Genomic DNA, 72,089 nt, shown 5'->3' with positions numbered 1-72,089 from the left:
GGAAGAATTGGGGATAAAAGTCAATGGAGAATGCCTTAGTAACTTGCGATTCGCTGATGATATTGCCTTGCTTAGTAACTCAGGGGACCAATTGCAATGCATGCTCACGACCTGGAGAGGCAAAGCAGAAGAGTGGGTCTAAAAATTAATCTGCAGAAAACTAAAGTAATGTTTAACAGTCTCGGAAGAGATCAGCAATTTATAATAGGTTGCGAGGCACTGGAAGTGGTAAGGGAATACATCCACTTAGGGCAGGTAGTGAGGGCGGATCCGGTTCATGAGACGGAAATAATCAGAAGAATAAGAATGGGCTGGGCTGCGTTTGGCAGGCATTCTCAGATCATGAACAGCAGGTTGCCATTATCACACAAGAGAAAAGTGTATAATAGCTGTGTCTTACCAGTACTCACCTACGGGGCAGAAACCTGGATGCTTACGAAAAGGGTTCTACTTAAATTGAGGACGACGCAACGAGCTTTGGAAAGAAGAATGATGGGTGTAACGTTAAGGGATAAGAAAAGAGCAGATTGTGTGAGAGAACAAATGCGAGTTATTGACATCGTAGTTGAAATCAAGAAAAAGAAATGGGCATGGGCAGGACATGTAATGAGGAGGGAAGATAACCGACAGTCATTAAGGGTTACGGACTGGATTCCAAGGGAAGGGAAGCGTAGCAAGGGGCGGCAGAAAGTTAGGTGGGCGGATGAGATTAAGAAGTTTGCAGGGACGACATGGCCACAATTAGTACATGACCGGAGTTTTTGGAGAAGTATGGGAGAGGCCTTTGCCCTGCAGTGGGCGTAACCAGGCTGCTGATGATGATGATGAGTGGCCGGGCCCGGCGCTGTGACGCAGTTGGCAAAAAACAGCTCGGCCGTGTGCCGCAGTTTCGCGTGTACTGAATTTTACTGGAACAAGTTTGGGGCGCTTTCTCTAAAGCCTAACATTATTGTAGCTTATTTTTTCGTACTATAACGCCAAAACTTTGTTAGAGCTAATTGCCCTTCTACGTGATCTCGCCCGTTCACCACTTTCGCACGTGTCGCCTTCTCAAGCTGTTTATATAAGAATGACACATTTGTCATTCACGTCTTTCAACAGATATCCTCCTGTAGAGGTTCGCACGGCCACTATTGTTGCATACCGTGGCACCTAAAGAACCGAAGGACGCGAAAGAAGCCCGGAACTTGCTTTTTTCGCATGCCACGGGACGGCAAGTTGGTTCTGTTACAAGTTATCAGCTGACTGTTTCTCATGGTTGAATGAAAGTACTTCCACACGATTATAACCTTTATTGCACCAACGCAATCCGGTGAGATGTGTAACGAATCAGTTTGGGAGTCTGAAAAGTGGTTTGTATTTCCAGGTTGCAGCAAATGCAAACTTTTTTTTTGCGTGGTATGAGCTGTATAACCCGTGTACATGTCAATTAGGTGTTGTGCGCCTCTTCGTCGGCATTTTTTTGTTTTGTTATGGAAAATTTGCACAATTAAATATTGTGTCATTCCGAGCCGAACATGGTGCAGGCCCCTACATCTGTTCGAAAGTTTCGAAAGCAGTGTGCACTATTGTTAATTCAAAATAACGTACCGCTTTCTAAATGCCTGATGCATCATGCATGTACACTCATGTTGGGCTGCCATGAAATAGTTCATGTTTATATTTTGAGAGATATGACATACTGTTTTAAAACATGAACGCAGGTCGACAGCGAAGGTGAAATGCTCCCGAAGGGCCGACCTCATGGAAAAGCCAGCCAGCTTTTTGTGCAAATCATACACGATTTACAGCTACCATTTTACTGCACAAGATTTCATGGACCCAGGGCGCGCGTGGTTGACTGAAAGAGCCGTGCCAACAGTTAACTCAGGTACGCAACGGAACAGTTTCAGCACAATCTTGATGCGCCTTAGCTGTAGCTAACATGTGTATCTCAATGTCTTCATAGAATTGTTACTGATACCAGTTTTGTTTTGCGGCATTTATTGCAACATGAGCCAGCATCACGTTGACATCATATCTATTGAACTCTTGCAGATTCTGTTCATGTGCCTCCTGTTGGAGCTTTCGTAGTTACATCACCTGAAACATACTATTGCGGATACAGTTACTTTCCCCCTGCTCTCGCTGAACCCGAGGGCTTCAAGGAGGCCAGCGGTACCCAAATCGACCGCTGGAGAGATATCTTCACATTCTAATAAAACATGATCCATCGTTTCCCTAGTTTTACCGCAGCAAGCACATGCCTCTTATTCCTTCTCATATCTCGCTCTATAGGTGCGTGTTCTAAGGTATCCTGATCTCAATTTGACAAGTAATGAGCTTCCCTTTGAGTTATCATACATTGTTTCTTTCCTGATTTCGTTGTTTTCCTCTTAAGTAGTTACTCATGACAGGTTTATTTTCCCATTGCCGCAACCCCATCAGGTTCTTTCAACCTCTCTGACTTTCCGCTTGGCGTTCTTTGTTGCTATGTTGCTCACTCTACAGGCTGCATACTTGCTGGTAAGCTTCCTAGTTCTTTTCCTCCACTGTGAATCAATGTTTTTCCTGTACAAATGCTTCAACACTCTCCCAGCCCATTTAACTTCTTTCATATTCCTCAGTCGTTCTTTATAATCAATTTTACTGTGAACTTCCCTCACTTCAAAAGTTGTCCAGCCCATATCACCCTGCAGAGCTTCATTTGTAATCTTCCAGTGAGCGCCCAATGCGAGGCGACCCACTGACCTTTGGTTGCATTGTACCCCTGATTTCAAACAAATAACTGCATTTCCAAACGTAAGGCCTGGAATCATTACACCTTTCCTCATACCCCGGAGTACCTCGTACCTATTGTATCCCCATAGCATTCTGTGTTTTATTATGGCTACATTTCTCTTCCCCTTTACTGTTATTGTTTTTTTCCTGTGTTTCCATATATCTATTGTCTTCGTTTATCCATATACCAAAATATTTATATTCTTTTACCCGAGGAATTCCTGGCCCTGTATTGCCACTGTCTGTTCACCGTTTTCATTGAGTATCATAACACCTGATTTTCTAACGCTAAATTTCAAACCTATATTCTCGCCGTCCTGACCACAGATATTAGCCATACGTTGTAAATTACTCTGCCTGTTAGCTAGCAACACAATGTCGTCCGCATAGAATAAACCTGGAAGCTGCTGCATTACTGCTGTACCCGCCTGTTTGTATGAGAGATTAAACCCGATATTACTTCCTTCTAGCGCCCTTTCTATCCTCACCATGTACATCATAAACAGCAGTGGGGATAAAGGGCACCCCTGCCTCAGTCCCTTCTGGATATCAACTTTCTCCTCGCTTCACATTCCTTCCCATTCAACGCAAACGGTATTGTCTAGCTAAATCTCTCTCAAAAGCTGTAGACAATTGTGGCCTAAGCCTTCCCCTTCCAGATTATCCCACTAAATGTTCTCGTCTACGTTATCGTATGCTCCTGTGATGTCTAAAAAGGTCACATATAATGGTCTGCTTTCTACTCTTGACATTTCGATACGCTGAGTAAGAACAATTTAGTTATCATCCAAACGCCTACCTATACTGAAGCCATCCTGAAGTCCTCCCAAAATGCCATTATTCTCTGCCCATGCTTGTAGTTTTAATTTGACTGCCTGCATTGCTAACCTGTATATTACCGATGTAATGGTCAACGGTCTATACGAATGAATTCTATCTTTCTGCCCCTTACCTTTAAAAGTTGAATTCATTCTACTTTGTCGCCAACTGTCTGGTATTCGTCTATCTTTTGAAGTTTTTTCCACTGCTTTCACCAGAGCTTCTTTGCTTTTTAGTCCTAGTTCATTAACCAGCCTAACGGGAACCTCGTCTAGCCCTGTGGCTGTGAGCTTAGGAAATTTTTCTTTGGCATCCAGTTGAAATTTGTCCGCAGCAGTTCTTTTCCATCTGGTTCTTCTTCATGCTCTTTGCGCGCCGACGCACGCACCACTAGTGGTGGACTTGCTAAGTGCACTCGGGAAAGCAGGCAGCTAATCGCCGTAGGTTTCTGCGTCGTTGCTCGCGATTCTCCGATTCACGTTTTGAGAGCAAAATAAGCAACACTCGCCGCACGCGTGCCTTTACACCTTGATACTTTAAAAGGCTTTACACCTTGATACTGCCTGAGCAGTCTTACCACGCAGAGTGCTTTGTTTGTTTCACTGCTGAGTGCCTTTTTCCGTGTGAATTTTATACTCAATTACATTCCTTCTTATTATCTCTTGTGGCGTACGAGTGCATTGCGTACGCCGCAAATAAAACCCGGCCTTGCCGCTAACGCCTACCTACCTTGGCCGGCGCTGCTCCAAATTTAAAGATATCGTGTGTGTTCTCTCTTCCGTAACATTCAAAATATCAAAGGGATATTCAAAAGTTGGTAACACTAACTTTGTACGTTTCCAAGCAGGTCACAAAGGAATTGCAACTTCATCGGGATGGCCAGTTCGTCGACGTTCGCAGTGGAATTGCATCGGCGGTGCAGCGCGCTAACTAGCGCTTTCATTCATCCGTGTGTTTGGTGATATCGTTGGCTAGTGTAGGCATTTCCATTAATAAATTCGCAAATTCGACTTTAAAGACGTTTATTTCACGATGTCACGTGCCAGCAACGCAATACGGCTAAACACCAGCGCCACTTTGTGCAAATGGGCCTCGCTGCGCTTGTCCCAAAATCCGGTAACATCGAGCACATCTCCGCTCTCACCGATCTAGGCCCGCTCCTTTCCCGCAGTTGTCACGCTGAAGTAATGGTCCGGTACCCGAACAAAGAAGAAATTACAGCAACGAACTTCAGGCATCCTTTCTTCCACGGGCTGTCGTCTGGTAGTGGATCCCGAGCGTACTTTCGAAAGCGCCCGCTAGGTGGTCATGACTGGCGCCTCTATAGGCGGTGCATTACGCATCCGCCTCACTCGCGATCTTCCAGCCTCTTTTCTGTTAAAGTTGACTCACCCCCATCTGCACCCTCATAATGAACGCCTCTCTCTCTCCCACTGTCTCTCTCTCTTTACTCCACTCTCCCTTCCCCAATGCTGAGTAGCAGATTGGAACTCCCACCCAGACGAACTTCTCAGCTTTTCTACCACAATAATATATATATATCTCTCTCCGGACAGCCATCTTCGTTTACCACGCGCGCGGGGATTGCGAATAAGAATAGTTAGTGTTTAGTAGTCCATTCGTATTTGTTGGCACAGCGCTAGCGCCTCTCTCGGGCGGCGCTCTTTAGGTAGTGCTCTAATGGGCCTAGCTGAAGCCTGGAAACGCCAAAAAATTAAATTATGGGGTTTTACGTGCTAAAACCACTTTCTGATTATGAGGCACGCCGTAGTGGAGGACTCCGGAAATTTTGACCACCTGGGGTTCTTTAACGTGCACCTAAATCTAAGTACACGGGTGTTTTCGCATTTCGCCCCCATCGAATTGCGGCCGACGTGGCCGGGATTCGATCCCGCGACCTCGTGCTCAGCAGCCCAACACCATAGCCACTGATCAACCACGGCGGGTCCTGGGACCCAAGGGGCAGTTATTGGCTGGTTGGCGAAGGAAGAAGACGGGTGTCATCAATGCTCGCGTGAGCTCGCCTGTGTGGCATAGTCTGCCTTTGGGAATATGTAACTTATTATTCTATCAAACTACCCTCTTCCACTATGATTCGTGCGTGAGTCACCGATGGGAAGACAACATATTCGAAACATCAAATATTCGCTAATCGCTACTTTTTTCTGTTTCTTTTAGGCATGAAGAAAACAATAAAGAGGGTAAAGACGGAACAATAATAATAATAAGACGGAAGAACTGAGCGGATTTCGGCAGCGCAACAGTGGCATCTCGATATTTACTTGAATGATTTGACTGACACTTTGTTGCTAGGATAGCAGATCGCCGGGCAATAACGACGGCTTGTTAGTGTCTATTCCAGTGACGATTCGCGACTATAGAAGGAAACTGCACCAGAAGATTAAAATTTGGAGGACGCTTAAGCTTCGCCTTCAAGAGTGGAACGCAATAGCGTTATCGCACCCCGTTCGCACCGCCTTCTCAAACGCGCTACGCCAGCCAAACGTCGCGATCGGCACTGTTGGAATCTCAGTGCTGACGCCAGTTGTTGCAAATGGGTCGCAAGCCCCAAGGGTAGCGTTGGCCTGGCGGCCTGGGGCACAACTGGAAGCATCCGAAGGTCCCGGCAAAGCATGAGTCGACTGGTAACAAAACAACTTGTTTATTCTAGCATCGCAAAAGAGCGGGCGGTCAGGTCGACCGAAGTGGAGAGACGGGAGAGCACGTAACTCAACGGAAGAAATCGGAGCCTCTCTCTCGGCGTCCGGGGGCAGCTGCTCTTATACTTTCGCAGTTGAGGGCAAGAAGGAAGGCCTCGTGCGAGGCCACGTGACGGCGGGCACGGACACGCTGAGAGACATGTTGAGACGAGTGTAGTGACGCATCCGCCAACCCGGCGCCGGTCAGACCTCCTCGCTTCACACTTGGGGAGCTCCTCTCCCCGGCTGCCGCGCTTTGACAAGCGTGGGCACACACACACACACACACGCACACATGAAGACACGTGGCACTGAAACACGCCTGGACGCGCTTGGCGGGGAGGCTTTGCGGCAGCTCCGAACGGGCCAAAATGTCCGCCGCTTTGAACGAAGCCCCGGCGTCCGTTGCATCCGCGCCGGCTATACCGCGCGCCGTAGGCGAAACGTAACAGCACAGATAACCGGGCCCCGACGCGCCATGAAGGCGGACGCGATCATGGGGCGACTGGCGCGCCACGTGTCGGGGCAGCGCCGTACATTGCGAGGAGGGGGTCTTCTATGTTTGCCGCAAGATGGCTCTGCGTGTGCGCAGAGCGCAGAAGAAATATAGCGGAAACGTACTTCGCTACTCGTGAAACTGCGACTTCTGTAAGTTACATGGTCATGATTACCGGTATACACCGCAGTACAACTTTCTACGGCACGTTTCTAAGGCAACACCGCATTCACTAGAGGCGATTTTGTCCCGTTTTCAAGGAACTAACGCGTGGCTGAGTGGTAGCGTCTCCGTCTCACACTCTGGAGACCCTGGTTCAATTCCCACTAGCCCATCTTGCAAGATGTCTTTTATTTATGAAGTGCCTTCTGGGATTTATCGCTCACGGCCAACGCCGCCGACACCGACGCCGACGACACCGGCTTTTCTGCGACACGAGCTCCTTAACGCTGTCGCGTTAATACGATGTCGCACTCTCCTAAATCCAGCCACACGTTCTAAAATTATGAGTGCATAACCGGCATGAACTTCACGAGCCTCCGTTTAACCCACCCAACACACCATTTTTAAAGCGCAGCTCTTAGGCGTCCGTTCCTAGCTTGAGCGTCGGCGTCCCTCGGCACTAACGCGCTCGTGCCACCGCTCGCGCCTTCGTCGGCGTCGTCTTCCACAGCTCGCTCCGATGTCATGGCAGCGTTCCCATACTGCCCCTCCCTCTGCGAACGCGCTGAGGGCACTGGCCCCACTGCCAGTCGGTGCGGCGATTTCGGTCTCAAATTCTGTGCCTCAGTATATTGCGAAATGAAAACACGTATCGAGCTGCGCTCAAATTACGCATTAGGGAGTATTTTAATCGTGGGACACATTATTATAATTCTTTTTAGCAAATCACTGATGAAACTGCTCGCCTGCTCTGAGCATTTTTTTCAGCATTTGATTGGAGGGTCATGGCACGGACGTGACGAATCAACTGAAGAGAAAAGCAAAGAAGACAAAAGGTAGCGCTCCATTTATTGCGCTGAATGTCCGTTCACGGAAAAAGTGACCTTTTTCGGGTCTCGTTGGCCATCGCATGTCGGTGCTGTTTTCGCAGCAGCCTGCACAGTGTCAACACGAGAAATAGATTACAATATTTACGTCACGTAAGTCACATTTACGTAGGTCATTACTGAATGCAAGCAAGTAGCCCGGGTGAAGCCCTCATTGTTGTTTTCTGCGGTATATACCGACGATCCCCTCCGGGTATGTGCACAATAGGCCAGAACGCACGCCTACAAATAAATAATAAAAATATTTATCTTTGCATTCTTGTAATGCTGCTATTAAGAAAAATAATGCAAGTGTGCAGTATAAGAATTAATGAAAGTCCTGTGCTGCGGTTAAACATTCGACAGGTGAATTGTACGTGCTGACCATCACGCGACGTAGTATAGCTGGTAAACGAATGGGTAAGGGTTTGAAATTTTCCATGCTAAAGCTTTGCGTGCGTATTCTCCGTTTATATATTTACAAATGAAGCTTTTATTTGGCAATGATGGGTTATCACGACGTGTGCAAGACCAAACGATATCGATCGATCGGAGCGAAGAATAACGTCAACTCCGGTGCCGGGAAAAGCCGCATTTCGGTGGAGGCGAAATGCAAGTGTTCCCGTGTACTCCTATTAACGTACACGTTAAAAAATCCCAGGTAGTCCAGATTAATTCGTAGCACTACAATACGGCGTCCCTCATAATCACATCATCGTTATGACACGTACAAACCCCATAAAAATGAAACCCCCCCCCCCCCCCCAAAAAAAAAAAGGAAATATTATCAGTCACAATTATAACCATGCAAGGATTCGACACAAAAAAACGAAAGGGGTTATGTGAGGCACCTCGGCCGTGGCGTCGGATGGAGAGGGTGCTCTTCATTAATATCTACAATTAATCAAAGAACTTTGAATAGTTCTGTATAATCTGTCGCCAGTTTTCAACTCAAGCGAAAAAGATATCTTAAAGCTGCCATCCATAAATTTGGTCTTTCAATAAGTTAAGCAGTTATTACCTCAATTGAGTCACGGTGTAAGAATATTCTCACACCGTGCCTTGAGTATAGCTATATCGGGGCCGGCAGGTTGTATTTCCACCGCAGGAGTGTTTGCATTGCGATTGCATTGTGATTTATGGCTTTCTCAGTGAGCAGAAAATTGATTCGTGAACGTCATGAAATCTGCAAAAGAAAGCATTCGCCGAATTTCCAAATGTCTAATTACTGTTGAAGGCCTTGTAATGTCTTCACTATTCCTGCTCTTGTGAAAACTGGACCCATCCGTGAATTACTATTTCTAGTTTGTTTTCGACTAGCGCAATTGTCACACTGATTGAAGTTGCTCTCTATTTTTCTTAAATTCAACATTTTTGTTCCTTCTTCTCTTTTATCGGCGAGTTTGTCGGGCAGATCGCTGTAGTGGGTAAGTGCCAATATTTTGAGGTAAAACAAGTGAAGAAGACTGTGGGTGAGCGTAGGTGAGTGCCTTCATCCGGTCTTGCAAAGTTTTGATGGTTACCGGGCCACAGTGGGTTACACTGCTTAGTTAGTTTGCAATCCTGAGCGCCCCTGTATGAACGTATCACCTCTGCTGTACCAACAGTGGCTGATATCACCGGAGTCACCCGTCGCGATAACTCGGTGACTAAGGCGTGGCGCTGTTGTGCAACAGTTCGCGAGTTTTATTCCGGCCGCGAATGCAGAATTTCTATATTGGCGAAATGAAAAAACAAAAACAAAAACAAAAAAAACGCTCGTAGACTTAGATTCTCGTGCACGTTTTATGAAGAATTTGGATTGCGTCTAAGCGTTTCGGTTTTACTCTTCCATAGAGCCTCAGCACTAAGTTTTGCCCACAGGGATGTGTTTGATGGAGCATGCGATTTGTTGCAAACGACAGAGCGTCTACACTGGCATTGTTTTTAGTCACTATCATCTTCACCTTAATAATGTTGTGCATTGTAGGAAGCACCTCTTTATTTTAAATCTCCTCTCATTGTGATTTCGACTGGGGTGAGTTCTCAGCTGCACAGTATTCTGTCTTTTCCAGTCTTCCTCTTTAGCACTTGACGGCGTACGCTGTTGGCATCGACGCAAAACACCTCGGCGGGAGCGAGATCCGGTGCTGAGCCAAGAGCGGAGGGGGAGAGGCGCAGAACTGACGCGGTAAGCGACGTGGTGAAAGGAAAAAAAGACTAGTTGGGAGAGTCACGGGAAAATCTTCAAGCCTATAGTCGTTAAAAAAAATTAAATATATAAAAAATGGCTCATGGGGAAAGAGGCCTATACCACGTAATCATCATCATCATCAGCCTATTTTATGTCCCCTGCAGGACGAAGGCCACTCCCTGCGATCACCAATTACCCCTGTCTTGCGTGATAGGCGACCGTTAATTTCCTAGCCGGCGACCGCGCGGAGAATATTGCGTAGTGGACCGGAAGCGGGTGGCGAGGGCCACTCATAAAGAGGCCGTCGCTAAAAGCTACCACGAACCAAACGACGCTTTGAAAGTTCCTGCAAAGAAGAGGGGCCTATTTTCCCACAGTCTACGCGCAAGTGGGCCCGGAAGGAAAGCAGAGGTGGCGTCAGAGGAGGTTGGTTTGCCTGGGCTAGCTGTGTGAAGTGATGCTTCCTCCTAGCTGGTTTCATTCATGCAGCTTAAGGAACATCGCCGGTGATGTGATAAGGATGAGTAGGGCAGCTGCTGAACACTGAAAAGGCTAGCTGAAAGCAGAAGGAATGTTTAGTACGGGTGGAAGAGGATTGAGCCATACCACCTCCGCATTGCGGTAGCCAATCACATGAAGGCTGAGAGGACGTCTGGACTATTGGGAAATGTCCACGGTGTTGGATCCTCCGGCGCGAGGATTAAACGCTGCGCCAGAGCATCACCCCTCGCCAAATTCCAAGTCCCAAGAAGGTTCTGTGCGAGGCGGTAGCAGGCTGTGTTGAAGCGAAACATCAAAGTATATGGGAGGCGATGCGTCAGCGCCGAACGTATAGGGCGAGAAAATGACGAGTGTCCGAACTCGGAAACAGGAGAATAACATTCTAGGAGTGAAGCACGAAAACGGCATTGCGATCAGAGAGACTAGAGGGTACAGAGAATTAACAGCAATAATGTAGTGGCTTAATGCGTCTCGCGCGCGTTGTTGTGAGAAAAGCCAAATTATTAGTCGACGCATCAGGAAGATGGAGACAGGAGTAGATATCTCTGCGTAGGGAAATTGATAATACGGTCAAAATTATATACAGGTCACCATAGACATAGGCGGAAGGTAATGTAAATGTCGCTGGTGATACCACAACGCCACTAAACTGCAGGTGTGTCATGAGGGCATGTGAGTTTCCTAATCTTGCCATTTCTGTGCTATGCATTACAATAATTATAAATGACCGATTATTGTAGTCTCATCCCCTATTTTAGGTAAGTGATATATGTGTGAAGCTCATCGCAAGGTTTCATCTGATCCTCAGCCAATTACACCATAGAGGGTATGTCCCCGCCACAAAGAAAAAATAATAAAATAAAATAATAAACACGCTTGACGGGCGCAAATACTCGATCCCGCAGGGCCTCCAACTGACAGCTTTTATGGTACGGCGATGCCATGGCCTCTCCTGGCAGCAACCGGTCCTCGACGGCAAGGCCAGGCAGTCGCGGAGTAATTTCGGTGGTTTGTCCCGGCACCTGGAGACTACTTGCGCATCGTACGTGACCCCATCACAGACTCGGACTTGCTCTGCCACCAAGGACCCGGATCTGGTGACCACATCCCACTTGTTTTGCCTGACTGTCTGAATTAAGTGAACTCCCCATCAGTGGCATCGACTGCCTGTTCTCCTTACCGTTCAACAAGCAACGAACATGCACATTTATCTCTAGTGCCTGATATTTGCTGCGTATTTATTCGCATGTTCACATATAATTTTATTACCTCCTTTTTTTTGTAAACTGTGATGCTCGTTCTTAACAGCGAGCAGAGTATTTTTGTAGCTGTTCTTTAATGTTCTACGCTTAGTTTTGTCTTTCTTCCCCCAATACAGCTGCTTGCGGGCGAAGCATGGCTTAACAAAAATAATCATACAGGTTAAGTGAAAACATCTTATAGCAGGAAGTGCCCACGCTGAGGTTGCTCGTTGTTAGGAACAATACACAACTACACTCCCTAATGTCTTAAGGAAAAGATATGAGTAACGGGATTAAACTGGTAGTCACGCAAATAATAATTACAAGTTAAGATGAATGTTCCCAAACTGTTACCTATACTATCTTACCAAAAGTGGATAGTGCACTGTCAAATATATTGCGTCCTTATTTAATCTGCGAGTGTGCGCAAACTACAATTGGCGCAAGTCGCTAGCCAAGTTGAGGACATTCTCGGGCACAAAAACATGAAATCGAAATTTTCTCATCCTGGTAGAAAGCAACTAATGCATGGCCGCAAAGAATTCTCTAGTATTTCGATTTATGACACATGTGGATATATAATAATAATAATAATAATAATAATAATAATAATAATAATAATAATAATAATAATAATACTTTATTGACACAGGAATTCCGCTAACACTAATACATAATAACACTAATAACACAACACTAATACACAATATATATATATATATATATATATATATATATATATATATATATATATATATATATATATATATTATAACGGTAAATGTAGCGCATGAGTGAAAGAGGTGTGGGGGCGGAAAACACGAGGAAGCGGAGAAGGAAGTTTTGCCCCGTCTCAGGCTCGCCTTGATTCCTTTTAAAATCAACCCCGTTTCTTACGTGACGTACTAATATATATATATTAGTTTAGATAGAAGCATCACAGACACGAAAAAGGTATTACCTAAAGCAATGAAACGGGCTAGTTGGTGCACGTTCACGATTACGTTGCACTCAGGTTTACACTGGCAAATAAATAACAAAGAAGGGAACGATGATGTGGGCGCACAAAGCGCAAAGTACCCAGTGTTTATTTTTCTTAGAGAACATGGTAATATACGAAGTGAAAGAAAGGGGGGTGCACTGACATGTCATGTGACAACGCGATAGCCAGAACCATAGTGTTTAATATCAGTTATTCCGTACTGCGGAAACCACATTGCACATTGTGTAGCACATTACAATCACATACAGAAAAGTGTACTTTGGTTAGACCGGACGCTGTTTAAGTGACGGATTAAGGGAACATGACCACACGTCTCAGCTCATAAAAGCGCCTAGCAACTTGGCGGCCCGTTGTAAACAGTTAAATGCTCGCCTGTGCTAGAAAAAAAACCACAGTTGTTGAAAAGGCGAAAACAAAAACGAAAAGAGAAATATGGGAAGCTCTCGCAATAAAAAAATATTCACAGACGATCACGATATTCCCTAATGCGAAATTTGAGCACAGCTCTATACGTGTTTTCATTTCGCGATATCTTGGCTGGCGCGGACAATCTGTCTTGTGCTGCACGTTCGAAATGGAGCAAATTCTGGCGTGACTGCCTCGCTAATAGGGAGATCGGGATAGGCAGCTTGTGCGTGCGATTCACAGCAGCCGCCGCAGACAGACCTTTGCTCATGCAGCGCTTTGGTGAACAGACGACGGACAAACGGTGCTTCAATGCGCACGCCCCCGCGAACGGAGCAAAGGTGAGCGAGCGTATGAAGCACCCTAACGAAGCGCTCGAAGCGCGCTTCTCTGGTGCCATCTCGTAGCCATCGCCGCCATAGTACGTATTGCGTGGGCCTACGCTTTTCTTCTCACGCTTTCGTCATACCCTCTTCCTCCGCTTTCCTGCTCGCGCTATCTTCGCTCTCCTACCAGTGCGTAACCACCAACGCTATCAAGCTCGCAGAAGCGAAAATCGAGTTCGCAAGACGAAATAGGTGTAATTGAGCTCTGTGGTTCTGGCAATCGCGTTCTTACATGGCATATCAGTGTTCACCCTCGTTAATCCCCCCTTTTCACTTTATTTATTATCGTGTCTATAACAAAAATAAAGAGTTGGCAGTTTGTGCTTCGTCCATTTGCGTCCTTGTTCCCTTCTTTGTTATTTTGTTTACAATGTAAACTTCAGCGCAACGGAATCATGAAAAGAATCCGCGGACACCTAAGGACGTCATATGAGTCGTGAATGCGAAAACATTGATGTCCAATTGAACGCTGCTGAGCGGTCCTTTGAGTTATGAACTCCTCGCCTGCAAGCGAGCGCATTGAGACGCTTGGCCAATGCCTCCGAGATAGCGCAAGGTCGCGGCACTTCCATCCGTGACGTCATGCTACCTTGCCCGACTGCCATAGAATCTAATGGTGACGCTATCGAGTAAGCAGTGGTGATTTTGACTTCACCGGTTTCATCACGCCATGCTTGGCAATGGAAATTTCGGTCCAAGTAGCATCAGAGTGCACAGGCTTGCTATCTAAGATCCGCTGGTTTAACCCAATGGCTAAGACACTTGGCTCTTCAGCGTGGGGTGGTGGGTTCAAAACTCAATTACACCAACACTTTTCATTTCAAATTTATTCTGTTTTTTAAAGGATTAATTTCTTTATAGCGATTACCGAGACGAAGTAGAACGCGCAGGCCACAGCTTGCGCGATCAAGGAACTCGCGGGTAAAGGTGCGTTTAGACTACGTACGTAATGTGTAGATATGTCGCAAGAAACGCCAGCGCAAACGCTAAAAACCGCAACTAAATTGCTCAGACAACAATCGTATGAAGCGTTAAGAGAGCAACAGTCGTCAGACGTGCACGCAAGCGTATTTGTTCGAAGGCCCTCTACTTTTACGTTTCATACACATACGACAGTTACGACTTGACCATGAAGCGCCGCAGTTTCGGTTTTAAATTTCCCGTGGCGCGACTTCCGGCATCCCCAGTTAGAGCAACGGCCATGGCTGCGGGTTCGTGTGTGCGATGTTCGAGCTGCAACGGCGCCCGTATTTCTTTGGTGCCTTCGCTTAGAGTTTTTCGGTGGTTTAGTCAAGTTGAAATCCACTGAGACGCAACTGGCCAGCTCACGTTTCGATTGGCCGGTCTTAAGAAGCGTAATGTATGAAACTTACAATGTGCACGACCAGCATTGTTACCGACATTAATGCTCGTAACGCGCGATACGGGCTTTAGGACAGATGCGCGCTTTGCTAACGTTACGACCGCAGTCTGAACATACCTTAACACAGGTCTCCGAGAGCGAGGGTGACGTGGCGTCGGGGCGCTGGCCTGGCCTGCAAGCACAGCAGCAGTTGTTCGCTTTCGCCTGCTCTGCTCCGTGGAGGCACGCACGTGATGCGGCGTCGCAGCCAATGGGTATTTAGGTGCCGTTTCGCTGCTACAGACGCCAGCTTTTTGGCTCCATGAGCCATTTGATGCTCTCGCATCAAGAATGCATGTTTAGTCCTAAAGTTCGAAATTATATATATGGTATAGAGAAACAGTGTAATTCGAGCAGTTTTGATTTACTAAGGCATTCTGGTGGTGCATTGTTTGTAGGACTGACTTTCTTGTTTGCGCTTAGGCGACGGTGCGTTATCCCTGACCTTCTGCTCCTGCCACACATGCCGAAGAACCAAGGTGAAGCAAAAGCCGCCGAAAGATAACTCCACCACTACCTCTTGCAACGAGGCTGACGTCGCGGACCACGGGGTACTGGACTGCATAAAAGCGAGAGCCAAGGAATGCCACCTTGCAATCTGGTGGGGCGCCGTTTGCGACTGACTTAATTGTTTTCTCTTAGGTAAGATCATTTTTATTGTGGAGGAAGCCATTTTTATGCAATTAAACTGCCCAAAGAGTGTTTAGAAATGGCGTCGCAACAGTGCTGTTGTTGTTCGAAGGCTATTTCGAAAGAATCTGTGTCGTTGAAGTGTAGTGCTTGTAGCAAATTGTACCATGTTGAGAAATGCTCAGGAGTGTCCAAAAGGGCATTCAATAGACTAAAGAGTAGTGAAGTGCTAGCATGGGAATGTAAGGTATGTAAAACGCAGAAAGATGCGCAAAACTGCAGTGAGTCTGACGTAGACAGTGACGAGGGCAGAGATGGGGAAGCTACTCCATCCCTTAGTGTTTTGCTTGGTGGTCTGATTCAGAAGCTTGCCAAAGTACTCAAAAATCTGGATACCCTTGAGAAAAAGGTCGATAAACAATCTGTAACATGAGCAGCAATTGAAAAATTGATGGAAAAGCTAGCAGGGAAATATAGAAAAAGGTCAATAGTCATGAAGCTGAAATTATAGAACTGAAGAAAACGGTCGCAGTAACTTACACGACAGTTAAATGAAAAGGAGGCTCTGATTGTCGCACTTAAAGATTCTGTTCAAACCGCTGAAGAGTACACAAGCTGCAGAAATATAGAAATAGATGGCATACCAGAGTCGCCTAATCAAGATGTCTGTCAGATTTTGACAGAATTAAGCACAAAGTGCAACATAATGCGCCCGAGCAGCATGATTTCGAAGCAATGCATCGGTTGAAAGCACGGGCATACAAGATCGCACCGATCATTATTCTGTTTGTCGATCAAGCCACTAGAGATAAATGGTTGGTAAAGAAAAGTGCCCTGAGCAGTTTGCATATATTCATGACTGAAAATCTGTCAAGGTTTCAAAGAGAATTGCTCTGGCAGTAGCGCCAGCTTTCCAGGAAGCGAGAGTAGAAGTTTGTCTAAACTATAAATGGCCGATTGCTGGTCAGGAAAGCCGAACACCGGTAATTAACATTGCTACTGAAAGATATCTTCTAAAATAGCATGAATGCGTCTTTCAACTCGTATTCAGAGCGGGGCGTTCATGATAGCAATGTATTAGCTGAAGCAAACGAAAAAGAAACACTCTCTATACTTCATGTGAACATACGAAGTTTGAAGAGGCACTGGGATGAATTGTTCATTTTAATAAATAGTTCACTAGTTCCCAATGATGTTATAGCGCTAACAGAAGTTAATATAGAAACATCCAGACAAGATGTTTATCTGTCCGGTTATTCACAGTATGTACAATGTCGGGAAAATCGAAAAGGAGGTGGTGTGACGGTATTTGTGAACGATGTATGGCTGTAATAGGGTGGATAGGTGGGCTAGTTGGTAATGCATTATTATAAAAACTTAGAGCGCTATAAACACACAGGACGTAGAAAAAGAAACACACACCACGCGTGCTGTGGTGTGTGTTTCTTTTTCTACGACCTGTGTGTTTGTAGCGCTCTACGTTTCTATAATTATGTATGGTTGCTTAGTATGATGAATGTGACGTTTGTTCACGCTGAGGTGGTCGCTGTATCTTTGGGCAAAGTAAACAGATTATATCCTTTGGGCCATTCACAGGCCCCCTTCATTTACAGCCCCCTTCAGGTACATTACCGAAAAGAAGCTTATCATTGTTGGCGATCATAATATTGACATTAGGCAACAAATGAAAAAGCCCGTCAGAGACTATCTTGGCTCCGTGAGACCATTCGTCTGCGGGTGGTAGGCAGTTGTCCTCCTGTGGCTTGTCTGGCTGTATTACAGAATGGCTTGGGTGAGCTCTGCTGTAAAGGGCGTTCCTCTGTCGGTGATGAGGACTACTGGGCACCATGTCGCAGCAGAATGTTCTTGACGAAAAATTTCGCCACTTCGGCTACGCTTCCTTTCGGTAGAGCTTTAGTTTCAGCGAAGCGGGTGAGATAGTCCGTCGCCACGATGATCCACTTATTTCCGGATGTTGACGTCGGAAACGGTCCCAACAAATCCATCCCGATCTGCTGAAATGGTCGGCAAGGAGGTTCGATCGGCTGCAGTAATCCTGCTGGCCTTGTCGGTGGTGTCTTGCGTCGCTGACAGTCTCGGCATGTCTTGACGTAACGGGCAACGTCGGTGGTCAGACGCGGCCAGTAATACCTTTCCTGTATCCTCGACAGCGTCCGTGAGAATCTGAGGTGCCCAGCGGTTGGATAGTCATGTAGGGCGTGCAGTACTTCTGGATGCAGCGCTAACGGAACAACAAGAAGGTAGTTGGCGCGGACTGATGCGAAGTTCTTCTTCACGAGCAGGTTGTTTTCTAGCGTGAACGAAGACAATCCGCGCTTAAATGCCCTAGGGACAACGCCGGTGTTCCCTTCCAAATACTCGACGAGGCCTTTTAGCTCCGGGTCTGCTCGTTGCTGTTTAGTGAAATCTTCCGTGCTTATTCCAAGGAAGGCGTCGTCGTCCTCGTCGTCTTGCGGCGGGGGATCGATGAGGGCGTGTGATAGGCAGTCGGCGTCAGAGTATTTTCGTCCGGACTTGTAGATTACCGTGACGTCATATTCTTGCTGTCTGAGGCTCCACCGCGCCAGCCGTCTTGAAAGGTCCTTTAAGTTAGCTAGCCAACACAACGCGTGATGGTCGCTGACCACTTTGAATGGCCTGCCATATAGATGTAAGGGCGGAATTTTGCTGTAGCCCAAATGATGGCGAGGCATTCCTTTTCCGTCGTAGAATAATTGCCTTCCTCTTTTGATACCGAACGGCTAGCATATCACCTGCTCAAGTCCGTCTTTCCTCTGGACTAGGACGGCACCGAGGCCTAGGCTATTGGCGTCAGTGTAGATTTCGGTATCAGCGTCCTCGTCGAAGTGTGCAAGTACCGGCGGCGACTGCATGCGTCGTTTGAGTTCTTGAAATGCGTCGGCCTGCGGCGTTTCCCACTTGAATTCGACATCACATTTGGTTAGATGTGTTAGCGGCTCCGTGATGCGTGAAAAGCCCTTGACAAAGCGCCTGTAGTAGGCACACATGCCGAGGAATCTACGCACTGCATTCTTGTCGACGGGCTGCGGGAACTTTGCGATGGCAGCTGTCTTCTGCGGGTCGGGGCGGACTCCAGATTTGCTGATGACGTGGCCTAGTAACAGAAGCTCATCGTAAGCAAAGCGGCACGTTTCCGGCTTCAGAGTAAGCCCTGATGACTTGATGGCCTCTAGTACTGTCGCAAGCCGCCTAAGGTGATCGTCGAAACTTCCGGCGAAGACGATGACGTAATCCAAGTAAACAAGACAGATCTGGCACTTCAATCCCGCTAAAACCATGTCCATCACGCGCGGGAACGTTGCAGGCGCCGAGCACAGTCCAAATGGCATAACGTTGAACTCATAGAGACCGTGTGGCGTGATGAAGGCGGTCTTTTCGCGATCCCTGTAATCGACTTCTATTTGCCAGTAGCCAGACTTGAGGTCTATTGACGAGAGGTATTTAGCGTTGCAGAGACGATCCAATGCGTCGTCTATCCGTGGGAAGGTGTATACGTCCTTCTTCGTGATCTTGTTCAGTCGACGATAATCGACGCAGAAACGTAGGGTTCCGTCCTTTTTCTTCACTAAGACAACAGGAGACGCCCACGGGCTTTTCGACGGCTGGATGATGTCGTCGCGCAGCATTTCGTCGACTTGTTTTATAGCTTCGCGTTCTCGCGTCGAAACTCGGTAAGGGCTCTGGCGGAGTGGTCGAGCGCACTCTTCGGTTATTATGCGATCCTTTGCCACTGGTGTTTGTCGAATTCTTGATGACGTCGAAAAGCAATCTTTGTATCGTCGGAGCAGACTTCTGAGCTGTTGTTGCTTAATAATGGGGAGACTTGGATTTATGTCGAAGTCTGGTTCGGGAACTACGGTCGTCGGGGTAGATGCGGCAGAATCCGAGAGGACAAACGCATTGCTGGTCTCCAGAATTTTTTGCGCTATGTATCCCTGTATGCAGGATAGGAATGCCTCGCCATGATGTGATCAATACAAAAATGTGGACCACATCTCTATGGCAGCCTTTTCACAATTGTGACCGACCACCATGCTCTCTATTGGTTGTCATCCCTGAAACACTTGTCTGGAGGCCTCGGCCGTTGGGTACTGCACTTGCAAGAATATTACTTCACAGTCACCTATACGTCCGGCAAACAACATCAAGATGCCAATGCTTTGTCGCGCTGCCCACTGTCGCCAAACGACCATGCTTCACCATCGGCCAGCACGTCGCCATCTAGGCAAACCTCCAAGAACGCGCCCAGTAGCCCGGTACAGTCGGGTGCCTCAATTGACTTTCTTCTGTCTACTAACCTCTTCTCGCTCCAACGTACTGATCAATACTGCCGTACGCTGATCGACCGACTCACTAGCTTAGCACGACCCCTCCAAAAATCTCGTAAGACGACAACGTTCATGTTTTATACTTCAAGGTGGAGTGCTATTTTGATTAATTTACCATCTTTCCGATAACCGATGGCTCCCATTCATACCTCGTTCACTTGGACTCCAAGTTTTAGAAGCATTTCACGACGACGCAACGGCTGGCCCCTTCGGCTTTCACACGACCTACGACCGCATCAAAACACGGTCTTTCTGACCGGACCTTTCCACCTCTGTCGCCAAATAGGTTGGCTCCTGCGCGTCATAAACTCGACATCCTTTCCAGCCAGTCCTCTGCAGCCTCTACCATGCCCGTCTAACCCCTTCAAATTTGTGAAAATAGACTTTATACGGACCACTCCCACGCAAGCCCACCGGTTACCACTCAATCGTTACCGCAGTGGACCGTTTAGCGTGCTACGCTGAGGCAGCAGCTCATCACTCTGGTACTGCCTCCAAAGTCGCCGCGCTTTTCGTGCACGGTATCGTGTTGCGCCACGGCGCACCTCGTGTCCTCCTGAGTGACCGTGGCAAGAGGTTCCTTTCGCATGTGCTTCGTGAAGTCCTCCAGGCCTCTTGACACCGCCAATAAGACAACGTCAGCGTACCATCCACAAACAAATAATCTTACAGAGCGTTTTCACGGAACTTTGTCCCACATGACGTCTATGTATGTTCGACCCGATCACAGAAATTGGGACATAATTCTACCTTTCGTGACGTTTGCTTACAATACTGCCGTCCAACACACAACTAATTACAATTCCTTCTTCCTCGTGTACGGTCGTGCACGGTCTTTCGTCTTCGACACTACATTCCTTTTAGCACCTGTTGCTCCATCTGCGTCCCTTCCAGAAAAATTTACTGCTCGCATCGCCCGCGCTGCCGTGAAATTGCGCGCACCGATATCGCTACCATTCAGGACAAAATGAAAATATAATGCGCCGCATCGTGTTGCTTCCTTCCGCCAAGGCGACGAAGTTCTTTTGCGGACACCTGTTCGCACACCGGTGCTCTGTGAAAAATTTCTTCATTGACTTCTCGGCCCATACACAGTTTTGCAAAGAGTTTCGGTCGTTAACTATCGCATCACTTCTGTCAGTTCAGCTACTTACTGCCGCCGCCGCCGCACTACAGAAATCGTTCACGTCTCGCGCCTGAAACCATAGATTCCTACCTACCGTACTTACCCTTTCTAGCTTGCTTTCTTGCTGACCGCTTTCGGGAAGGGCGCGGTGGGAGGGGAGGTTAGTGTGAGTGCTATTTGTGCATGTCGTCATCTGTACAAACGACTCATCTTATGTGAGCACTACACACACACACACACACACACACACACACACACACACACACACACACACACACACACACACACATGCATATATATATATATATATATATATATATATATATATATATACACAGTTGCGGATCCACTTTAAACATACATACATACATACATAAGTATGTACGTACGTATGTACGCAAATATATACATACGGAATAAATGTTCTCGATTGATGCTTTCGACATGCATTACAGTTGTTTCTGCTCATTCGATGTGTGTGTGTGTTTGCGTATACGCTGGCCACAAACCGTGAACATTCGGACGATTTTGCGGCAGAACGATGATTTTTTATACGCTCACGCCCTGGCGTCGAGAGTCCATCACAGTAGACACAGCACCAATGAAATCCGAAGAGCAAATGACACGCGGGAGGCAGCGCGATCATTTTATACACTCGACGGCGCCACCTACTCCCCATTGGCTGCGCCGTCACGCGCCCAACGACGCATGCACTAGGCCACACCTTTAATCAGTAGGCCCGTGCACTCTGCTTTATGATGTCATGCTACTTGTACCGTAATTTCCACTGTCAACCTCTCCGTGACGAAACCGGTGATGTCAAAATCACCGCGCCTTACTTGGGACCATCCCCCTTCCATTCTATAGCAGTCGGGCAAGGTAGCATGACGTCACGAATTGAACTGCACAGGCCTTGTGCTACCTAGGAGGGGCTGGCTCGTTTCGCACCCCGGAGGCCCGGGTTCGATTTCCACTCAGACCGAAGTGTGCCTAATTTTCTTTTCAGAGTCATTAATTTACTTTGTATACAGGAACGTCCCTGAGAAATTTGACGTCAATCCGAACATTTTTCACGTGTTCTTACTCTGCGCAATCGGCCATTTTTGGTACCATCGCTCGGTCACGTCGCATACGACGCCATAATTCCGCATAATGTGGCATATAATGCTTTCGCATTAAAATCTTAACCACAAAGTATACACAGTCGTAAATACAAATACACTGAAAAAGTTGTTGCTGCCCTAACAAAGACATGTCCGCTAGTCAAAACTTTGACCAGTCTGCTGCTTCAACTTGTTCGCCCACTATCGAAAGTATACCCTAGTAGCCTATAGGGCGATTCAGCTGTCCATAAAAAATAAAAATAAAACCTAAGGTCATTGCTTTCTGTCTATGCTCGTGAATCTTAAGCCATCCGTCATCAATGTTTGAAGTTTCACTCGAGTATGACGAATTGCGTCGCCATCGGTAGCACACCTTGCCACACTGTTTTCGCAGGAGCTCCCAAGGACGAGCCTCTGAAAGGGGCTTCTGTGGAAAAGCTTCCTGAATTCGACTGTCTCCTTCACCGAGCGGTGAGCTCTACTCCGCAAGGCTTCTCATCTCGCCTCACCAGTTGTTTTCGCCTTACTCAATACCCCGTCAGGTTCGAAATTCGAAGAGCCCCTTTTCTGATTATCAGGTGATTGTGCTGATCAACTTTCAAACATATAGGAACACAAGGAACTAAAGGCGGCAGGTTGTTCTGTAGCTCCTTTTCCAAGTTAGTGTACGTCAAGTTTCGACACAGTCTGGATTCGCAGCTACCCACCTTCCACTAGCGCTTTACTGTCGCCTGGGCATCTGTCGATATTGTGGTGACTCGACTGCATACAGTCACAGGTGTGAAAGACAAATTAGAAAAAGAAAACAGGGTGTTGTGCGTGACTTGGTACAGTAAGGCTGCCGAAGTCTTCTGCACAGTTCTGCACAGTACTGCACATAGATCTCAACTTCACTATTGTGCATTTCTGACTCCATCAACCGTTAGCAGCGCCATATTCGTAATAGTAGTGCGAACCATGACTGTCTTTCACAGAATCGTTCGTAGATATGCCTGGAGAACTTTGCTTGCAGTGCTCCAGGTCACCCTGTTATGTGCTAGTGCTTCGGGGCTCAACCCTTGTGGCCAGAAAGCAGGTAGGTTCATTTCGGCAGTTGCCTCCTTGCTTGGCGTGTTCCGGGTCGGTGCTCGATAATCTAGCTTGGCTTTGTCGGGGAAGCGGTATGCGGTGAGTAATGGAAACGATGCTCCTCCTTGAAAGTCGGAGTAACCAATTAAAATCATTCTAATTCGTCCATCTGGGCGAGTGCATGCGTATTTAGCACTATGGAGGTCTGTGAAATGTGTAAGTATAATCGAGTAGCATTCTTTCGGAGGAGTTGTAAGGCGAAGGAGACCTACTGTGCCGCTCTAACGTAAGATTCATAAGATCAATAAACAAAAATTTGTTAACTTTTGATTAGAACCTTGGGAGCAATTCTTTATATGACGAATTTGGAGAGAACCGCATTTTGCGCAACTCCCTTTTATTTAAATCTCCAAAATTCCCCCAATTTGCGATATTCTTCGTTGAATATAAAAGCTCAATCCAGTCAACTTGGAAACCGAGCTCGCCAGGAGCGCAGAAAAGGCAGCCTCGGCATAACGTCAGACGGGAACGCCCCATGGACGAGGTACAGGATGAACTATGAGTGATAGCTTTCCGCGGCAAATAGTAATACGTCTGGGCAGATGCTTGACAGGCGAAACGTAGCGTATCGCAAAGTACGGTTTCAAACTAGGTCACATATTTATTCACGAGGCGCTTCCGTCTGACGTGATGGCGAGGCTGCCTTTTCTGCGCTCCCGGCGCGCTTGGTTTCCATGTCGCCCTGGTAGGGGCTCTTGAATTCGATGAGGAGTATCTCGAGTTAGGTGCTATTTTCGAGATTTATAAAAACACTGAGGGTGCCTTAAAGTGTGACTGTTCCAAATTTTTCACTTGAATATCTGACCCTAAGATTCTAATAAAAATTCTTCACGGGCCATTATAAATTAATCTTTTGAATATTATTCAACTATATACATTTGTAAAGCAACTTACGCCCTTAAAACCGAATAAGGATACAAAGTGATTTATATAACTATAAAGTGCTCGAATTATGACCTCAACAGGGGACAAATGCGTGCCATCTGTATACCTATCTAGGGTTATGAAGTTGCCATGGACGGGGCTCCTTTCCAGCCGCACTTCTCAAGAGCGTGTGTTTCAGCAGTTGCCTGCCGTTAGGTGTTGTAACAAAATCAAGCCACATTGTAATACGTACTAGAGTGGTCATCTAAAAAGAACACACTGTGCTTGTTGAGGCGGAGCTCATTGAAATAGTGGTAGAAACGATAGAAAAAAAATAAAGAGAAAATTTTAGAGTAGAGCGCTGGTCGGGGTTGGGAATGAAGCGCACAGCAAGAAACAGCCGCATTATGGGCAGTGCAAGAATTGCGTGTATTTTCGAATTATAATTCACAAAGTGCGCCCAACTGCTATATTAGAACATGGCATGAGGGGTTGCTGGGAGAGAATTAATGGAGTGATGAGCAATTTTTTCTGGCCACGAACTTGATCGAATGCTTGTTGGTAGAAGAATTAACGCGACAACACGCGACAAACAGGGAAGAGCACGCACGGAAAGGACGGGGGCCTGCACTATCAGCCGATTTCTTTCCAGCCACTTTTAGCCATTACAGCCATCTTGAGACCAGCCATTTTTGGCCACAATCGTCCCGATAGTACATGCGGAACGACAACAGAAGCGAAACGACAATAACCGCAAGAAAATGTAATAACGAAATATACACATCTCAGCAATGCGTGCGTTAGAACACGTATAAATGACCTTTCAATAACGATACCTACTTGTCAAGAAAACACAGTGATGGTTATACTTACACGCATGTCGATCCCCATCGTCTTTGCAAGCAAAACCTGAATAAAGTCCCTCCTGAATAATAACTCTCGTATTGCTCGAATAGAGCACACTCTCGTGTGCTCGAATACAGGGGAGCGCCCATGGCTTTTGACATTCTCAGCCATATGGCTAGCGTAGTCATTTTTCGCGTAACTTTTGTATTCACGTGAACTCTCATTGAAGGGTTTGGGCTAGTTGGTTTTCCATTAGGATGTATGATGCAGTGCGATGCGTGACAAGGGACAAGGCATTCTTAGACAATATCAACGCGACTAGTGAATGATGGCATCTTTGCTTTTATGTAGCTTTTCCCCCTCTGTTTTTTTTTCTGTATAAAACCTTGTATCAGACAATAAAGCTTCAGTTGGCACTAAGCACTTGTCCTTGTTTTTCCTCTGTCGCTTGTCCTGCTTCGCGCTGCCCCACACACCGTGACTGAGGTTTAGACAAGTTCGGCCGGTATGATCATTTCCGCATATGAGCGGGATGACGTAGACAGGGCCGGAAACGCGCTTGGTAAACCTGGTCACGTGGTTATTCCTGCATTGCCCCTTGCCACGCTTGGCTTCGCAGGCATTGTGACGACATCTCGAAGCAGCGCCTTAACTGCGAAGATTCTCAGCAAGTGCGGCGCACGTATCGCAGTGGAGGCGGACGTCAACTCGACACTGGCTCTGAAGGTGAGGTCAAGCATTGTTTTGTGCACCTTTACGCACAGATAATGGAGAGCCAAGATCACGGAGAGCATTTCAACCCGTAATTCATAACTTACACAGTTTTCGTATATCTATAAATTGAGAGGGCAAACAACACTCGAAACCAAGGGGGTTCCAATTTTTTCCTTCATTATCTGTGTGAATCCAGCAGTCAGTGAAGCCAATAACAACGCATAAAATAATTACCGGTTATGGAAAACGCAACGGCTGAACAGGAAACTCAGGAAGCGCATAGCATTGTTGAGTAGGGAGATTGAAGAACACCCTAGAAATTTACAGAAACAACAATGGGATGAGCTTTGTAATTCCATGGATGGTCGAATCAAACGAGGTGGAAATTGGAACTTACCTAGACATTTGCTTCATGAGAACGACACGAAGTCTGATAGGAGAACAGCAGTAGCACGACTCGTCCATCGTGAGAGTCAGGACACAACGGAGGAGGCCATTCTGGATCGGCTTGCAGCTAAGTATTCACCACTTAAGGATAGCAATGAGAGTACAGACCAGCCTGAATATATAGGGGAAGACTGTGAGCCTATGGATCAATACTTCACAGAAAGCGAAGTTCGCGCAGCCCTGTACGACCTCAACAGTAGATCCGCTGCCGGTCCAGATGGCATTTCTAATAAGCTGTTGAAAAATCTGGACGATGATTCTATAAAATATTTAACAGAGTATTTCAACGAACTCTGGAAAAACGGTGATTATCTGAAGGAATGGAGAATTGATAACACAATTCTTATTCCCAAACCAGGCAAGCAACTCAATCTAGATAACCTAAGACCCATATCGTTAACATCATGTCTGGGCAAAACCATGGAGGATGTCATGCTCAATAGACTGACTAAGTATGTGGAGAACAGAAATGTTCTTCCGCATAACCTGATCGGTTTCCGTCCTGGACTTTCGACTCAAGATGCAACGTTTTTAATCAAACATCACCTTATTCTTGCTAGCCCGCTACATACGAGAGCTCTCCGAGGCCTAAATGTAGAAAAGGCCTTTGATCGCATCAAACACAGGGCCATATTGGATATCCTCTCGGAGATGGGATTGGGTAAGCGATTGCATAATATAGTCAAAGTCTTTCTCGGTTGCCGTTGTGCTTGTCTCAGGTTACGCGAACTCCAATTGACAACCCTCGAACTTGGGAATCGTGGGACACCACAAGGGTCTGTCTTATCTCCCATGTTATTTAATTTGGCAATGTCAAAAGTAGCTCGAGGTCTTGCGCAGATTGAGGATATCCACTTTGGAATATATGCAGATGATGTAACAATCTGGAGTGCCGAAGGTAATATGGGACAAACAGAGACCAAACTACAGGAAAGCATTTATGTGGTGGAAACAATACTTGAGGGTATGGGACTGAACTACTCTGCTAAAAAAACAACGATTGATAATACGGATCAGTAAGTGTGGGCACAAGCCGAACTGATATATCCCAGAGAAACAACCCTGCATTGACATATACGCCAAGAATGGAGAACTAATCAGGCAGGTGGAGACTATTAGAGTGCTAGGACTTCTCCTGCAAGCGAATGGATCTAATTGCAGGATGATACAACATATCTCTAACAAGTCAGAAGAAGTCATGAGGTTTCTGCGTAGAATTACCAATAAGCATAAGGGGCTAGGAGAAGACAGTGCCATAAGATTGGTACATGCATTCGCCTTTTGCCACTTCTCGTACGTGGCAGGCATGCTACAATGGACACAGACTGATAAGAACAAGCTAAACGCTTTAATCAGACGGCTTATAAAGACTGTACTAGGACTTCCCATCAGCACGGCCAATGATAGCTTATTGTGCCTAGGGCTGCATAACACACTAGAAGAGATAGCTGAGGCTCAACAGGTGGCCCACCAGGAGAGACTAATGGGGACACAACCTGGGAGGGTGCTACTTGAAGAAATAGACGTAGAAATTAAGAACCACACCAACAAAGGAGAATTATTAATAGAATTGCAAGCGGGTCTACGAGAAACAATTAGGACGACCCCGTTCCCTAGGAAAATGCGCCCGAGACATAACCTCGAGAGACGGAAGGCAAGGGCCAAGGCACTCCTTCAAGACATAGATCAACATAAGCAGCCGGCGGTGTTCGTTGACGCTGCCTGGGTTGAAAATAAGGATGCGCATACCTCCGTTGTTGTAGACACTCAAGGTAACATACGGGATGCCATCACCGTCTATACCAAGGACCCAACAGTAGCAGAACAAGTAGCAATCGCCTTAGCCATCCGGCCTAATCGGTGGACACACATTTACAGCGACTCTAGAGCAGCCATACGCAACTTTACTAACGGATATGTGACACGGATAGCAACAAGGTTACTAAAGAAGGTCAACAGTGAGAGGATTGAAATCCGATGGTTTCCTGCACATTTGGGGGTGGTGGACGGAGCTCGGAGAAACCTCAATGAGGTGGCAACTGAAGTAGCACGTGGACTTTCTAGCCACGCTCTTCAAGACCGAGCATCTTACACTTCACCGGGGAACACAGAGATCGATTATTAATATATAACGAAATCACGAAGCACTATTATTTAAGCAGAAGGGAATACCCAATGCCTTACTGTAAGCTTTGAAGAGCCCAAGCGGTCGCATTATGTTTGCTACAGACAAGGACATACCCAAATCCAGATTTTATTAACAGGATCTATCCGCAGAGGGAAACTCAAACCAATTGTAATAAGTGCAATGGCATCATTACTCTTGACCACATCCTTTGGCAGTGCTCCGCGGTCTTCACAGACTGTGGCAAGAACAAGAATGGTGGCGGCAAATGCTACACAGTGAATCACTCTCTGACCAATTACGGGCAGTCCAGAAGGCCCGCGATGTGGCTGAAGGGTTCGGCCTGACAGTCCCAACGTGAAAGCGGCCCGCGTCAACCTAGGGTTGACCTTCAGGACCCAATAATATTCTTCATACCATACCATATTAAAGTGAGTGGACGAAAAGACAAAGTTACGTTTGTGTGCTTGTGAGTCCATGTGTATGCGTGTGCGTGCATTTATGTGCATTGTGCACGTGTGTGCTGCGTGCGTGTGTGTGGTTGTGCATCTGTGTATATGCGTGTACGTATGTTTATGTGTCTGCTCGTACGTACGTGGGCGTCTATGCGTAAACATAGGTGCGCGCGTGTGAGTATGCGTGTATGTGTGTACTTGCGTACGTATGTGTGCTTATGTGTGCACATGTGCGTTCTTACGCCTGAAGGTGTGTGCTTGCACGTGCGCGTGCGCAACGAAACGTCAGCTCGCATCTGTCTCGTTGTGAAGAACAAATGCCGTGCTATAGCTTTTTTGCTGTCATTTCCACTAAGTGCATGCCACGATCATCCTCATTCTATAGCAGTTTACGAAAAAAGAAACTTAACCGACTCTTTCTGCAGATACTGTCGCGCATGTGCGCCGCAACTCGGATGTGTTACTTGCATCACACGAAGAGGACAGAGGTATTTCCAAGCTCATGCACTTTTGCAAGGAAGCTGTTTGCTTGAATGTTTCTACGCGCTTGACTCTCTTAGCTTAGGAAGTTAGCTTTGTTTGGTCAGCGGCCATATGTCGGCAAAATAAATGGAACTCCCAAGGACCCACTCAAAAGATACGTTTCTTGTTAAAGGCTCACTCAGATTCAGGCTCACCAAAGTTCTACTCAGCCAGGCTCAATAAGTATAGCGTTGTGGGCGAGTTGGTTCGGATCAACGTCGTAAAAATTTTTGCCGCGCGAAGCACTAAAGTGCGGAAAAAGGAACAACTGACGAAAACGTACAAAAAAAAAAAAACAGCGCTCCTGTTGTCCTTTTGCAATCCTTCTTCCTTCGTTCGTTTTTTGTTCTTTTTTCCGCACTTTAGCTGCAAAAATTGCTGCAAAAATTTTACATGGATCAGCTAGGCTCACTCGGACTCAGACTACCTAAATTCTACTCGACCAGGCTCACTTAGACTCACGAAAATTCGAATTAACTAGGCTCACTTGGAATCCGACTCACCAAAGTTCTACTCAGCTGGGCTCAGTAGGACTCAGACTCACGGGTCGACCTGAATCTGAGTGAGTCTGAGTGAGTCGACTCATGTGTGAGTCTGTATCACACCTGTGGCTGCATGTTTATTTTTTCTAGTTCGCGAAACTAAATGTGAAGCTGAATCTAGGTAAAGACTCACCAAAATTCGAATTAACTAGGCTCACTTGGAATCAGGCTCACCAAAATTCTACTCAGCCGGGCTCAGTAGGACTCAGACTCACGGGTCGACCTGAATCTGAGTGAGTCTGAGTGAGTCGACTCATGTGTGAGTCTGTATCACACTGTGACTGCGTGCTTCTTTTCTAGTTCGCGAAACTAAATGTGAAGCTGAATCTAGGTATAATCCCAATTTTCCTCCTTATTTCCTTTGTATCAATGTTTGAAACACACACAAATAGGTTGACTCATAGGTTAGTGTGCCTACCTATGGTAGGCACACTAAGAAGTAAATACAAAGAAGTAAATAACGAGATCTTAGGAAGACTACGTAATGGTTAAGCGGCTTAAAGTATGTCGCTTCACCTAACCAAGAAAATTTTTCTAAATGCGCCTGTCTTGAAAAACCAGGCTTACAGTTGCAGATCTGGCATGAGCATCGCGTCCACTCTAGTTTTAAGCTAAAGAGAGAAATGCGACAATTGTTATTTCATTGCAACGATCGTTTATTTCTCGGTATGCTGAACTTCTTTTTCACATTGTGTTTCTTTCAGGACGTGGAACAACTAAAGAAAAACGTCATGAAGTGTATCGCCGACACTTTCCTGTTCCTCTACTTCTCAAAACAGGTGAGCAAAACAGCACCCAACCGCCATTTCATAACCAACTGCGTAAGCGGCGGACTGGACGCGCTTCAACTAATAATAAGTAACGGTAGGTTGAGTTCAGCGCTAATGTGATCTGAACACAAATTTTTATCGCTTGTTTAAAGCAGATTGTTAGGCTTACTTACCCCGGCTGCCGTCTTATCTCTACATTGTGGGCGGATCACTGTTGACTTAGGCGGAATCGGGCCCGGCATACGCTTCGAATGCGCTCTAATCGAACGCTCTTATCGTTTTTCTTTATTTTGCACAGTTTTGCTTGACTATATCTTTCTGAAATGCGCATTAAATTTTCATTAGAAGGCAGCGCTGGTGTTCGCTTCTTCAGTCTCAACTTGCGCCCTGTCTGCCGTACCAAGTTTTCCGTTATCGAGTTTTTCTGTGTTTTAGGATAAGATTTAGAGAAAGTCGCGTTGCCTTATACTGTAAACGTACGAGTAATGAAATTTCCTAGTTGAATCGGATACTAATATTCCAGAAAAAGGACCTCCGGATATCCAATCGAACGTCGAATATTTTCTCGTTTCTAAAAAAAAAAAAGTGTAATGTGAATTTTTGGTCCTATTGACCTCTTCAGCGTACCTCATAGGTTTAGCAACGCTTCGAAGGTTCTTCACGGGAACACGGCTGCGCTCGAGCATAGTGCCTTACGCGTTGAGCGCCGCGGTGACTACAGTACTCAGCGGTTATTCTTGCTTCAATACAAACCTGCAGGAAAGCGCAAGCGATCTGAAAGCGAAATTGCGAGTTCTAGAAGAGAGATACGTGGCGTATGCATTCTCGATAGCAGCGTGCAAGGAATACGATTGCTTAGTTACCATGTTGAAGAGGCAATGCCCCAGGGCTGTATAAGAAAACAATAGTCGAGATAGAAAGGAGACATATACGGAAGTACGCTTGAGTATACTTGAGCGCGTTGGAACGAACATCAATTGCACTGTTGGGAAAGCTGGCTGTTTTAAAAACAAAAAACATATACTAATGAACTGCATAATTACAAGGCTCATAACGCGTGCTAGAAATGATTAAATAGCGCCAGTAGTATTTAATGAACGTCCATTAGGCCTCGCATCTGGCTGTAGTATTTTGAGAGGGAAATCATTCAGTGATGAAAACACCATGTGTATAGGGCCACATATATACATAACACTCTTCGTAGAAGGTGCCCATGGTTATCTCGCGCTTTCGCTGTCCCGATCGACCAACGAATCTGTTTTTCCAAACGGTCTCTCGTACAGAATGCAGCAATATTGCTGAATATGAACGGCCTTGTAAATACCGTCCCCATTGTCATCGCCGTACGCCTGGCTAGGCACTTTAATACCACTTGTATGTTTATATGGAGTGGTTACGTAGGAGCCCCTAAGTCTATAAAGGCTTCTAATCTACTGAACCACCAGAAGAGTAAACTTTGGATGAACTAAATAACTTTTACTTCTCTTAGTGATTCGATACTTTACAAGCAATTGTGAATTTTCTTTGTGCGTTCCATTCTTCATTTTTGTTTCTTTTTTCCCATTTAGGACCAGTACGGCAAGTTCTTAAGACCCGTGAGAGACGTGGTTGAGGAGTTGAAGGTGCGTATTGGGCACATACTACTTATGCAATGTAAGAGTACAAGGAAAGCGGCACGGATGGGACACAAAAAAATTCTGCCAAATGTGTTGAGGAGGGAACAGAAAGGGCCAGCCGCGCGCTTTCTTCGTATAATTTTCGGTTTTGCTCATTGGCGATGGCGGAACATCGCGCGAGCTTTGCGTTGTGTACACAAGTACATTCCAACAAGTCGAGGTGAGGTTTGCAATATGCTAACAGCGTCGTTTGCAGTCAGGAAAATCGAGTCCATTTTGCCACGATGCACGCAGCCACGACGCCGCTCTCGGCGCTCATATCGCTTATATGACAAGAGAGCTCGCTTGCAACTGCACGTATACAAACCGTTAGGCATTTTCACAAGGGTGCTACTTTTTTAAAAAGATCAAAGAGAATAAAAAAAGTACAATATTGAACTTTAAAATTAATAAAGTAGCGTCAGCGGCTGTGCCTACACGAGTACGCAGGTTACCCGCTTTCAGATGAACACAATGATGCGTAGAAAAATTAAGGTATGCGAGGGTAATTCCATAAGTTTCCGGCCTGAGCAACTTTTAATGGAGGTAGCAACCAAACAACTGGGTCACCTTTCAGTACAATCTCCCTTCAGTTTAACACATTTTTCAGACCTCTGCACTAACATTTCTGTGGTCTTCAAAAAATAGTCTGGACTTTTGTCTTCATAATGTCCGCGGATGACATTCTTCACTTCATCATCAGCAGCACATTTTTTTTTCGTCGTTCTTCAGCTTTGAGAAGAGGCACCATGTCTGGGTTACAAGGCGGGTGATCGATTCCTTCGAAGCCACAGTCCTTCGCTGCAGCCTTTGCAACGCTCACCGTGTGAACTGGAGCGTTTTAGCGAAGCAGGCGGACGTTATGATGCAAAACCCATCGCCTCTTCTCGTTTAGTGCATCATACGGTTTGTGTCGAAGTGGCGCGTAATACTGTGCGTTCATGGTGGTATTGCTTTCCTTAATGTCGATCAAGAGAATCACGAGAATCCTAAAAGATTGTTACCATGATCTTCTTAGTCCACTGAGTCACCTTGGCTTTCCTCGGTTGGTTTTTGGTTTGCGTCATTCCACCGATTCTCTTTTGGAAAGGGGACCATGGTTTCATGTCCTGGTGACAATCGGCTCGAGCCCTTTTCTCTCATGCCCACGGCAAAGCTGTAAAAACTTGAAAGAACAGGTCACACGATTATCCTTCTCCACAGAAGAAAGGATTTGGGGCACCCATCTTGCACTGACCTTTGTCATGTGAAGCTTCTCATGAATTATGCGGAATACGGTCGTTACAGTGAGTCCCACCAGTGTCGCGATTTCTTTCAACTTCATCTTCCTGTCGTTGAGCACTTCCTCCTCAATGAGAGGAAGTCAGTGAGTGAGTGAGTGAAAACTTTATTGAGCTCTAGTAATTGTGTTCTTCTGCGGCTGGGGCGGATTCTTCAGGGGAGTCTTGCTCCTTGTGTCTTCTCCGGAGGTCATCACCCGCTGCTTCGTCCGTCCTCTATCGCAATGGTCGGCTGCCCTAAGCCCAGGGCTCTGCTGGCTTCTGTTGTCCGTCATGCACGCCGCACTAGACCTAGCTGGTCTTCGCAGCTGTCGCTGGACAGCAGCTCCTCCCATTGCTCCGCCCTTGGGTGTGATATGATTGGGACTACGTCCGTTTGTTGCCATGCCCATGCTATGTGGTATAATGTGGGTTTCTTATTGCACCATGGACACCACCATGCATAATGTGGGGTGCATTTTACTTAGCACGTTAATGTTAGGGTACGACCCTGTTTGTAGTTGTCTCCATGCAACGGCTTCTTCCCTGCTAAGGGACTTGTGCGGCGGGGGGTACCGCTTCCTGCTGCTGTCTAAAATGGCCGAGTACTCTCGAGATATAGGCGCGGGTTCCTGGAGGCTGTCGACGTTGGACGCTCGGTAATTAGCGTACTCTCGAGCTATTCTGTCTGCCTCTTGGTTTTCTGCCACCCCCGTTTGTCCCGGTGCCCATACGATCTTGCGTGCGACCGTTAATGTTGTTTTGTGCCTGTTTGTAGTTGCGTTCCACAGTCTACTGAGCAGAGTATGCGGAGTGCTCGGTGACTGATTCTACCATACAAGTAGTTACGGCAGGCTCTTTGCGAGTCCGAGAGTATTTGTATCTACTGTCCGATCCGATAGCCCTCCGCTTCCGCTATAGCAATGGCCGAGAGAACCAGCGAAGCGCTGGTTCTCTCTCGTAGCGCCGAGCAGACCATCGTTGCTACTGCATTCTTGGTTCCCCTTTGTCCGGTGCATATGGCTGCGTCCACATACACCGTTGTCTTTTGGGGAGCATAAGTTTTCTGGAGGTGTGCGGCCCTTGCCTCCCTGCGACTTTTATGGAAGTTGGGGTCCATGTTCCTTTAGATTGGTGCTATTTTAACTGTGCTGCGGTACTCGTCGGGGATAGCTTCGGTTCTCAAGATTTCCCGTGTCTGCTCAACGTAGCCGAGTCTCTGGAGGAGAGCTCGGCCTGTGGCTGTCTTCTGTAGTATGCACATTTGGGCCGTGAGTTGTGCTTCTCTTAGTTCTGCGAACGTGTTCTGCAGTCCGAGGGCTAGGAGTTTCTTGGTGGAGGTGTTGTGCGGTAGTGGGAGCGCAGCTTTATACGCCTTACGTATTATCGAATGCGCCTGTTAGATTTCGCTCTTGATGTGACTGTGGTACCGGAGACTGTATGTCATTCGGCAGACCACCGGACTGCTAACTAGCTTGAGTGTGTCTTCTCGGAAGCCATGGCGTCTGTTACAGACTCGCGTGATCATGCGTGCGACTTGTAGTATTGATGCGTTTAGTAGCGTAAGGGTGTAGGAACAGTGCTGGTTCGACTGTAGTCACATCCCAAGGTTTCGTATGATTGCCTTTTCGGATATTGGTGTTCCTTTCAGGCAGACCTTAAGCCATAGCTTTTCACTGGTCGGGGCCTTTTGGTTTTATTTTCCTCTCCATACTCGTACGAGCTCTGATTTTTCGGTCGAGCACGCTCGTCCTCTTTCTTTAACGTAGTTTTCTACACAGGTGGCCACTTTCTGTAGCTTCTCTTCTTTTTCGCTGAGTGAGCCCGTGTTGGTCCATATGGTGAGGTCGTCGGCATAAGTTGCGTGTTGTATGCCGCCAATTCTCCCTAGTCTTCGTGCCAGTACGACCATTGCCACGTTCAATACCGTGGTTGAGACGACCGACCCATGCGGTGTTCCCTTGTTAGGTGTTTCAAACTTCTCTGACCGAAGTTCTCCCATGCCTATGATTGTCGTTCCGTTTGACAGGAAAGCCTTGACGTAGCAGTGAATCCTTCGTCCGCAGTTCAGGTCATCCAAACCCGTGAGGATTGCTTCATGAATGTCTGCAACGATAGGGACAAATCCTTCTGTCATAACCTCCACGGGCCGATCACTGCGGGGCTCATCCTCAATCTTCTCTCTTCCCAGCCGAAATTGTTTTGCCCACTCCTTCGCGGTGGAATAAGAAGGGGAAGCTTCTGCGTACATACCATCCATACACTGTTTCATAACACTTGGAGGAACCCCTTATTTGGTGAGGGACTTAATCGGTACTCGATTTTTAGCATTATCGCCACTTAGCGTGCCTCGTGTTTGTCAGGCGAGTGCGTGCGTCACCTCATGCTCACGTCTGCGGTGCCGAAGTTGGGCCACGTGAGCAGCTTGTTCTTCGGCAGTACGCACTACCCGCGGTCTCACCATACCAGCGCCCGCAATATACTAAATGACTATTCGGTTCTTAGCGCAGGTGCGGAAATGCAACAGATATTCTTGTTTGAACCACCTGCCACAACAAATTATCGATGCGCGCTACGGCCATTTGCGCTCCCTCGGCGCAGTCAAACCAAGCAGCTGGCTAAGCCATGAGCTGGGGTGGCTGTCGAAACCCCATTATGTCCCCGCTTTGCGATATCTCGAACGTTGCCAATCACCATCAAAGCATTCACGAACCACAGTCTGTCGCACACCACACAACTTAATCCGAAATGTCTGTCCACAAAGTCCCTCTGAAATTTCGCATACGCACCTTTTTGCTCCTCCAATTTGCTGGTGCGGTACCTGCGTCACTTCACCGCATTTTCCACTTCGCGGCTCCTGTCTTCCTGTTGAGCCCGCCTCTTACGGGCAGCCTCTCAGGCACGATCTTCGCTGATACTCGCCGCCCGTTTCCTAGCTTTCCTCTTCCTACGCCAGATGTCAGCACATGCCTTACTGGTTTACTTCGCCTCCTCATAGAGGGCACGGGAGTTTTGAAGCACGGACATTGAAAAATGTATCGGAGGGTAGACATATAACAGCTCCGCTGTAAAAAAAAATTAAAAAGAAACACACCAACGTCAAACAACAACGTCAAAACGATACATGAAGATTGTATCATGTCGAAAATGGCATGAACCATGCGTACATCTTCGGGGTTTTATTGTATAATGCTTGCCATAACGCAACGTTTAACAGTAGAACAAAAGAACTTCAAGATAATTTGTCATTTTACTTCGTGAGAAATGCTTCAAGTTCTTTTATAAATTTTAAATCTGTAGAATGTTAATGGCATATCGGAAATGTCAATTCACACCCATGTCACGAGCTTATGAAAGCGTTATCTGGCTAACAAGCAGTGCGCAGTTCGTTCCTTACTAACTCGGCAAAGATTTACACCGTAGTCGATCTTTTGTTTCGTATTACAACAGATAACTTTTTATAAAGAGACCATTGCATTGAGCTCTAACTTAGAAAAATAAGAAGCAGCTGTTAACCTTATATTGACGGGGGTGGGTATGTTTATGCCAGATCATAAACAAAGGCGTGAGACATGGAGACACAATCTGTCCAATGCTATTCACAGCGTGCTTGGAAGAAATATTCAAGCTATTAAACTGGGAAGGCTTAGGAGTAAGGATCGACGGCGAATATCTCAGCAACGTTCGGTTTGCCGATGACATTGTTCTATTCAGCAACAATGCAGACGAGTTACAACAAATGATTGAGAATTTTAACAAAAAAGTGTAAGAGTGGGGTTGAAGAAGAATATGCAGAATACAAAGATAATGATGAATAGCCGGGCAAAGGAACATGAGTTCAGGATCGCCAGTCAGCCTCTAGAGTCTGTGAAGGAGTACGTTTACCTAGATTAATTAATCACAGGGAACCCTGATCATGAAGGAAATTCAGAGAAAAATAAAAATGGGTTGCATCGCATACGGCAGACATTGTCAGCTCCTGACTGGAAGCTTACCGTTATCATTGAAAAGGAAGGTGTACAATCAGTGCATTTTAACAGTGCTTACATATGGCGCAGAGACTTGGAGACAGACAAAAGAGCTTGAGAACAAGTTAAGGACCGCGTAAAGAACGATGGAACGAAGATTCCTAGGCATAACGTTAAGAGACAGAAAGAAAGAGGTTTGGATCAGAGAGCAAACGGGTATAGACGACATTCTAATTGACATCAAGAGAAAAAATATGAAGCTGGGCAGTGGCAGTTCATGTAATGCGCCGGTTAGATAACCGTTGGTCCATTAGGGTTACAGAATGGGTACCAAGAGAAGGGAAACGCAGTCGAGGACGGCAGAAGACTAGGTGGAGCGATGAAATTTGGAAATTCGCCGGCGCTAGTTGGAATCGGTTGGCGCAGGACAGGGGTAATTGGAGCTCGCAGGGAGAGGCCTTCGTCCCGCAGTGGACATAAAACAGGCTGATGATGATGATGATGATCACAAAATGCGAATACGCGCAAAATGGCCGCGTGACTGGCTACTCGGGGCACTTTGCGTGTGTTCACGGGCTTCTTTCACGCTCGGAAAAATACTCTTAAGTAGCGCGTATTGAGCCCCAGAAAGCTGTAACGGGAGTTTCTCATGTGGCTCTATAATTTTCTCAATGACACTTTTAATCTAATTATAGTAATTGAGAAGTTGATTAATTAATCAACACTAATTGGTTAATTTAGGCGGAATGCAAAAAAAATAATCTGAGTATCTGCAAGCGACGGCAAAGAACATTACCTTGGTTCTGTCCAGCTACGTGCCATTTGCATATTTTTAAATCTTGGTGCATGATAGTAGGGACACCCGGTATGTATATGTGAACGCGCAGAAAGGAAACCGAGGGGGCCCGATTTTCATTAGTCTTATCATAAGAGGTCAACAATGACACGAAGGACAGCATAGGGCAAGTTATCAGTAGTTCTTAAGCAAACTAAAGAAATGATAAATAAATTAATGGAAATGAAAGTCAAAGAAAAAAATTTGCCGCATGCGAAATTTGAGCGCAGCCTTTCAGCTGTTTCGGTTTTTCGATATATTGAGGCAAAGAATTCGAGCAAGACATGTCTGCGCCGTTAAAGACAACTTTTTATTCTTCACACATATCCATTCTTCGAGAAACACTGCACTCCCAGTTCTTGATTGTCATAAAGGAAGTTTTGTGTTCGGATAAATAGACGGATATATGCTCGACTTGCTGCACCAATGCCTGTTTCTCAAAGACGAGGCCTATGGAAGTATTTCGCGAGGTTGTCACAGCCGTGGAAGGCGTTACGAGCGAGAGGAACGGGATGTTCTCCCGCATAAGTGGTTAAAAATTCATGTTTGTCTTTATATCTTCATTAAAGTCCCCCACTACTAACGTTGGTGTGGCTCGATGGGCGGTGTTGTGTATCGCACCGCTGGCACGAGTTGTTGGAATCTCAGTGCTGACGCCCGTTATTGCAAATGGGTCGCAAGCCCCAAGGGTAGCGTTGGCCTGGCGGCCTGGGGCACTGGAAGCATCCGAAGGTCCCGGCAAAGCATGAGTAGACTGGTAACAGAACAACTTGTTTATTCTAACATCGCAAAAGAGCGGGCGGTCAGGTCGACCGAAGTGGAGAGACGGGAGAGCACGTAACTCAGCAGAAGAAATCGGAGCCTCTCTCTCGGCGTCTGGGGGCAGCTGCTTTTATAGTCTCGCAGCTGAGGGCAAGGAGGAACGTCTCGTCAGATGCGCACGTGACAGGGCACGGACACGCTGAGAGACATGTTGAGACGAATGTAGTGACGCATCCGCCGAGCAGGCGCCAGGCAGACCTCCTCGCTTCACACTTGGGGAGCTCCTCTCCCCGGCTGCCGCGCTTTGACAAGCGTGGGCACACACACACACACGCACACACGAAGACACGTGGCACTGAAACACGCCTGGACGCGCTTGGCGGGGAGGCTTGCGGCAGCTCCGAACGGGCCAAAATGTCCGCCGCTTTGAAGGAAGCCCCGGCGTCCGTTGCATCCGCGCCGGCTATACCGCGCGTCGTAGGCGAAACGTAACAGACCGCCCCGCCGGGGGAAGGAGATCCCGATGGTCAGGGGACTGCATCCGCTGTCCGGAGGGATGTCGCTTGATGATGCTCATAACCGAAGTCGGTCGTCCTTCGGCGTTTCTTGAGCGCAGGGCACAGAGAAGGCCTCGTTCTCTCGTTCAGGTTCACCCAGGACACTGCAAAGTGACTTCGGGAGAGTTGACATTTTTGTTCTCGTTCCCGGCAAGCGTTAGAACTATGCCGAAACTCAACCGCTCAGTCAGCAAGCACGGCACAACCCTCACTAAGCCCTGCCAGGCTCTTTCCCCTTTTATACTACTGCCTAGTTCCTTACAGTAGTTTAGCAGCACTCAGAACACGTCCACAAATTGGAAAATTGCACGAGAAAGCACATCATCACTTTGAAACACTACACAAAAGCAATATGTTAAAAATCCTGCCTCAGGAAGAAAAACATCAGTAACAAACAATTTTGAGGCTGATTCCCACGTTAGGGGCTTCGACTTAAGCCATCGGCGTTACCGTTGAGACTCCCCTTTTTGTAACGCACCTCAAAGGAATATTGTTGCAAAGCGAGGCTCCAGCGCAGGAGGCGGCCATTTTTGGGAGAGATGGTCTGCAGCCATTGGAGAGGGCAGTGATCCGTCTCAATGATAAACCTCGAGCCGGCTAGGTAGCATGACAATTTCTGAACGGCCCACACGATACACGCACACTCTTTCTCGGTGGCGCTGTACGCCTGCTCACGACTGGTCAGCTTACGACTAGCATACAGGACGGGGTGTTCTACTTCTCCATTTTCCCGTTGGCACAGTACAACGCCCATGCCTCGCTCACTAGCATCACACTGAACAACGAACCCTTTTGTGTAGTCGGGCGATCGTAGCACAGGCTGGCTTGTTAGGGCGCTCTTTAGGGCGCTAAAAGCTCTTTCCTTTGTCTCATCCCAGACGACTGTTTGCGGCTCTGTCTTTCTTAGAGCATCCGTCAAGGGAGCCGCGATATCAGAGTACCTGGGGATGTACCTCTGATAGTAGCCGGCGACACCTAAGAACGACCGAATATCGGTCTTCGTGCGCGGTTGCGGGAAGTCTCGCACAGCGGCCACCTTTATTTCAGAGGGGCGGCGACGACCCCGACCAATCACGTGTCCGAGGTAGACAACCTCGGCCTGTGCTAACTGGCACTTGGGAGCCTTGACTGTCAAGCCCGCATCGCGCAGGCGGGTTAGCACTGCCCGCAAGTGGGCCATATGCTCAGGCCAGGATGCGGAGAATATCGCTACGTCGTCTAGATACGGTAAAGCGAATCCTTGCTGTCCCCGCAACACTTTATCCATGAGGCTTGAAAAGCAGTATGGCGCGTTCTTCAAACCAAAGCTCAACACTTTAGGACGGAATGTTCCCATTGGTGAAATGAACGCCGCATACCTACTAGCCTCTTCTGTAAGTGGAACCTGCCAATAACCCCTGACAAGATCTAGGGTGGAAATAAACTGAGCGCTACTCACTCTCTCAAGGCGCTCCTCGATGTTAGGGATCGGATAAATTTGATCCTTAGTCATGGAATTAAGCCTGCGGTAGTCGACGCAAGGACGAGGTTCCTTGCCCGGTACCTCAACTAAAATCAAAGGGGAGGTATAATCACTCTCACCCGCCTCAATAACACCGAGCTGTAGCATTTTCTTTACCTCAGCCTCCATAATATCGCTCTGGCGGGGTGACACCCGGTACGCCTTGGATCGTACTGGCTCTGGGGAGGTAAGTTCTATGTCATGAGTAAGGACAGAAGTCCTACCAGGCCTCTCAGAGAACAGACCTTGAAACTCTTGTAAGAGCTGGTGTAGTTCGGTTTTCTGCTCAGGCGACAGCGATGCTTTACTGATTAAGTCACTAATGACTTGTTCGGTGTCTTTCCTGTTCGTCACTGAGCCTAGTCCCGGAAGCTCGACCGGAAGCTCTTCGGGAACGTTTACCATCATGCACACCACTGCTTCCCGTTGCTTATAGGGTTTGAGCAGATTACAGTGGTAAACTTGCTGTGCTTTCCGCTTTCCTGGCAGACTCATCACGTAGTTAACGTCCGACAGTTTTTGAACAATCCGTGCTGGGCCCTCCCACTGCACGTCGAGTTTGTTCTTTAGCGATGTGCGCAATAGCATGACCTCATCGCCCACCTCAAAACGACGGGCCCTGGCGGTCCGATCATAATAAACCTTGGCCCTCTGCTGGGCCTTTGCCATTGCTTCACCTGACAACTCCTGTGCCTTTCTTAAGCGTTCGAGGAGCTTAAGCACGTACTCCACCACGACTGGGTCGTCGCCCCTGCCTTCCCACGATTCTCGAAGCATGCGAAGCGGAGATCGCAGCGAGCGACCGTACACCAGCTCAGCTGGCGAAAACCCCGTAGCCGCATGCGGCGCGGTCCGTAATGCAAACATCACCCCAGGCAGACACAGCTCCCAGTCAGTTTGATGTTCAAAACACAATGCTCTCAACACGCGCTTCATGACGGAGTGGAGCTTCTCAACGGAATTCGACTGGGGGTGGTGCACTGAGCTGTGTAACAGCTTTACCCCGCACCTTTCGAGAAAGGCTGTCGTCAAAGCGCTAGTAAACACTGTGCCCTGATCTGACTGGATTTCCGCAGGAAAACCAACTCGCGCAAATATGGACAGTAGTGCATTGACTATCTCAACTGAGCTGAGTTCTTTAAGCGGCACTGCTTCAGGGAACTTTGTCGCTGGGCAGATCACAGTCAAAATGTGTCTGTACCCCGTGGCTGTTACCGGCAGAGGTCCCACTGTATCAATAACGAGCCGTCTAAAAGGCTCCGTAATGATAGGTACCAACTTCAACGGCGCCCTCGATTTGTCCCCTGGTTTGCCCACCCGCTGACAGGTGTCGCATGTCTTCACAAAGTGGTCTGCGTCCCGAAAACACCCTGGCCAATAGTACTCTTGCAAGAGACGGTCCTTAGTTTTCTTAACTCCTAGGTGTCCGGACCACGAACCCCCATGCGACAAGCGCAACAGATCCTGACGGTAGCACTGAGGCACGATCAGCTGATCGAACTCCACTCCTCTGCGGTCTAGATACTTTCGGTACAGGACCCCACTTCTTTCCACAAAGCGAGCATTTTTCTTGGCGACACCTTCCTTGACAATGCAGCGTATGTTTTCTAGGCTGCCATCCTTCTTTTGCTCGGCTATCAAAGCCGCCCGGCTGACTTTTAGCAACCTATTAAGTCCGTCTGACGTAGGCGCGATGAGCAAATCTGCAGATAGCTCTTCTAACTTTCCCGCATCGGGAATTTCCTCTCCAGTATCTGGTGCCTTTAACGCTACAGGCTCAATTTTATTCAGTTCGGGCGTGCTCTGAATATCAGCTTCTAACTCAAGAACAGCCCTCAGCAGTTCTGGTTTTCTGAGTTTATCTGAGACATCCAGACCCAACTCTCTTGCAAGCTCCAGCAATTTCGGTTTGCGCAACGACTTCAAATCTATGGCTGCTCTGAATGCTGCTTTCTCTACTGCCTACTATTGTCTTGCCGCAAACTAACCCGGCAGCAACGACAACCACAATTACCAGCTCTGTTTCTGACACTAACAAAAGCCTGGCAAAACTCAGAAGAAGAAAGTCCCGCACTCACCAAACCTCGCAGCCAAGAATTCAGCGCAGTCGTTCCGCTGCAGGCAACCAGTCATCACACAGGGCTCGTTGCACTGCTCCCGGATGGTCGTTGTGCTGCTCAGCATACAGTCAACCGCATCTCTTCGCTGCTAGCCTCCGTTGTCGCGATCTCACCGCTGGCAACCAGCTGTTGTGTATCGCACCGCTGGCACGAGTTGTTGGAATCTCAGTGCTGACGCCCGTTATTGCAAATGGGTCGCAAGCCCCAAGGGTAGCGTTGGCCTGGCGGCCTGGGGCACTGGAAGCATCCGAAGGTCCCGGCAAAGCATGAGTAGACTGGTAACAGAACAACTTGTTTATTCTAACATCGCAAAAGAGCGGGCGGTCAGGTCGACCGAAGTGGAGAGACGGGAGAGCACGTAACTCAGCAGAAGAAATCGGAGCCTCTCTCTCGGCGTCTGGGGGCAGCTGCTTTTATAGTCTCGCAGCTGAGGGCAAGGAGGAACGTCTCGTCAGATGCGCACGTGACAGGGCACGGACACGCTGAGAGACATGTTGAGACGAATGTAGTGACGCATCCGCCGAGCAGGCGCCAGGCAGACCTCCTCGCTTCACACTTGGGGAGCTCCTCTCCCCGGCTGCCGCGCTTTGACAAGCGTGGGCACACACACACACACGCACACACGAAGACACGTGGCACTGAAACACGCCTGGACGCGCTTGGCGGGGAGGCTTGCGGCAGCTCCGAACGGGCCAAAATGTCCGCCGCTTTGAAGGAAGCCCCGGCGTCCGTTGCATCCGCGCCGGCTATACCGCGCGTCGTAGGCGAAACGTAACAGCGGTTAATGCGAGTCGCAGGAGGTGCACGACGTCTTTGGCGAGAGCGGTAGGGGAATAGACAGCCACTACCAGCAAGCTGTTGGCCAACTTTGCGGCGTACAATTCACAAACTTCATGTGACGTGCCAAACATTTCGATCAGTATTGCAGAGAGACCCGTACGCAAGTAGGTAGCCACTCCTGACGCTCTGTTGTGGTCTCTACGAGTGCCACAGCAGTACTGGTAATCTATGATTTCGAGAGGCTCTTCGGGATTCATCCAGGTTTACGCAAGACAAAGTACAGAGGCATGCCGTAGAATGTAATCGTGATGTACGTCCTTGGCATGTGCGGCAAGGGAGCGAACTTTAAGCGCGGAGATCGACAAGTAGTGCGGCTGTTCAGTCATTGCGAGGCACTTGGCGGTGATGGTGTCAACTTTATGGGACTGCAACCGACGAAACTCATCGGCGCACTCTCGCGCGGTCGCAGCCACGGAGGGGGGGAGGGGGGGGTACACGCAGTGGCGGACGGCGGCGGCTATGCGTTCAGCTTGGGCAGTAGCACATCATCGAGATCAGCCGCCACCGGGCCGGCGCTCTGATTGCCGCTGCACAGGGGTGGCAATGGAGGAGCGAAGAGAGCAGGGCTCGCGCCGTGCGCGAGAGATGGCGCCAGGAGCGCGCGCAGCCTAAAGTCCCTTGATAGCGCAGCCAAGCGCAGCCTAAAGTAGCGCAGCTAGAGCAACGCGCTGGCCCCGCTACGGAGCTGGTTGCAACGAGGGACGACGGCGCCGCGAAACGCAGGAACGGGCGCCAAAGAGCTGCGCTCTAAAGCAACTGGCCGCAAGTGGGATACGAACCCAGCTTTTTAGTACTAACACATCAATTGCGCTATCAAGAGCCCCGATGCCGGGGCGCAACTATGGGCTGTCCAGAGGGCCCACGATGCGGAGGTCGGGCATGGCCTGACTGTCCCAACGTGGTAGCGGCCCGCAGCGCGCTGAGTCGCGTACCTCAGGACCTTCATTAAAGTTTTGCATCCATCCATCCATCCATCCATCCATCCATCCATCCATCCATCCATCCATCCATCCATCCATCCATCCATCCATCCATCCATCCATCAATTGCTTTCTCCCGTATGCAAAGCTCCCTATTTTATTGCGATAGCAATTATACGACACTGCAGGCGCATTTCTGCCATCGCTGTCGTCGTCGCCGCCGTGATGTTCCGTACAAAGTCCAAAGGCGATAATATCGTCACCGCAGGCCGTATGCTGTAAGTGCGAATGAAAGCGTGCGAGGGTGAGCCGCCGATGGCGGGAGAGGTGGGCGTTCTACTCCGGTGGCTGCTGCATATGGAGCGGCCGCACGGGCCCTATCTTTAAAGCAATCTGCGATGGGGACAGAGTGTAGGTACGACGAGGGCTTACAGCTTCGTGTGGGCTGTGTTCTCGACGCTTCGTTTGCATTGAAGCGAGAGGCAGCCCGAAGGTAAAGTCGCTTGCTGCTGCTGCCCGCTTCCTCACTCCAGCGTTCTGACAGCGAATTTCCGCAGTCATCGAGTGAGATGCGTTCACGTTTTTCACGTTTCCTTGTGAGTGATATGTGTTCACGATGGCACGAAAATTAATAGGGAATCGAACCCACGACCTTCGGTGTTAATTAAGGCACTCGAACCAATGACCCAACATGGAGATATGAAAGAACTTGTCTCTGCAAGTTGAATTCCAATTGACATTTTGAAGGTCGAGAGTCGAACCCACCACCGTTGGTGTTAAGGCGAAGTGAATTAAGGCACAGTTAAATAGCATAAAGTTAATTAAGGCACTCGAACTCACGACCATTGGTGGGAGTCGAACCCTCGACCTCTGGTGGGAGTCGAACATACTTGAAGATATGGGCGAACTGGCCATATATCCAAGTTGAATTCCAATTGACATCTTGAAGGACGAGAGTCAAACCCACTAAATTAGGTGTTAAGGCGAAGTGAATTAAGGCACAGTTACCTAAGATAAAGTTAAGTCAATCGAACCCAAGACATTTGGTGGGAGTCGAATACACTTGGAGATATGGGCGTGTTTGCGTCGCGACTAGACGGTAAGAAGTGTGCGTCCTTCCACTTTGACAAGCATCAACAGAAAAGCCCTTTATGGTCAGGAAGCAGTGGCGTCATAACTGCTGACGCTGCATAAGCTGGCGAGCTATCTTATCACACATCTTCCACTCTCTCTCTTTTCTTTAATGAAGCTACTCTTGTTACGAAGCTTGAAATCGTTCTGGAGGAACCACACACCTTCCGCTTCATGTGTGATTGTGACAGGAATCGTTACACTGTTGCGCGCTGCTTCTTTCATCACTGCATATTTCTGGCGATTCCGCTGTCAGTTGCGTTGTTCCTCGGCTATCTTCTAAACTAGTCGGAGGCAGCAGGACGACATGAATGCGATTTCTGCTTAGAGAAGCTGGAGTAGAGCCAGTACGATCTGGACTTGTCGGTGTTTCCTCGAACGACCCCTTCTCTTTGGAAGTCTACGATCGATATGTCTGTTCCTTCGGACAGCTCGGGCAGATCGCGCACGCCGTGGCGTCGGTCGTAGTCTCTTCTGGCGCTGACGCTGCGACCTCTCGAAAGCTGCCAGTTCTTGGAAGTCCGGCGTCCGAGGCTGGAGGCTTTCGCTGGACGTGGGCAGTGCCATGCGCAGTCTTCTCCGCATGAGCAGCTCGGCGGCGCTGTATCGGTTTTTCAGTGGGCTTATCCTGTAGGCCAGAAGAGTTTTATGAGCGTGAGCAGTTTTCTTTAAGGACCCCTTGATAATTTTCACGGCGGACTCTGCCATTCCGTTGCTGTGATGACAATGAGGGCTGGACGTCCCGTGTTGAAATTTGTACTCTGTTGCAAACTTTGGAAATACAGCGCCGAGGGCTCTTGAGAATTGCCGCCCATTATCGGAAACTACTACTTCCGGAATCCCGTTTCTGGCGAATGGATTTGCATTGGTTTATTACTCCTGATGAAATCAGGTTATTCAGCGGTACGAGCTCCACGTATCGTGAAAAACAATCCGTGACGACCAGCCATCACTTTCCTTCAAGAATGAATAAATCCACCGCAATGCGCTGTCATGCCCTATCTGGAAACTAGATTTGTTGCAGAGGCATCTTCCGGTTGTGGCTCTGCTTGAGGCAGCTGTGGCAGTTCTTAGAAAGTCGTTCAATGTCCGTGTCGATACTTGGCCACCAAACTGAGCTCTTGGAACGTGCCCGGAACTTCACAATTCCTGTGTCCCTCGTCAATTATTTCAAGCGCGGGTTGCCGTAGTGTCGATCGAATCACTATCCGAGAGCTGCACATGAGCAGGTTTTCAACAAGGGCAATGCTTTGCCTCTCATTCCAGTAAGGCTTTAGGTCAAACCCAACGTCTCGACGGCTTGGCCAGCCTCTTGTACACAGGTTGATAAGAGCTTGACATTCCGGGTCTTGCTCTTGCTCCTGGGCGATAAGTTGTAAACTCGGCGCTGTTACCAGGACAGGCGAAGCCACCAGTCAGAGATAGCCCTGCATCTCGTCCTCCAGTTCCATGGATTCCGGTTGTGGAAGAGGTGACCGAGAAAGGGCGTCCGCCACTGTCAGCTCCCGGCCTGGGACATACACAATGCCATACGCGTAGCGCATCAGACGCATGCGCATTCTTTGTAGTCTCGGTGTTCGTCAATTCTTTTTGACCCAAACAAAGACACGAGTGGTTTGTGATCTGTCTCGAATCTAAGGCGCTTTGCTACGAGATAATCACGGAACTTTTCACTAGCCCAGACGAGGGCAAGTCTTTATTCATTTGGGTGTATATAGCTCGGTAGTTGTAAGAATTCTTGAAGCATAAGAAATCACTTTGAACTGACCGTCTTTTTGCCTTTGGCACAGGACAGCTCCGAGACCGTACGATGAGGCGTCTGCTGTCACCACTGTTTCCATGTTTGAATCGTAGATTCACAGAACAAGGTCCGATGAAAAAAGAGTCTTCCACTTCTTGAAGGCGGCTTCTTGCGCGGGAACACACACAAAATCCTGTCTTGAGCTCATCATGAAAGAAAGAGGCTGAAGGACTTCCGCCATGCGGGGCACAAAGCGGCTCAGACAATTTGCCATGCCCATCACGCGCCGCAACTCTGTCTTGGACGTCGGATGTGGCATTTGTGTAGCCGCGTCAAGCTCTTGCTTATCGGGACGCACTTCGTTGTTCTCGATTGTATGTCCCAAAAGTGAAATCTGGGTGACACTGAACTCGCACTTATCTCTATTCAATGTAATGCGCGCTGTGCGGAGGCGGTCCATCACTGCCCGAAGTCGCTCGTCATGCTACGCCTACGTAACACCCCAAATAAGCACATCGTCCATGTGGCAGACGACTTCCTCCTGTCCTGAAAGAACCTGTCCTATTCGTCTTCGAAAATGTTCGGGGGCTGACGAGATCCCGAACGGAAGTCGGTTGAAATAAAATCGTCCGAATAGCATGATAAAGGTTGTGAATTCCTTGCTCCCTTCACTCAACGGTATTTGCCAGAAACCAGAGTTCGCGTCGAGTTTCAAGAACGTGCTGGCTCCCCGTAGCATTCTGATGGTGTACTCGACAGCCGGGATGGGATGCCATTCTCGTTCAACGCATCTGTTGAGTTCTGTGAAGTCAACACAGATTCGAACAGCACCAGAGGGTTTAAGAACGACAAACATAGGTGCGCACCCTGTAGTAGGCTCGGTGACAGGAGAAATGACGCCTTGTGCTTGCATCCGCTCGAGCTCTTGTCTTGTTTCTTCGAACAAAGGCAGGGGGACTCTACGTGGGGACGACAGCGCGAAAGGGTTTGCTTCCGGGTTCAACTTGAGGTCGTACTCTTGTTTGAAGGTCCCCAGTCTCTGGAGCACTTGTGGAAAGTCAGATTCGGGGCCAGTTTTTTCACTACGTTGATTTGTGGTAGTACGAAGAGCCTTTCTATCGCTGGCCTCCCAAGAAAAAGGGTTCGGAGGCCTTGAAGTACGTACACGTCTTCGCGACTGTTCGTTCTCGCAAACGTCATATTCATGGTATGGCACAGGATTTACCATCAGGTCCCTGAAGCCGGCGCCTTGCTGGTTGAAGTTTTGCCGCACGAAAGATGCGAGTGAAGAGCTCGGCCGGAATGACCATTTTGTCCGCACCCAGTATCTATTTTAAACACCCCGTTCGAGGATTCAACAAGAACTGGAACCTCCCACATGTAAGCGGATGAATGGGATGCGAATGAAGCCTGGTTCTTCGGTCCGGCTTTTGACGTTCCTGATAGATCTGGTTGATCGGCAAACCGCCTCGAAGTGTCCTGTTTTGTCACACTTTCTGTAGACTACATCTTTCGCTAGACAGGACGCTCGACTGTGCCTGTTTCTTCCGCACCAGCCACATGGTTTCGGAAGGTTGCTTCCACTTTCAAGCGAAGGCACGTTCTTCCCCGCTTGTCGCGTACTCCTCTTGGTGGACTTTCTGTTCTCGAACGCGGTGAAGCTCTGCCTACTGTTGGTTGATGGTCTCATGCTGTCATGCCACCAACAATGCTTTCTGTAGTTTTAGGTCCGGATAGAGTTGCAGAGCTCTCGAGATCTTACGGTCTTGGAGACCTACGAGGAGACGATCTTGAATTAAATCTTGCAGCTCCCCGTAGTCGCACGAGGAAGCGAGCGCCTGCAGTGCAGTAACGAAATACTGGATGGATTCGCCATCTTGTTGCGTTCGGGTGGTAAACTTGACCTCTTCATAGATGATGTTCCGTCGAGGAACGAAGTAGTCCTCGTACTCCTGCAGTACGACCTCAAACTTCTTCTGGTCGCCAAGTTCGAGTTTGAACATGTTGAAGACCTCCTCGGCCTGAGGTCCCATTAGATGCACCAATGCATCTACTGACTCTTTTCTGGCTTCCCGTCTAGTCGAGACGCAGTTCGGAAGCGAAGAAATCGCTGTTTCTAGAGTCGCCAGTCGTTGGTTGTTGCGAAGCTGAAGGGCTCGGTTGGAGCAATTTGGTACAAAGCCATCTTACTTGGTCTTTCCTTGTAAGGTACCTGGTGGCTTGTACAACGCCTGGCACTGTTTAGTGGGCCCGCGGCGTCCTTGTTTCAGGGCTAGTCTGATGTCCGATAGCCGTAGTGCTTCAGATCGGCGGGCGCCACTTCTGGCACCACGTTTGCGTCGCGACGAGACGGAAAGAAGTGTGCGTCCTTCCGCTTCGACAAGCAACAACCAAAAAAGCAGCGACTCTTATAGACAGCATTGCTAGTGCCACAGCGGCGTTGTAACTGCTGACGCTGCCTAAGCTGGCGAGCTATCTTATCTCACAGGGCGAATGGGCCATATCTCCAAGCTGGATTCTAATCGACATCGTGAAGGTCGAGAGTCGAACCCACTACCTTTGTTGCTAAATAGGGCGAATTAATTAATATTAACCGTTAATAAGATATAATTAATTAGGCCATTCAAAACCACGAGTATTTGTGGGAGTCGTACCCGCGACCTTTGGAGTTAACTAAGGCGAAGTTAAGTAAGGCACAGTTAATTAAGATAGAGTCAATTAGGGCGCTCGAACCAACACCCTTTGGTGGGAGACTTCAAATTCTGCCACGGCAAGGAAAAATCGCGGCAGAGCATTGGCTTCGTTTACAGACCATTACCAAGGCATCTAGCGAACTGGCGAGTCAAGCACCCATGGTAGTGGCATGCGTCAACCTGCGATCTCTGCCAAAAAAAAAACATCGGCAAGACATTGCGTATGACATCAACCTAATGGAAGTAGACATTGTGTGCTTGGTAGAAACCAGGATGGAACCAGCAGATCCCAGAGAGTTGTCTCTGGGATCTGACGTGCGTGGCGCACAATGTCAAAACATTGCAGCAGGCATAGTCATCTACGTTAAAGACACAGTACAGGCAACACTCGTGGATCTGAACGGTCAATTCGACATCAGCAAAATCTGTGCAGTACGATTGTCGGCGGGTTTCATTGTCGTCTGCGCTTACTTGGCACCAAATTTGTGAGAAAAAAGTTGCAGGCAACGTCATCATCCGAAACCTGCCAACCGTCGTGCGCCACCACCCAATGATTATGGTCGGCGATTTCAAACAAAACGCTCAGACAAATGCATCATTTCTCAAGCGCATGGAAACCGTTCTAAGTCGGGACCTTGCAACGCGAAAACAAGTCGCGTCAACTATTCGAGGAACGTCCATCGGCTTTACATTCCACAATGCAAATTCCATGAAAGATATAGGGTATGTCGGATGCTACTTCATTGATGACAAGGCCATTGTAATGTCCGTGGATCCAGAGCTACCGCCACGGCGAACAAGTAACGGAGTGTGGTCAAAAGATTTGTGTCCATCTGACGATGAAACTGTCTACGCGACAGTGTCTACGCGACATGCACTATGTTAAAATAAAACAAATTCATTCAGTGAACTTGCGTATCTGTCTTGATGGCCTTCATAAACTTGCCACCTTCGTTCTAACGTCCCACAAATCAGGCAGAACAAGTGGCACTTTCTATACGACCGAAAAAGAGAACAAGAGAAAAACTAGTAAAAAGAAAAGCAAGTAATAGGATTTACAACGCATTCGAATGAGAGTGCCAAGGTAATTCAATAATTAAATGAACGTCTCGTGAGCGCGCAGGCTTTCGCCTTCATCCTCTTTCGTATATGTACTAATGCGCCTGTCAACCTTTTATTCTTTCTTTACTTCAATTACGAGGTGCAGATAATTGCCGCTGTTCCTTATATATATATATATATATATATATATATATATATATATATATATATATATATATATATATATATATATAAATTGCGCATCTTCTGCAACCTGCTCTGTAGCGAAGCGATTACATCCCCCGATGCATGCATCATCGGGATCGTCCCACTTCCCACCACTGCCCTCTCTGGGATCAGCCTAATTTACTTTTTCCCTATCTTCCGGGTTGGCGGCTCATTTCACTCAGCGACAAACCGAGCTGCGTGTTAGCTATTTGGCAAGGGTGCAGCAGAAGCAACCGCGGACAGACACGCACAAGAACGTTTGCAAGGAAAGCTTCGTTTCAGAGACCCGTGCAAGAGTGACGCGTCGAAAAGCACTAAATGTCACGCTTTTAAATGTTCTCTAGAAAACTTGCCTTCACATGGTATTGCCAAGCAGTTAATGCTTTGAAGTTGAGTACTAATAAAAAACAAATACGGCTCAACAGCTATTTTAGGCTTTTTGTGTAGCTACTAACAGTGTATAGGCGGTTTCATCTGCTTAAAACGCTTTCAATGTATTTTACTTGCTGTACTGTAGTCGAGGCGTGGTGTATATGGAATCTCTGTGGCATCTCTGTGTGCAATGAAGTAACGAGTGTCAATTATTTATTTGACTAAATTCCGCAAAGCACTGTAATTTAGTGAACCAAGTTGGTTCACCAAAAGCGCGCACAGTGCACATTCGCAGCTGCGAAATCAACTTTTTTTTCAGAGCTAGGGTACCATGTTCTTTGACGAAGAGATTTTGCATATCATCGAGTTTGACAAAGTTCGTTTAAAGAGAAACGTGTCGGGTGGGAAGCTTTTGGAGTACTTCACGAAATGTTCACCATCACAGTGTACGCCCGCGATATTACGAAGTGATGTTCTTTTTCCTGTTGTTCCTATTTGAAGTTATTGTGGTACGCAGTAAATGCGCCTTTTGTACAGTACTATTTGAATTATAAAAACTGATGGTCCACGCTCGACGCTCCACCGAAAGCAAGCCGGTTGACAAGGTGTAAATTTCTCTTTACCACTCGACGACGCTGATCGCGTTCTCACTGTTGCTTGTGGTTTCTTTATCGTACTTAAGCTGTTCCTCCGCCTCTCGGCTCAATTCCTGCAACAATAGTCATGCCCCGGACTACAGCTAATGCTCCTAGCTTTGTATAAGACTTGTTTAATCCTCTGCGAACTTCCAACGCTGTACTCAGCGACGACGGCAGGATGACGAATATTTGTAGAAATAGGTCACGCAGCGTAATTGGTGTTCAGATAACTTCGGTATAAGTTTACTGCAAAAGGATAGACAGTTGGGCGAGTTGGTACGGTGACATGGTCTTGGCTTGTAGCGCGAAGTGAACACGGACGCAGAAAGGAGCAGACAGGACTAACGCTATTTTGTCACATTGAAAAGAGCCCTGTGTACAAGAAATGTAATGCAAAAGGATAGACAGTTGGGCGAGTTGGTACGGTAACATGGTCTTGGCTTGTACCGCGAAGTGAACACGGACACAGAAAGGAGCAGACAGGACGAGCGCTCGTCCTGTCTGCTCCTTTCTGTGTCCGTGTTCACTTCGCGCTACAAGCCAAGGATAAGTTTACTGTTTGTGTGTTTTTCGATAACAACACAGCTCTGCCATTATAGGTGTATACCGCCACTAACAGTTGGTATATTCCACTCGCTACCTATAGTTATGCGTAGGAAAGGACATGCCCGGAGAAGCCGTTTTGGCCCTGGCTATGCTTCGCTCCATTCGCAGCCACGTCAGAATGCTGGGAAAGTGATCGCCGCAGAGCTGCGCCCTACCCTACATGCCAGCCGTGGAAGCCAACGACATTCGGTTGCCTCTACACCGCAGGCTATTCAAATGCACTGAAATCCTGACATATCCTGGCAATCCTGGAAACTGGGGCGCGAGATGAAATAAAGTGCATGCTGTACTGTCTAACACCCGTATTTTATTTACTCTTCAGGATGTAAATTTTTCTTTCTAATTTAAACAGTGACACCCAGTTAATGCCTTCGCTTAACGGAGAAACGAACTTTCCCAACAGTGCCACGGATTCTCCTGCTACAAAACAGTGATCTATGTCTTCAAGTCACACTATGTCAAATTGAAATTTTACAAACCACTATCCTCCTCATGCTAATACAGTTCCTTTGTAACTACATCTCAATGTGGAATTCAAGTTTTCAGGTGCACGAACTCTTGAATGAACCATTCGACAAATCAAAACCACTCGGGATATTTTTTTTCTTTTGTTAGCGCGAACAGCAGTAGGCATAAGAACATTTTCAGTCCTGAGTTTAGCCCAAATAACACGAACGCAAGCACATAAGCAGTATCTTATGTGTGTCTCAAGCGCCGGAAAGAAACGTCAGAGTTTGCTTCTCCACACACCTCGTTTGAGCCAATCAAGATGGCAGGCCTATAAGGCTTGAATCATACTTAAGGTGTCAACATGTGGACTGGTGACATAATTCCTGCCGCAGTATGCTGCCCGCAGCATGATACGCTATCAATGCAAGGGTCTCAGCTTTATCAGTGCTAATAGCGGAACCCCGTCATCTTGTTTAGAGCAAGCAAGCTGTGCGGAAAAGCGCGCTTACGGAATTTCGTGTGTCGTTCATTTAGCGCAGCTGTACTAACAGGTCCCTCACGTGTTTACCGAAAAACTCTCGGCTAATTAACACCATTTCTCGAACACAAAACAATAATATGGGGAAGCAAGAATCGCAAACACCATGTCTTCCTTCCGGAAAGAGGGGAACCTGGCGGAGCTACTCAGCGCTGTTGTTAACCGCAGTGAAAATGCGATGTCCCCAGCTGACCATCTTTCCGTCTCATAATACGACGTTTTCTGCAGCCCCCGTCTTAGGTTTCTTGACGTCTTGAAAACGCTTTTAGGTTCCCAGCTTCAATATTCCTAGTGTCCTGACCCATCCCAATCCGTGATGTTGACAAGCGAGCGGCGAGCGCAAGTGAAAATAATAAGCAGGACATAATCTAGCAACTGTCCGCGATAGGCACATCGGACTGTCACATCATATCGAACGTGACAGAAATCAAGCAAAGGTGAAGTGCTGTTGCTTTTCCAGGCAATGCGGCTGCGGCGGCCAGGATCGAACCTGCTACCTCGATCTCAGTAGCAAAACGCCATAGCCACTAAGCTACAACGGCGGATAGGAAGTTTCATGAAAGCGACATGTCATCCACCCGGTTGTTCTGCAAGTCGCTGCTGGATAGACCAATACGTTTGTGTGTAGCATGGAGGAAGGACATAAACTAGGATGAGGCATTTCGCAACGCAGTCAGCCTTCGTAAACCAGTTCTCTATAAAGCTATCCACTTCGAACTGTCCCCCTAAAAACATCGGCCTAACACTTGACCGATGCGTACGGCGGACTCAGCATAATATGCTTGGTTCGCGGTATTTTTTATTTTATGCGCACTACTTCTAGTGTCTTGCCAACCCAATGTGTGCACATTTTATCCCATATGCTTGTGCAACTACGGCCGCTGATTTCAACGTGCACAATTATCATCTTCGTTGCGACATGCGAGTGTAGCAGCCGCAAGTCATACTTACGTTATTGCCACGCCCGTTTTTCTTTTAGGAAGAGCGTGCGCTGGGCGTGGCGGTGGTAGACAACTTACCATAGCATGAGCACGCGTTGGGACTGCACTTTACGGCTTCAATTTTGTCGCGTTACGCTGGCTCTTATGTTTCTTTTATTCCTCCGTGGTGTGGGGCGTGTTTGCGATGCAAGCCTGTGTGCAATGACAGCAGTAAGTCGACGTCCATAATTTGAGAACGTAATGGGTTGTGATAATCCGTGTGGTAATCGGGTGTCCTTGTGCGTGTGTGTGCCTTCTTTTATGTGTCTAAGCATATTCTTTCCTGCATATTTGAGGAACCGTTAGAAGCGCGGAATTTACAGCCATTGTCCTTCTCCTACGCGTAGAAAACTATTACACAAAACAATTTGGTTTAGCGTTTAGGCCACGCAGATAATCGAAGGCATGCCTCGCCCACCGTCTGGGCCATGCACCAAATAGCGGCCTCCTTTGGTGTCATCAAGAGGAGCTTCAACAGTAGCTTTTCTTGAACACGCTACCCGGAGTCCTTCTAACGTGCTTATCACACAAGGCACCAACCTTCACAACGTTTCGCTATGCTTCTATAGGGTCGAGCACGCAGCAGATCACATGACCCTCGACGCTTGGACCCAGCATGCACCGTTGATGCCGGGACATACGGTAGCCGCAGCGGCATCGCGACGGCGGGACCGCGTCTCGATTCTTTTTATGATTTTTGTCACAATAAACGCGAATTGCAAGAGACCACGGCATTGGCCCAAGCCAGCTGAAGACCACAACGCACTCTCTGTCGTTCCCTGGGGATTTTACTAAAGTGATCGTACCAACTTTGAAAGGTTCAACAGCAACGACGACGTTCGGTGCGGATGAAGGCCTCCCATGGTAACCGAATTAGAGCCGTCCCCTTCTATCCGCGTATCTTAGCCGACAGGATAAGCAAAGCTGACGACGAGAACTGCATAGATGACACAGAAAAAATGCGTAAGTAAAATACTCTGGTAAGACCGAGCACCGCTGCGAATGTTTCCTGGGTATCCTCTCTTTCCTTTCGTGGTAATCATACAATCCGAGTGTGCAAACATGCATTCCACAAACAACAACAGCAGCACTTACATTTGAGCGAAAGTACGCAAATGTTACACGTCATAATTTGATAGCAGTTACAGACACAGCTTGGAACACTGCATGAGACAAATTGTGTACTTTTTCATTTTCCCTTCCTCTCTGAGAATAATGAAGAGGGGTCTGTCTAAAAGTGTGTTTCTACAAGAAAGAGAGAAAGAGTTTATTGCAAGCTGAGTATGTTAGCCGTGTTATACTATGCAGGGCTTCCTACCTCAGATGCGGTGTTTGAATTGACAAGAGGGGAAGAATGTAAACATTGCCAAAAAACTTTAAAAAATTATAAAGCAAAGATAAAAAGTTGAAAGTCACTTTAGCATATCCGTTAGAGGATGAAGGCGAAAGCCTGCGCGCTCACAAGGCATTCACTAAATCCCTTGACATTGTAGATCTCATTCGAATGCGTTGTTACTTCCTATTAGTACTTGTTTTCTCCCACCAAATGTCATGGGTTCGAGTGCCTTAATTTGCTCTATTCTAATAAAGTGTGTTTTAATTAACTTCGCTTTAATTAACACCAAATGTCGTGAGTCCGACTCCCACCAATTGTCGTGGGTTCGACCATCAATCGCGGCACCATCATTTTTTGTGCCATTGAATGTTGGTCCCACCAAAAGTCGAGGGTTCGAGTGCGTAATTAACTTTGCCTTAATTTACCGAGATTGCCTTAACATCAAAAGCCGTGGGGTCGAGTCGCACCAAAGGTCGTCGGTGGCACCATCAATTTTGGTGCCATTGAATTTTGGTGGCGTAACGCCGGTTGTCAATTTTCAAGGCTTAAGTGGCTCGCTCTGCTATGGCCTTGGAAAAAATGCGGCGCCTAGTCGAGTGTTTACAACGACAGAAAGCTGAGCTAGTTGGTAAGGATTCATTATGCAAAAAAGAGGTGAGGCGTGCAGACAGGAGACAAGAGTAGAGAAGTGGACGGCATTCGTGTTGTCCACTTCTCTACTCTTGTGTCCTGTCTGCACGCCTCACCTCTTTTTTGCATAATGAATTCTAGCCGAGTGCTACAAAAATTATCAACAGCAGAGGCTCATCCTCCGTAAGCGATGGCTCATACCCCCTTAAGGGAGGGGCTACAAGCGCTCGGTAAAGTGCAGCGAACAGTGCATACATTCATTGAAATCACCCATACAGCAGACAGAACAGTAAATGTTTCAATAAAGAACAAGCTCAAAACAAGCAAACGAACCATCAATAAAGCACTGCATACGCCCCTCGGAAGTAGGCTATATACGGCCGAGGATGCTCGGCCAAGCGAGAAACGAGGTGCGGCGTGCAAAGCGGCGGCAGCAAGGCGTTCGACCGCGAAATGTGCTTTCCCCTGCTGAGAAGATGCAGCCTAAAGTCAAAGAGAAACGTCGTCGGCGCGAGTGTGACCCCGCTATATGAGCGCGCGAAGCCGCAGCTAAGCGTCGAAAACGAGCCGAAGAATCCGAACTGCGAAAGCAGCAACGCGACGATGCGAGACGCCAACGGCTTGCCACACGTGTACTTCACACGGCGGCTCGTTATGTCTTGCAAGAAGTCTGACCCCTCAGATTGTATAACTTAATGCATTACCAGTTGTGCAGCAGGCTTTCGCCTTCATGTGTTACAGGAGTGTAACGTGCTGCCAAACTTTTGGGTAACGTCGGACAACAGATTTTTCGACCCGTGAGACACTTAAGGGTTCCGCCTTAAAAAAAAAAAAAAAAAAAAAAAATAAATTAGGGCCACATCACTGACATAAGCCCAGTCACCGCATTGTACTATACAAATTACGTGCCGGGTGCAGACGTATATTATCGAATGCTTGAATGATATTGACCTGACCAAAATTGAACTTCAGGCGGCGTTTATTTCCTCTATTCGGAACATAGATGCTGTTTGTGCACATTCTTTGAAATCACCGCTGTATAAACAAGAGGGACTGGTGAATGAATCAGGGGCCGGATTCACTAAGCGCTTCTTTCGTAAGCGCTCATTGCAACTGGCGCCTCGCCTTCACTCCTATGTCAAGCGTCAGGGTTGGCTGGAATCGTCTCTTAGGAGGCGGAAATTATAGCATAAGACCTTTTTGTGAGCACGGGCCGAGGTGTTTCGTGGACGGGAGTTCTTGGAAAAAGGACCACGAGAGTTTTTATTATAGACAAAGATTGTTTGAACGCTGAAATGAGCAGGAATGTAGCGCAACGACGCAAAAAGTTCATTGCCACTTTAGCATGCGCTAAAGAGGATGAAGGCGAAAGCCTGCGCGCTCACGAGTCATTCATTAAATTACTTGACATTCTCATTCGAATGCGCTATTACTTCCTATTCCTTGTTTTCTCACAACAAAGGTCGCTGGTTCGAATGTCTTAATTAACTCTATCTTAACTAACCATGCCTCATTGTGATCTTCACGCCCATGGACTGGATGAAAAATTTGCGGCTCCTAAGCAGACAGGTCATCTCTTCGTTCATCAAGATAATATCACCAAATGAGATTAAAGGCGTGAGAATAAACTCGCGGAAAAATGTCCTATACCAGTTCACGTGTTACACCGTAGCGCCCTACCAGGCCTAAGTAATATAACTGACGTGATCAATGCTCCCTACAGGCGGTGATGGTAGTGCGGGCGTCATTTATGACGTCGACGTTGACATGCCGAATGACGACTTGCCCATGCTAACCAAACCAAAGACAGAAGGCACTGTCATTATGAAGATTTACAGAGTTCACACAATGCGTGAAGGTTTTGTTTGAAGGGGACAGCCCTCCTTCCCACGACAACATAGGACATATCCGCCATCCAGTACGACCATTCGTACCGAAGCACCTCAAGTGCTTCAATTGTTGCAAGATTGGCCACCTAAAGGGTGTCTGTGTGAACAACGTCGTGCGCCAGCGTTGCTCTGAGTTCCATTAAGAAAATGCCTGCCACACAGATGTTATAAACTGCCCTAACTGCAGAGGTGATCACAAGGCATCATCAAAAGATTGCCCACGGGTGCAGAAGGAATTTGCGATCCTCATAAGAATGATGCGGGACAATTCAACGCATCGAGAGGCTGCTGCCACTTGTCGGCGACGTCGGCATTGACACCGAAGACGTTCCCCAAAAGCCACAGATGCAGACAGTGACACGCCATCTTCCTTCAAAGGGGTTGCTGCATCAAATCACAGCACCATCAAGACGGATACAAGGAAAACAAGCAAAGTGGAAAGACTCGTCCGCCCTGAAGAATGGCGTGAGCTACTGAGGGCACAACGTGCTGCATAGTTACCTCAAAATGCACCGACCTCGACGGCTGCGGCAAGTGTTGAAGCGATGTTGGCTGATGATCTCCAGGTCAGCAATGTTTTGCTGTCTCTCATGAATGTCATTTGCATTATATTGAGCAACATGAAACCTTCGTCTGCGCAAAGCGCGCTACAAGTGCTGGACATTTTGAGGCCAGAGTCTGCAGCAATTATTTGAAATCATGGTTCTCCAGGTCCGGAACGCATCGATATTACAGTGGAACGCCAAAGGGCTCAAGTCACGAATGTCGGACTTTCGACAAGTTATGTTCATGAATCAGTTCCCCATTATCGTCTTCTCCGAACCCTTATCAGCTCACACCAGACTGCCCAGTTATGAGTGCGTCATGCCCGCCACACACGGAGAATGCAGCAAGGTCATCGTTTTCATACGACGTGATCTTACGCATGTCCACAATCCAGTGCCGCCTGACCACGAAAATCAGCACGTGCGATCTTTCAAGGACAGACGGTGCGAGACAGCTTCGCATTCTAGCACACACACTCTCGTTAGCTCAGTGGAATAACGCACATACAAAGTACACAAGACTGCTCAGACTAAACCCTTCGCTCTCTTCTGTGCCGATTGTGGTTGGGAGTTGGCTTCATGAAAGATTATTCAGCCGTAATTGGAATGGATGGAACAGCTGCATATGATGTCTGTCACCGCGAGGATAACATTGGCCACCTATTCTGCCACCGTCCTCAGTTTGCAGCACTAAGACAATGTATGTCCAGCGTAGTCAGGAAACTAGATGATCATATTCTGAGTGAACCGACAACACTAGAACACCGTCCTCATCGATCATCGGCTCACCAAGCAGTGAAGACACGTTGTGGTTTATGAGAATGTCTGGCTTGTGTGAGCGCCTTTGACTCTGTAGTGCTGTCCGTGCACGTCTTTCTCTCTCTCTCTCTCTCTTTTATTATCCTTCACCTTCCCCCAGCGTAGAGTAGCTAACGAGAATCTTGACTGGTTAACATCCTTGCATTCCTTTTATCTCTCTCTCTCTAGAAATGAACGAGCAGTCCGTGAGAAATATGTCTACAAAATACGCTAAGGGCAGTGGAAGGATGTGGACGACATAACCATTTTCGTTTTCATCAAGTGACTTTTGGCAAGGGTAAATATTGCACAGATGTTTATACACATGCGCAGCAACATTTTTGTTGCTTATGTTTTTCAGTATTAAGAGTGGTGAATTTTTTAACATTTCGAGCTGTCTCTTCTTTGATATAGCAGCGGCGCCCACAATTCTTTTTGTTCACTCGGAAGGAAACATTTACAGCAAAGTTGTTAGCGTCTAGATGGTCGGGATTTCTCGCGACGTCGTCTTCACGGAAAAAAAGAACCTTCAGCGATTGAAGCAAAAATTGCATACATTCTTTGGCATCACGCATACAACATACAGCGCAGCATTCGTTTCAGTAAAGAACATGCACAAAACAAGCATCCAAAGCGCATAATTCATGATAGGGTACTCCTGCTAACAATGTAAAGCACGTAGCGCTCCAGCGTAGGTTTCCGGGCGTGCACTGTCGCGGTGACGGCAGCTGCCAAATGGGAAGTGGCGTCACTGGCCTTTCATATGTAAAACAACCAGCCTAGTAACTGAATCCATCAGCGTTGCAGCAACGCTTTGGGTAGGCAGTGCATAGTTAGGACTCCCGAGGAAGAGCGTGAATTTTTACAGAGGGGCATGTATACGGCGAAAAGAATATATATATATGTATATATATATATATATACAGATCAAACGTACTGCGGGAATCGAAGTTATGCGAAGCATTTTGCAGTAGCTCGCTATGGCATCGACCCTGCGGCGGTGCGCTTTAACTGGCTTTTTGACTCGCTCGATGAATTTGATCAGGCGCTCATTGTGGAGCCATGACATGCTGAGAGCAGAAAGAACGCGGGGTTGCCTAGTTGCTCGATCATTGCGAACGCGTTCCCCTTGCTCGGCGCTAAGTGGTACCTCAGTGTTAGGCCATCCCCGTGCTGTGGAAGTAAGACCCTGAGGAACGCAATGTCAGAGTTGGCGTACTTCTCGTCGAAACTGCGGCCTTCCAAGAGCTTCCTTGTGATCGTAGGGAGCCAGGTGTAAGGAGCCAGGTGGCGTGTCCGTTGTGGGAAACGCTTTCGAATCGCTGTTCGTACGGAAGCAACCATCACCCGGTGTTCCGCAGCCGACATGCCCGGATCTTACGCATGCCGTCTGGCTCGGCGCAGGTGGTGCGCGAGAATCATAGGCGAGAGTCGGATGACGGAGTTCTAATGAACAAGATGTCACGAGCACGCCGGCAACGCAAGCATGAGCATTTACCCCGCGGCTAAAGTTGGTAGACACCACCAGCGCCGGAGTGTAGAAGGCTAGATAAGTACACTCAAAGCACCCGAAGTTCGCAAAGAAAGCTTCGTATAAGAAAAAGAAAGGCAGGTCTCCGTTGTGCTCAATGGTTCCGCCGGTCTGAGCGTCCAACGATGCGGTGATTTTGGCGCGAAAAATAGGTCATGCGACATCGCGTTTTTTTGTCTTGTTGAACCGCAGCACATTCTCTCACCCTCACGCCAGAGAGTTAGAGGGTACAGTTGGAGGATAAGGGCTTCCTTTAACGGTAACATAGCGGTGGCAGTAAACGCACTCTGAATTGGAAGAATCGTCTATTGTAATGCTTAAACAACGACTAAAGCCTTGTAAACTTTGAGGAATCGCCAGGACACCTCTATAATAAAGCGTACAGCCGTTTAGATGTATCTACATCGGGTACATCGTTAAGAGTCATATGCGGCAATAATCAGATTTTGCTGCGAATCACGCGCTTCGACTGGGCGATGACAGTCTTCGTGACGCTCTGCTTCGTAGAGATCCCGCTACATCGGCCTCTCGAAACTGCCTTCAGGCACCCTTCCTCGTCTCTTCGTGCACATATGTACCGTGGTGCCGAAGAGAATTGACATTTTATTTCTCGAAGTCCAAACTTGCACAAGAGCTGAGGGGATGGACAACAATGGCAGCGTTTTCAAGAGTTATTACCTTGCTTGATTGTGTATGTATTAACGCTGGTGCACAATGCTGCAGTATCGTTTTAGATTTTCTTGTGCTGTGCAGCCAGCGCCTACGTGTCGGCGCCACCGAGCATACGCCTCCTAGTTTTCGGTGCCGGGCAGAAAAAGCAAGCAAGCGAGGGTTGCCAGGTTTGGCTTCTTTGCAACAAATAGGCAGCCTTTGAAGGCTCCTGGCGGGAAAATCGTCTGGCTGGCTACTTGGCCAATTTTCGCCTACGTTTAAAATTAGCTTTCTCTGATGAGAACTACGAGCAGGCAGGCTCAAATACTATGCCCAAATGGCACAATTCACTGTACCACGCCTCATGGGGCACGCACGACGGAGAACGACCATCAACCGCGTGTGTATTTGTTTGCAGGCGAATACGCAATCCCCTCCATATTGAGGATTGTGAAGCTAGTATCTCAGGATCAGTTCCTACTCGGGACCTGTTATTCATCCACAAATGATTGCCTAAGTAAGCGCAAGTATTTCTCGCTGAACTCTGTTATCAGTGAATTTCTTGTGTCGAATAGTTGTGACAGCTTTTTTCTAGCTATTTGCCAATATCTTCCTGTGTTTTTACCCAACCTTCTGCAAAAACATGACCTATTCTAGATGTTTGACATGTGAAACGAATAATTTTCTAGTAATTTTTAGTCACACATTGATATATTCAGGTGAATTTACTGAACTACATCGTGGACCGTTGGGAGGAACAGCTAACATTTTCCCTGCAATAATAACACGTTTTCACCTTGTAGTTTTCCGAGAAATCAACAATAAAAGGAGACATATCGAAAGATGTCGGTTTTATGGGTTGCATATTCCAGCTCAGCAGAGCAAGCAGACACGTAAGTCACTTTCAAATCAATCGAGAAGCCCTAAACGGAATCGTTCGAAAATGAATTGTTTCGTAGTGGGCACCAGCAACCTTTCGCCTTGTGTCATTACCTATGGTGGTTACTTTGGTAAATATTTATGTACCAGCAGTGAACTGGCTACCTTTATCGCTGGTTTTTGATCTCGTGGTTACTCTTCATGTTTTGAACCTGGCAACCACGTTCCAAGTGGTGCTAGCGGTATCCGAGTGCTTAGTGGCTGTAGCTGTCTGCAGTACAGTGTAGCCGCTCTATAGCTGGCTGTATAGCAGTGCTTGTGATGCGTACAGGGGAACTTCGTAGGGTGAGTTGCGATCGCCCATTTAGAGGACTTACGCAACAGACACAACGGTCTATTTGGCTGAACCTGCTTCGCGCTCCACATCACTAAGTGATTCTTTGACTGTCGTTAGGCGTTAGAAAATGTAAGGGTCGTCTGACGTTACATACTTCGTAGGTTGAGAGGTTTGAAGTGAGTAATCAAACCATGCATGGTGTAGTGCGCTACACATGTTGGCGCATATCACCTGATTTCTTCCAGAATTTGTAGCAGCTTTGCATCCTGTAGCTTCTAGCCGCTGAGTATACTTGCGAAGTATTCTCTCTCTTCATATCTTCGTAATTATAGAGGGCATTTTAAAAACTTTAAGGGATTTTATACAGTAATTTGTCGGCGTTGATCTTAATTTAGGAGCTAGGGCGTAGCTCGAGCGGGAACTTATCCACCGCTCCCCACCTCTGGTAGCGCTTTTGCATGTAATGGCTAACGAAAAAGACACGGCTGGACGCACCTTATAATTTCATTCTATTGCAGTTCGGGAACTAGGCTATTTGGACACGCAAGAAGAGAACAGTACAAGTATCGTATATCTAAAGCAATAACACATCTTGTAACGTGCTCGAAGAGCAAACAAGTGCTCAGCCCGTAGACAATTATAGGTATACAGTGTACGGGTTGTAGTCGGGAATGAACTATGTGCCAGCTGGCCCATGCCGTCGTCCAACTCACCCACGCTTGGGACGTGGTTGTAGGGAGGAACTTGCTCTCATCGGGAACTAGGAGTACATGATTTATTTAGAATATTTACATTAAAACAGGAGATACATTTCAACAGCCTAGCATGACAGCAAAAAGGAGCACGAAGCTCTCACCACGAAGCACACAGCACACAAGCACAAAGCTCTAAGCGCACCGCTTATCGAGCACACAGCTGCTTAAAAATACTCTGTCTTCCCTAGGTCCATAGGTGAGGGAAAACTGCTGTCCAACCTTCGTCCAATCGGACCGTCCACAGTCGTTGGAGGCGTAGTCGACCCGCCTTTGAGGGGGAGGGCTCACACACTCACGTACGCACTTTGGATTCCCAGAACCCACCGAGTTGAGCGGGTCCTTGTAGCCAGATTGTCATGCTTGACCCCAGCCGGTGGCTCTTAATTTCAGAGCTGACTTCTCAGGTAGCCGCCACGAGTGTCAGCAGACTGTGACGAATCCTGGGGCCCGAGGAAGAACGCACCGAAAAACACTCTTTTCCGAGAAGCTCTCTTGCTGCAAATAGACCATAAAGTTGACAGCGAACCAGGTAACAATACGCGGTCCGCCAAACGTAGCTTGATTTGCAGGCACCGTCGACTCGACGAAGGAGGCGCATGGTTGATTAACTTTGCTGTGGTCCCCAGTTCTCCGAAGGAAGTGCATGGTCGGTTAACGTCGCTGGCGTCGCCGGTTCTCTGAAGGACGCCACCCCCGCAGAACGATCGAAACTACTTCAGCGGGCCGAGAAAGGTTCGCAGGTCAGTACCCCTTCAGGCCGATCGTAACATGTACAAGGGACGTTCCGAAAGTAAGTTTCGTCATTTATTTTCACACGGGAAGTTTATTGCCCCCCTACCCCCCAAAATACACCATGACATCATGAACTATACACCTTGTACTATGTTTCCACATAGTCTCCACCGACATTCAGATATTGTCGCAGCGTGCAATCAGTTTGAAGAAACCACTCTTGTAAAACTCGGTTTCCTGTGATGCAAGGAATTGTCGCACAGCCGGCTCCACCTAATTATTGTTTTGGAAGAGACGTTCCAAGAGTGCGGCTTTCAATGCAGGGAACAGGTGCCCATTCATTCCGGATAACAGCACGTACTTCTATTGGCGACCACACTGTCAGCACACGTCTGTCTGCAATCTTGATTTGTACTCGAATAACCTCGGGTACCCACCGTTCTGCTGATACTCTCTCTTCTTCGGCGCTCTGCGCATGCGTCATTTCTCCTCCGTCGTTGAACCAGCAACGGGCGTGGATTCCTACGGCGATTGCTTGTTTCACCTCGTGCAATATCTCTCTAAAAAATGACGAAGCTTTCGGAACGTCTCTCGTATCTCTACATATTGCGGCTGCAGCTGGAAAGGGCTCGCCACATCGGCCTCCATGCAGTTCTTTTCGGCCATACAACAGCGTGCCCGTCATTTCAACTGTGTGTTATTATTTTAGTTCCCGGTCGGGGCCTGGCGCATTGGCCTGGCGCGTCGGGGCCTGGCGTAAGCTGTTTAGTACTAAAACACCAATTTCTTTCTCCCATGTGCTAATCTCCCTATTTCTTTGTGCACTCTCCTAATAGAAGTTGAGCATGCGCCATGCTGATAAGTAGATAGCACTGCACAACCTGTCGTCATGGAGCTAAATAAGATGGACTACGCCAAACCGCTTCGTGAACCGATCCATGGTTGCAAGTCGGTCCGTAAACTGTTATATATTTTTTTATTTGAAAGCATAAAGTAGCCCATTGAGCAAAGAAAACCGGCGTCCGTAGCAGCGAAACGGCACCTAAGTTCCCGTTCGCTGCGACGCCATGTCACGAGCGCGGCTCAACGGAGCAGAGGGGGCAAAACGGTGTTGCGTGAAAGGAGAGGGCATCGCCGTGACGCCACGTCACCAGAGCGCCTCGACGGAGCAGATATGGCGACGCGACGCTGCGGTGCGAGAGGGGTTGTCGTCGTCGCGGCAGTCGCCTGACGCGCGTGTACGGGTGCCGCCGTCTCGCTCGCTCTCAGAGGCCGGCGCGCGGTCCGTATCTCTCTCTCTCTCTCATCCTCGATTGGGCTTAGCTTCTGCACGCGCCTGCCGGCCTTGGTGGCCCCTGCTGGTTCCTTGGTCTCTCGTCACGCAGGACGTCGGTGGCATGCGGTGTTGGCATCGCAGGCTGATGCTGCTTGCTGGAACGGGCAGTACGTACCGCAATGGTACATAATCCGCAGCGCAAAACTCGAAGGACGCTGAGCGGCGTTCAACTGGGCATTAATGCTTTCACATTCACTACTCATTAAAAGTGCTTAGGCGTCCTTGGATTTTTTCGTTCCAAATGAAACTGAATAAGAACAAAACCTTAGCGCTCTGAACCCGAAACCGAATTGAACATGTATTTTTTTGCGTTTCGACACTCTGCTGATAACACAAAGATATTCAGCTCCTGCAGCCTGAAATCTACATGAAACAGTACCATTCGTTCAATCAGCTTGATCACATTTCAGATTAGTGATATTTGTGGGTAAACTTTAGGTCTTTTGCGGGATGTGCTAGTTATAAAACTTGTCTCATAACGGATGGTTACTAATAAAAAAAAAAGATTCGACAGGTTTGACACACTTTGTTGTATTCCTCCAACATTAACTTATGAAAAGCCTATATCGCTGTTGTCTAAGGCTTGCTACTTGACATCGTCTTTACTCGGGGCTCATCGGCGTTCGTAGAGGCTGAGCGCATGGCCTCCTTATAAGTGAGGTTTGCCTCCTCCAGCTGGCAGGCAGGACCATAACAAGAAGTTAGGGTTATCTGGCATGTGTGAGAAGAAAGGCCGCTGTTTGTGATGCCACCTGACATCAGACCGACGAAAAGGTCTGTAGACGCCTCCGCTATGTATAACAGACTTGTCGGTCACTGTTTAGAATGCAGCAGTTGTATACTTGCTGATTTAGGGAGTGCCGAGAACCTTGAGTCTGCAACATAAACTTTTACGGCCTCTTGCAAGATGACACGAACTGCACAGGGCTGCCCGGCTTTTTACGACGAAGCTGTTTCGTGTGCCATCGAATGACTGCATCACCAACGACGAAGGCTGTATTCAGCCGCGACAGGCAATGTGAAATAAAACTACACGAAACTGAGCTGCTGGTCCAACGTTCCATTACGCATATATATTAGCTTTACGCATAGTTCGCCTCTCTGCGCGCTCACCTGCCCCGACCGAAAGGAAATACTCTAGTTATGTAAATAAATCAAATGTAAATAAATTGCATTGCCAGGTGTTCTTTTACGTGATGATTTTTTTTTTATGCGAAAGCATCAAATGGTCGAGTGAAAAAGCCGGCGTCTGTCATATGGACAATCGAAAAACTGCACCGAAATTCCCATTGGCTGCGACGCCACACGTCGAGAGCGCGCCTCGACGGTGCAGAACGGTCGAAAGAGAACCGTGCTGCTTCCTTAGCGATCCATGTGTTGGGTGAGGGTAGAGGGCGTCGCTGCGACGCCACGTTACCCTTGCTCTCACTCTCGGAAGCATGTGTTATCCGCGTGTTCCTTGTCCGCGCAAGCTCACGCCTGCGTTCTCACTGCGCTTCGATAAGGCCAAATCAAAACGCGACAAGCCAAGCGTCTCAACGCGCTCGCTTGCACGCGAGGAGTCCACAACTCCAAGGACCGCTCAGCGGCGTTTAGTTGGACAATAATGCTTTCGCGTTCATAACTCATATGAAGTGCTGAAGTGTCTTTTAACGCTTCCAATCAACTGATTCGAACGATCCTATGACCGCCGACCATGCCGACTTTTGAAAGTACATTTATAGCTGAGCTCATGAAAATAAAATTCAGTTGTAAGCTCAGTGCTGTGTGTGTCTTTTTCTGTAGTCCTTGTCCAATGCACTACTGAAAAGATCGATTAATACGTCATTCTTACTTATATGAAGGCCTTGCACTTCAGATCTGATGTTCAGGCGAACAGAGGGCGAATGTAAACAAAGGCAAAAAATTAATAAAGTGTCCGACGTTTACGATACTCCCTAATGCGAAATTTGAGGGCAGCTTGACAGGTGCTGTCATTTCGTGATATATTGAGGCAACGAATTTGAGAGTGAAACCCCCGCCCCGAATGGCAGTGGGCCAGTGTCGCCAGCGCCTTCGCAGAGAGAGGGGCAGTACGGGAACGCTGGCATGATGAGCGACATCCGAACCAGCTGTGGTAGAAGACGACGACGAACACGTGAGCAGTGGCACGAGCACGAAGTGCACTATGGAAACGCTGATTTGACGAGCAGCATTGTAACCAGGTGTGGTCGAAGACGACGAAAGCGCTAGCATTGCTACGAGCGCGTTCGGGCGGTTACGCCGTGGGACGGCGACGCTCAACCCAGGAACAGGCGCCTAAGAGTTGCGCTCTAAAAGATGACCAGGAAAAAACAACCAAACTAAGCCCAGATGGCCGACAATGCAGTTGCAGTTTCGTTGTATACTCATTACGTGCCGGATGAAGTCATACAGTGTGTTTCACCTAACTTGAGCCAAACTTTAAAAATATCCAAATCCTACATAGCTGGACCGTACCAAGGTAATGTTTCTTGTCGCTTGGCGATACTCAGATTATTTTTTAGTGTTCCGCCTAATTAGGTAACCTTAATTAATTAATCAACTTATCAAATATTAGAATTCGATGAAAAGTGTTAATGAGAACATTGTAGAGCAACATGAAAAACTCAGGCTACAGCTTTTTGTTCCTCAATACGTGCTACATAAGAGTGTTTTTCCGAGCGTGAAAGAAGTCCGCGAATACATGCAAAATGCCTCGAGCGGCCAGTCGCGCGGCAATTTTCTGTGTATTCGAGGGATTCTTCGAGGCTCAGAAAAACACTTTTAAGTAGCACGCATTGAACAGCAGAAAGCTCTATCGGGAGTTTTTAATGTTGCACTACAATTTTCTCATTGATACTTTTCATATAATTAAATCATTTAGAAGTTGATCAGCTAATTAAGAATAATTATATAATTAGGGTGAATGTATGAGATACTCTCAGTATGTCCAAGCGACGACAAACGACATTACCTTGGTTCGGCCTAGCTACGTGACATTTGCATATTTTTAATGTTTCGCGCGAGTTACGTAAAACACCCTGTGCTTTATAGAGTGCTGGAGTCATATACACCGAAGCAAAGTTGAATTTCAAGTGGCTTTTATTTCCTATATTCAGTACGTTGATGCTAATGATTTATACAGGTTCTTCAATACAGTCATGGTATAAACGAGGAAGACAGGTGCACGAATCAAGGGCCGAATCCACCAAGCGTTTCTTTCGTAAATGCTCGTTAAGTTGGCTGTTCGCCCTCACTATTATGTTCCTGGTCAGGATTGGCTGGAATTATCTCTTACGAACAATTCTAACCTAAGCTGCTTCTGCGAATACGGGCACAGGAGTATTAAGGATGGTTAGTCCTTGGAAACCGACACCGGGAGAGTTTCCATAAATAGAGATCTTATGAACATTGAGGTGCACAGGAACGTAGCGCAACGACACAACAGCAACAAATGAAAATGACGCGCATCACATGTTTCTTCCTCTGCAATAGCGTCGTCGCGCATCATTACGTCTCTTGTCAATTAGCAACTAGTTTAGCAGACCCTCCTCCTGAAGTACAAGTGCACCTGCTCAGTTGATCGGGGGCCGATTTCCCAAAGCTTTTCGTTCATAACTGCTATCTGGAATTTCAAGCATTCTCAAATATTGTGCAGCATAACGACAGCTTTTTGCTCTTACGAACAATTCTAGCACCAGGGCTGTTTTGAAAAATAGGCCCACATCTCGCACGCTAGTGAAGGACTGTAAAAGTTGTCATTGGCTCAGTGCGAAAAAGCAGGAAGGCAAATCGGTTGAATGGTTTTTATTTCAGCTCACTCGCGACGACGCCGTTGTCACCTCAGTCGACATCATGGCGAGCTTCCTCCGAGGCACATCCCTCGTCCATGTTAACCGAGGGGTGCACGTCCGGGCTCTCGATCCCCTCCGGGTCGGTTTGGGCTTCCCCGTTCTCTTCAGTGGCCTGAGCGTTGGAAGGAGGCTCCTGCGTGGACACGTCTGGCGGCGTGGTGGGCGAGGTGCCACTTTCTATGACGCTCCCTGGATGGAAACCAGGGGTCCGTGGTCCGCAGCTCGCATCAGTTGCCAACGCGTCCTCGTCGCATACTAATGTGGACATTCCGAAAGAGCGTGGGATCGTTAGGGCTTCCTGGCGCACACGGGACAGCCTGTGCAACCGGCGTGCATTTTCTCTCATCAGAGCGTGGTTCCTAGCCCTCAGTTCACGCACCTCTTGCTGGAACACGCTTAGAGTTTGACTGACCTGGCAGGTCAGCATGGATTCCCGGTTCAGTGTCCGCACAATCCTCCGGTTGTCTGGGGGCTCTCTAGAAGCGAGTTCCTGCCTACCGGAGGATAGCTCCAGCTTGAGGGCATTCCACTGCGCCCTGAGTTTGTAGAGCACAGTCGAGGCGTGCATCAGCGCTGGTGTCAGCTGCTGCGTCCTCATGCTGCTGGAATTATGCGTGCTCCCGTCGTCCATTGCGTCGCTCATCACTGCACTCCTAAATCGTCCCTACGAACACAGGCACAACGGCAACCTACGAACTCAGCTGAAGAACACCGCCGGGTTCTCGCAGATGGTGCCGGATGCTGCACGAGATGCACTAGCTGTCCTCGTTTTCATCCGTTGCTCCCGGTTTCAGTTCGAAGGGGTGCTACCGCCAAAAATATACATGAGACATGGAGACACTGGTTATACCAGTGTCTCAAACGAGCATAGATTGATAATTGAAGGAATAAAAATTAACGGCAAGTGCTATAAACATGTTTAAAAAGCCGCAGAGAGAGCAAAAGAGATTTAGTTGCAGAAAGCTCGACACGTCAGTTGGACGTGTAGCTTGCTCTTGCCTGCTACTTGGCATTGGAGAAAACGACGGGGAGGAAAATGAATGACGATGATAGGAGAACGAGGTGCGTGAAATAAGTCCACTACGTAGTGACATCTCTAAATATGTGCGTTTAACCCAGTTGAGAAGGCTATGCCCCTGTAAAGATGGTTGTGTGGTTGGCGCCAGGCCACTGACGCATGGAAAAAGCTCATAGAAGAGAGCAGTTTCTATCGCTCTCGCAGCGCTCTGTACAACCAAGTATAGCAGTCATTAAATAAATGCAAAGTGTCGTTTCGGAGCCTAAGCGCCCCCAAACGCCCATTTGTGAGTTGTGTGGGAAATGCCATATTGGACAGGGTAGTTTATAATGAAGTGTTTGTTTAGCAATCAGAAGATACCTTCAATATAATCGAGTACCGGTCGTCAATGTGTGGGAGATGGCTCTC

General features: G+C 47.7%; 1 protein-coding gene and 2 pseudogenes across 1 annotated transcript; 1 reads left to right on the top strand and 2 right to left on the bottom strand.

The window, feature by feature from the left end:
• The first annotated feature begins 25,487 nt into the window (after positions 1–25,487).
• On the top strand, positions 25,488–53,694 carry LOC140219364 (uncharacterized). Its single transcript, XM_072289136.1, has 5 exons — positions 25,488–25,706; positions 29,147–29,209; positions 30,490–30,564; positions 32,124–32,177; positions 53,463–53,694. The coding sequence occupies exons 1-5, from the start codon at positions 25,488–25,490 to the stop codon at positions 53,553–53,555; spliced, it is 504 nt and encodes a 167-aa protein (XP_072145237.1). The 3' UTR covers positions 53,556–53,694.
• Positions 38,583–46,328, bottom strand: LOC140215505 (uncharacterized; annotated as a pseudogene).
• LOC126516944 (uncharacterized) lies at positions 46,504–48,163 on the bottom strand (annotated as a pseudogene).
• Positions 53,695–72,089: the final 18,395 nt, after the last annotated feature.

Source organism: Dermacentor andersoni, chromosome 1, assembly GCF_023375885.2.
Source record: "Dermacentor andersoni chromosome 1, qqDerAnde1_hic_scaffold, whole genome shotgun sequence".
NCBI lineage: Eukaryota > Metazoa > Arthropoda > Arachnida > Ixodida > Ixodidae > Dermacentor > Dermacentor andersoni.
Note: the sequence above shows the minus strand (reverse complement) of the source record. Positions and strands in the feature narration are given on the sequence as shown.

Coding starts and splice junctions, on each gene's coding strand:
- LOC140219364 (XM_072289136.1), top strand. CDS start 25,488: ATGATCATTTCCGCATATGAGCGGGATGACGTAGACAGGGCCGGAAAC. Junction 25,707..29,146: donor ACTCGACACTGGCTCTGAAG/GTGAGGTCAAGC, acceptor CTCTTTCTGCAG/ATACTGTCGCGCATGTGCGC. Junction 32,178..53,462: donor ACGTGGTTGAGGAGTTGAAG/GTGCGTATTGGG, acceptor CGCTACCTATAG/TTATGCGTAGGAAAGGACAT.